This window comes from Pleurodeles waltl, chromosome 2_1, assembly GCF_031143425.1.
Source record: "Pleurodeles waltl isolate 20211129_DDA chromosome 2_1, aPleWal1.hap1.20221129, whole genome shotgun sequence".
NCBI lineage: Eukaryota > Metazoa > Chordata > Amphibia > Caudata > Salamandridae > Pleurodeles > Pleurodeles waltl.
Window position 1 is genome coordinate 688,292,129 of NC_090438.1, and position 72,089 is coordinate 688,364,217.

Consider the following 72,089-nt stretch of genomic DNA (forward strand, 5'->3'; position numbering starts at 1 on the left):
TTTTAAATTTTCTCACCTTTTATACTTTTCCCTTATACACATTTTCCTTCAACTCCACTCTTAGCCATTTATCTTCCATAACCCACCCTACCCACTTATTTATCCGTGTATTTTCTCCACTGAGTAGATCCAATTACCTCATCATCCGACTATGATCATGCTCTGTCTCAAGCATTTTCATTTGACCTCTTCACATCATCCCTTCATCTTCATCAGCACTTGGCCCCCAATGTACTTCTCCTCTTTGTCTCTTTATATTCTCCTTGGCCCCATCATCTCACCTAAAACAACTCTGCCCCTCCTGGATGCCTCACTCTCAAGCATGTTATTCCCCTTTGTTTAGTTCTCCGCTATGTTCTTCTAACTCCACCACGTCCATTCAGCATCCTCTCCTGTCTTATTCCTCCCCACAGCCCTTCACCATTATTTACTTGTTTTCAGTCCCTCCTCATCCTCCTCTTCTCAGCCTTTTTCCTCTTTCAATTAAGCTGCAAACCTTAATAGTGTTAAGTACTTCCTTCAGATATCTGAGTGTTACTTGCAGCTAACAAGCTTAAATCCTAGTCCCTAAATAAAAAGTGCTTCATCCTTCTGATGATAGAGGTCCATTAAACTGTGGTAATAATAACACCTGTTGTTTACTGCTTCATGAAATGGTGACACTCTAGTACCATGTGCTATAAAGTAAACAAAATGTCAGAGTATAATCCTGTGTAAGCTCTCCTACCAACTATCCTGAGACCATCTGTAGTGTCCCAATGTTTCACCTTCTTTCCCTAGGCCATCATACCTTCTACTAAACGCAGCCCTATCCATCTCTTATCCTCCTCACTTGACTTCTCTTCCCCAGTTCTCCTCATGAAATACTACCCATAATTAGATGTTGGAAATATTTCAATGGATTGCAACCACAATAATAGTCAACAAACATTGATATATCTCCTTGCGAATTCCAACTAGAAGGGCATCCTCTTTTAAACTCCTTCCTATTGCCATTCAGAATGAGTTGTAAACCCCCTTTCGCAATTTGGAAATGCTTTTCATAATCGCAAAAGGAGTTTAGTACATAGTAGAAAGCATTTTGTGGATGCAAACCCTTTGATTTTTGCAACGTCTTAATAGCTAAAGCTTCAATCACTCTCAAAGGAAAAAAATGTTTTTGTACAAACAGTACTATTCAAGAATAGCTCCAATCAGATGTGCTGCTTGCAGCATCTGTACACATTTAAAGATCATACTTTGTAAAATCAACGAGGCACATAGAACATAATTTTTCAATGGCCCTTTCAATGGAGCTTCGGCCTTAATCAGTTGGAGCATTTAATGGTAAAATCCATTTGATTTTTATATATATCTTTATATATTTTTTCTATATGCAAGAGAATAGGAGGGCGCCTTATGTTAAAGCAAGAATACAAATATAGCAACTAATGAGCAGGAGCCACGTTCTTCTTGTGGGAAGCAATGTGAGAAGGCCTTAACAACATCAGACAAGCATCAACAAAAGCTGACTACACTACTTTTTAAAACCCTTGCTTCGTTGTACCTGCCTCAGAACGAGGCTACGATTTTAAGCATTCATACAACAAGGAGTTATGTGACAGCTGTACAATCAAAATGCTTGCAAATGTGCAGGAATACTAGGATTTGGGAGTCTTCAATAAATTATGGAAACAACATAACAGAGGATTAATTACATATAAAAACACAAGAACAAGAGCATTAGCATTTTCATAGTGCACATATAAGTAGTAATGCACAGATATGCGTGAATCGAGAACTACCCAGTTAGAAATAAAATATTTTTTAGGGCAAACTAGACATGCATTACAAAGAACGTGGTTAATTACTCAGTTCACACTGAATTATGTGCGAGATCAACTTCAACGCAATAAAGTGCATTCATTAATTTAGTGAGGAACATAGTTACTCATTTTGAAGAAGGATTATTTTGAAATCTCCTCAAATTACCTGTACAAGGAACACAGAGACAATACAAAACAATATTTGTAAGTTAAAGTAGATAAGAAATGTAGTGATGTACTTCCTAGGAATATTTCTCCAAAGTTTACCAGGATATGATTCATAAATATTGTGGAGAGTGACTCTATACAATGTAGAAAGAACACAGACTTACCTAATTTCTACAAAAATATATGTTAGGTCAACCTGCATTAATTCACAAAGACAGTAGACTTACTTTTTTCCTAGTCGTACATTTGCAGGGTCACCGTGGTGGGATTTATAATGAATACGGCAAATCACTTAGGGGCATTTTTATGAAAGAGATGTATCACCTTTGAGCCACACAAAAGGGCATAAGAGCGACGCAACTCTTAAGTTAGATTTATCAAGCCACCCAAGCCCACTTTCTGTAGCGTTGCATGGCTTGATAAATCTAGAGTGTTGCAACTCAGCACAAATTGATGCATTGCATTGCCTTGCCCTGGGAAGGCGCTCCATGGGTGGACCTGGGTGTTCCCTCATATCCACGCATAGATTTTGGCGCATTCCCACATTTACTATTACTGGTAGACCTGGGAATGTGTTAAAATGCTATTCCTCCTGAGGTGAGGTGTAACGAGGAGAAGGGTGTGTCTTTCTGCACAAAAACAATCATGCTTACCATGCCGACAGCCTTGCACCATGGTGCAAGGGCGACTGCATTGGTTCTAGGCTGCACATTGTGCACCAGTGCAGAGAAAAGACAGGGATGTGCTACAATACGTTAAATACAGCACATTGTGGCAATTTCCCTATCACGCAGCGCAGCAAGGTGACTTGTTTGATTTTTTCATAAATATACCCCTGGTAAATATTGGTAAGTGTAGGAGGAATCAGTGTATAGGAGATTCAGAAAACTATTAGGTTCCAAAGAAACTATATGAGAGGTATATGCAGATTTTTGAGTTATACGGTTTGTGACATAATTTTAAATAAATACCCACTTTCTTGAATAGTCCCAGTGTACCACAAATGTCAGTTTCATATCCTCGTATAGCTAAGCAACTGTAAAGAAAACATGAACCCTTGTTTAGATTACTGCATCTTTACAGTTTTCACTTGATAAATAAGTGAGGAATGTAAACGTTAATTAATAGCCATTAATCATCAATACACAAAAAGACCTGCTATTTCTCGCTGGAGTACATTGAAGGTCAGTTCCTCGCTCTAGGGAGGTGCAACTGCCATTCCCTCTAAAGATGGATGCTGTGGCAATTTTGAAAAAACAATCAGGCACAGTGACATCTTGTTCTTCTGAATTAAAGAACTATCAGTCCTGAGGGCTCAGACCTGGTCATGGATGCATAATTGCCTTAACTGGGAGGAATTTGAGAACTGCTTCATTAACTAGTGGAGCTCTTGATATCCAGTGCCAGTTTTAAAACCACGAGAACAAACACTTTTGCTGCAAAAAGTTGAAAGCTTCTCCAAGAACACCAGAACGCCCTGAAAACGTGTAATAGATACCAGGCTAGCACAGTAAATACTCCACTCCATTGGATGGCTGAACTCAAATTTCCAGAGTCAACATGACCTGAAAAGAGGAATTATCATCCTAAGGCTTCCTTGACGTTTAGGCCAACAGTTACAGCCAAAAAGGTTCCACCAACTGTCCTAGCAAAAACATGTCCTGTACAAACGAGGTATTTTAAAAGAATAACAAAGACTACGAGAAAAAGATTAATTGAGAGACGTCTAATCAGCAACATATGAAGTCAAGTTGGAGTGGATCCTGGACTGTTAAATGAACTGATGCAAAGATGGAATAAACAGCAAAGGCCACTGGTGGGTTTGAGCAACAAGGAAATGAAGCAGAACCCACGTCTTCCAGAACCACTCGAATTAGGATAGAAGGAAGCACATAAAAAGAGATTTACTGTACTGACATTCCATATCCAACTCTCCCATCACCTTGCCGATGGACACTGGACCACCAAGAAAAATTACAAGAATAGTGTATTTCCCTGGATTGTGAACAGATCCAGCTAATATTTTCTGAACCATCTCACCATTTTGCTGGAAAACACAGGAATGAGGATACAACTATACAGATATGTACAGTCTTTTGGCAAAAAACCTCTCCAAGACTAAAGTTTAAATAATTTGGAGTTTGGGAATCAATTTTAATTGACATGCAGCTAGAACAATTTTATGGAGTTAAGCATACTGTCATCCAAAGCTCTCAAGTGTTCATGAATAAGCAGTTTTTTTTCCTAAACTGGCAAATGAAACAAAGGCGATCCTCACCACCTTATCCATCTAGGGCTAAGATGTTTTGCTATCGTTTCTGGCACATCTTCTAACTAGGCATGGGAAAACTTAATTTATTAAACCCGGAATGTATTTAATAAATTTATGTACCAAACTGTTACAAAATCAGACTAAGCATCTGGTGTTGTTTTACTTACATTAGGTTGGCTGCATTATTTTCATAGTTGAACTAATAATGAACAAATTACCCTTGTGAATACATTTATCACTAGCATCTTCAATTTCAATTTCAACTTCTATTTTCTCTTTCTCCCCTTTCTTAAAACAGTCTATCTATATTTATTTTCTAATTAAATAAATGTAAGCCTGAGGCTGCTTAAAAATCTAGTCAGTGTTTCCCAAACTGTGGGTCGTGATCCACTGGCAGGTCGTGAGACGGTTTTTGGTGGGTCTAAAATGTTGAAGCAATAAATAGAAATTCTGCATTTATCTTGCTACATGTGCTACGTTTCAAAGATGGAAGTCAAATGCCAGGTTTGGTCTTCTGGGACATTGCTGCTTTTTTAACACGAGGACTGGTGTTCACAAACACCTTTCCCTTTAAAGTTACAGAAAGAAAAGAAAATGAATTATGTGATAATCTTGCAGGAGCACAGGAAAGGCTGAAGGAAAAAGGATAGGCTGTAGGATGTCATTTTTTGTAATATGCCAAAAGGTAAATGCCTGTAAATGAACTATACACTCAGCAGTAGGAAAGCAAAAATGAAGCACATTTATTTGGTAATTCTGAAGTGTGACGAAAACAAAGATTTTAGTATGATAAAAACAAATGTATGACTTTACTTGGTGATGCACAGATGGTAAATATTTATTGAAACTCAATTTCCACATATTTGTGTGCAATATAGTTTTATCTGTGTCTGTGCAAATGTAGTGGCAATGTCACAGGAAAATGCACTGGTTGTAAATGACAGGTGGCTACCACATGATAGATGCTTAGTTACATTAAAAATGGTCTGCCCCATGTCCATTAGGGCTAGGTGGATCGTAAGGGTCAGTCATTCTAGAAACTGGGTTGCTATTTTAAAAAGTCTGAGAAGCACCTGTCTAAATCACTCAAATCATTGTTTCTTCAGATACAGTTGAAGACAGTAAAGTTTATGCTGGCTCGATATTCCACCTGCGCCTAACTCAGCCACATCGCCTCACTCCCCTTCCTGCAATACCCCCCTTCTCCTCCTCTTCTCCCATAGATGGCTATGGAGCTTACAGTGTTTTGGCAACACCATAGGTGGTCTGAAGATTGCACTTTTTTGGGACTGTTTTGATTCTCCTGGCCCCACATATGATGGCAGATGCCTCCCGAGGACTGGAGTGAAAGCTCATTAGCATGAGGCACTTCTCTCGCCCATGGCGATCACTGTATGGGCATTACAGAAGGGTCCTTGATACACACCGTCAGTGATATAAGGTGATTCTACTGCTTTTATCACCTATTTTGGGTTAAATGGACCAGATAATCTGATTATTGAACAACGTTTTGTGATGTAATAGCATTTGACAATATAGCTTACAGTCTTTGAAAGAAACACTAAAAAAAGGTGTGTGGTTTAACACTTCTGAAATAATATATTTCAGAATGAAAAAGTAAATGTATACTTCCTATACTTTTACGAGACTGAGAGCAGTATTAATTCAGAGCAAATCCGACTATGCTAAACGCTCTACAAACTGTACTGAATGTGTATCTGCTTTCTGATGGTTTTCAGATATACATATTCAACTGAACTTAAAAAGAAAATACATGTTTCATTTAGACGGTTGGTAATGGAATAGCTACCAAAAAACTTGTGGCTGTCCCATCTGCCCACGTCCCGTATTTCCACGCCTCATCTAGATAGAGGTCAGCGTTGGGTTTTTTTCTTCATCTGTTTTAGGGAAAACTCTTATTTAGCAGCAGCCAGTGCACATGTTGTTCTAAGGTCCACCCATTGCTCAAACATCCCAGCACTTCAGAAACTTGTATTTTTTTCCATTTTTCAGTAAGTGCCCTCAGGTGTGTGATGAACGTCCTAAAGACCAGAGCCATTTCAGTGGAAAAATCAAATGGTAATCATGAATTACTTTTTACAACTGGCTCGCAAAAGGTTTTATGTTTACAGAAACTAAATTATACACCTCTCATTTGGCTTGGTCTTGAATGGAGTGAGAAAGAAAAAGGGGAGTACACACATACATTTGGCTAGATGACTTCCACAAACATGATTGTATTGATTGCTTCATTTTATAACTCTACCATATATATTTTGAAGAATGAAAAACGTTAAGCAATGTATACTATTCACATAATATCTTTCTTGTAGGGATCCAATGAGTTGAATAAAGCACTACTTGAAAACATAAATCACACCAGAAAAATTCATATTGTTCCCTGCAAGCTGAGGGACAAGTTTGTGTTGCGCTTTGTCATCTGTTCCCGCACAACAGAGTCCCATCATGTCCAGTTTGCCTGGCAACACATCACAGAGTTGGCAGCAGAGTTACTGAATGGTGGATCTCGGACCCAGGGAAACCAATGAACAAGGTAAGGCTTTCCATGCTCGTTTTCAAAAGGTGAGGTTGTGTACATATACGAAGAGGTAGTAAGCTTGCTAAAAGAATTAAGAGGTCACATTTACAAAGAGAAGTTCCACTATGCAGCACAGTAAAGTTGCTGTGCTGTGTTGCATGAACGGGAGAGAGCAGAATATCACCCTATCTACTAAGATGTGGCGCTGCATTTTGGTTGCCATGCAACAATGCGGACACCCTTGCTGCATTATGCAAGGTGTTTGCTTTAAGGTCAGCATAGTTTATGTGCAGGAAGGTGTCCCTTCTTGTAGAAAAATTGTGATTTAAGGTAGCTTCCCTCTATAAGTGTGCTATAGAATGCAGCACAATAAATAATATGCACAATAGGATAAAATGAGGAGAAATCAAAATATTTCTCCTTCTTACTCCGGTCTCAGAGGGTTGCAGGATTTGTGCTCAAATTCCGTTCTATAGGGACTTGCAAAAAAACTCATGGGTAGTTTGCATGGAAACACCCATGAACCACCTATGGAAATCCCCGTTGATGCAAAGTAATGTTTCCTTTACTGTGGGCTACAATCCAATGCAAATTGTGATTTGTACTGGATTGTAAACCTAACCGAACACTTTGCGTTGGGTCTGCATTAAAAAAGTAAAGTATATCTGTGACTAAATTAGCAATGAACGGCCCTGGACTACCTGATGCTGGGTGATCACAAAGAGTAATGTTTGTGCATGTTTAAAGATATCGGCTCATTGTTGGCCTAGGAGCTTGCTTGGTTCAGGTATTTCAATAGCCTATGACCAGCTTACACATCTGGAGAAGAACTGGACAACAGAGTGGGTACAGCTTCCCCTTCCCTGCATACTACAGAGTAAATGCCATAAAGGCTCTCAAACGCAGAATTACAAAGCAGTTAAAATAGGAAATTAATCTCCAAATAAACAGCAAGATCATTAAGAAATAAGACATCATCCCTAATAGAAAATCTTAAAAACCTCAAAATAATCGAAGAGTCTCTAGTGGAATTCTGGCTCACCCCCAAAACAAGGGGTTCTTAAACAACAATATTTGCATAACAAATTAGGAACAATGCAGTGTCACTGTGGTTTGAATTCAAGTAACAAGCTGTTCGGCAAATCAGGGAATTCACTGTCACTTTTTAAGAACATAAGCACTAACCCATTTTAGGATAGCTTTGAACATCTTCTCTGCAATGTTCTAACTAATATAAAACATATAAACAATGAAGTTATACACCAATGAATAAGCTAGGCCCATCAATGGAACTACAGTGGAAGGACCTTGAAAACTGCTAGGAAAACTAGGAAGTTCACTCAAAGAACACGGAGACTGTAAAAACTATTTAGATAATTTTGTTTACAATTCTGCAGCGACTGTGAGGGGCAAAGATGTGCAGGGACACCAGATGGAAGGGGGAGAAGCAGGAGTGAAAGCAGCATCAAAACAGGATCCATGTTAACCAAAATAGAGTTGTCATAAAATTGTGGCCTAACTAAATATGCTCATAAACACAATTCTATACATCATATTATTCTCACTTCACCTGTACTATTAGTGCAGCATTTCCTTTTTGGATCAACCATAAAAATCCTCATTTATCATTATTATTTTTTCACTAAAATATAAACCCAGAAAAACGCTACCACGCCATCTTCTGTCCTGTCTTTCTGTTGCCCTCTCTTAAAAGTGGCTCTGATTATTTGAAACCATGGTAAGGCACATAACTTGGTGGTCTCTGGTGCCAGTTAAGACTTATAGTTCACATGTTCAAACCCCAGTGGTGGAGTCAATCGGTACACAGTGAGTCCATAAACAGCATATTCCTATATTCTATGGCCCCTCTGCCGTACTTAGGAATGCATGGTGGAGTCACTCTGGTTATAATCTGATTTTGGGATTTAGGTTCAAGCACTTTTCTCCCTACGGTGTGGCATCTTCTGAAAGGTCTGCTCAATAATGAGGTATTGTTATATTCTGTCTGATCTGACACACATCAATAATGTCCTCTGCTCAAGGATGGCATACTCTAAAAGAAATGAAAGTCTCTTTAGAAGGATTGTTATCTTGGATTTTTGAATGCAGTGAAAACAAAGTATTCAAATCGCCACTGTGTAGTTTTGGTTCAGCAGCACTTTCCATTGAAAATGCGTTTATTAATTTGCCTACAGTGGTTCCCAACCTTTTGACTTCTGTGGACTCCCACTTTATTAGTACTGGAACCCAGGGCCCACCGCTGAATCATTATTGGAATCAGAGGACCCCCCCAAAAAATACATTTTCTAGGCAGTTATGGACCACCTGAGGAGGCTTCCTGTACCCCTAGGGGGCATCAGACCACAGGTTGGGAACCACTGGCCTATACCTTTGCCAAACATACATGGATCTACAACATAGTTGTCGCACTCAGCATAGTCGGCTAGAGTCTGGCTTGCCAAATTTAGTGCAGTGTAAAAAAGCTAAGGTGGGGAAGGTCTAAAAATGATGGGCTTTCCAATTTTTGCTCCCATGGGAAATTTTGCTTGTAACTGCAGCAAAAACTACTGAATGGATTAACACCAGACCTGACACGAACAAAGTACTTTACTGAGACAGCATACTTCTGTTGCTGTGGTGTACATTCATTTTTTTTTTTTTTTATATATTAGGAACGTATAAGATGCCAGTTTAGCTTGAAATAGTTGACACTTTAGTAAATCTTGACCGTTTAAAATCACAATTTTGAAAATTGCAATTTCTGTCAATCATGTTTAAATTTGCGATTAGCTGATAAAAGGGCTATATTTTCTTGCATTTTGAAAATCATAGCTTATTTTAAAGAAAATTGTGATTTTAGTGTTCGGGGCACTAGGAGAGGTGCATGAGCCCATAGGAGGTATCAGGCACTCACAGTGTGGAAAATGAGGCTACAAAATAGAAAATAAGATCTTGCTATGGTTAAAAGTATGTTTTTCATGAAAATTGTAATCTCCATGCAGCCATTTTGCATTAGGAAAAAAGACACCCTTTTGTTATTAAAAAAAACAAACGATTTTTATGTAAATCATATATATATATATATATATATAAATATATATACAAAAAACAGGTTATGCTTACGAAAAACCCTCTGGTTAATTGTTACTCTTAATGTTTCACTTCTTTCTAAAGGGTTTCCAGCAATTCATCTTTTTTCCCTCCCCATTTTCTTTCAATTTCTTTCATCTCAACAAAAACTTACCTAAACTGCAGATAATGCTGGTGACTTGTTGAGCTGATTTGCTACACTAATTATGGTGTTATATTTAAATACCTAGTATTTGGTCTTGAGATATGGAAACTCTTATGTCAGAATATGAACAACGAATAAAGAAATACAAAAAAAAAAAAAAAAAAACAACAGAAAGGTTGTAGCAGGGTACACAGGCAGGTCCTGCAGGTTTTGGCCGTAGGCCAAGACTTTTGGTCAACCTTGCTGCATACAGCTGAAGTCAATGTACTGCCTAAGAGGTTCATCCGCTGCCGACTGGGCCAACAGTCTGGTTGAAAGGGCATCTGGCAGGTGAATGAAGTGCATCACAAAAAACATAGAAATTCATTGAAGTAAACAGCTGTAGACTCCTTATGCTTCGGCAGACACAAAGCTGTATAACCCCTACATTTCACCAGTTATGGTATGCAATTTACACAACAACCGCCATAACTCATGCCACCACTCAACATGAACTCCTGACTCAACCAGTCTTTCTTAGTCACACACTGTGCCACTCAGTGGTAACAGGGTCACCACAGGACAGGGGTACAGGTATCATTCCCCTTTAACATGTAAATGAGACCTTAAGGAGGCTTGTTTTGCTGATATCTTAAATGTATACTAATACGTGTTGGCTCAAATGATAAAACACCAAAATATACAAAACGCTGACCCACTCATGCACAATTTCTTTTCTTAAATCTAGATGAAGAATTCAAGATGAACAGGAATCAAAACCACCACCTGGTATTCTTTAATGTAGATGGAGAATTCAAGATGAAGCGGAAGCAAGACTACCGGCCATGTATTTTGTATATATACATATATATAAATAATTTCATTGTCTTGAAATCTCACCAGATTATGTTTTAAACTTTCAGTCTCCGTTACTCATCAGGCTTCAAACATGGAGGCATTTTTACTTACTAATTTAACAAGCAAGAAAGAGTATGGCTGGAATCAAGGTGCAGGTCGGCTTGTGGAAATATAACAAGAATGTAAGTCATATTGAGTTGTACGACCTGAAACTCAATGGACTCGGTTCTCAAAGACTCTGTTATTAGTAGCTGTGACTGTCTCTTGTAGTACTTTCAGAGTACTACAGGAATGCAGGACTACGCCAAGAGCAAGTCACTCTTTGTGAATAGGCCTAAAAGATTTGCTTTGTGTATGTGTGACTTATGCTTAGAGTACTCCTGGCTTACACCTACATTTCAAGGACATGTCACAGGAAAATCTTTGTGAATCAGGCCCTTTTTGTCTGCAAATCTTGTGTGCATAGTTCTACACCTTAACATTCTTCACAAATGAAAAGACGGTCCGCTGTCTGCTCAGGTGGGCAATTTCTCAGAGTTTAGTTGAGGTACGAGGCCTCTTAGCAGGCATATTCTGTGTTGAAGTTTTGCGTGTCTACCCTTAGGTGCACTGTGAAGCTCAGAATGGGGCCGCATTCTTTTCTTACCACTGCTGTGCACTGAATTCTACCTTAATGTAATCCAATTGTGTTTTCAAGATTAGACTAATCCTTATAAATGTGGTCTGCTTTATCTATCTGTCCATATGTCTGAAGAAATTTTACATTACATCTGTGTCCTACTAGAATGTACGCTATGCACCAAAAAGGATTTTGATTGCCTCTGTATGTCCTCGTCCATATAGAAAAGTACTTTGCCATATACAGTGCTTTAAACTGAAAGATAGAAGGGCAGGTACTCACTATTAAGAGCACCTGTTTGCTCCTGAGAAGTGCAGGCACTCTCCCATCATATGTATTGCAGCATTGCTTAGAAGTGCAGTACTATCCCTTTCAAATTAAAGAACTGCAGGTACTCAGTACTGGACAGTACTTGCCCATTTAAAGAACTGGCCATAATCACTGTGAACAAGTGTGATTCAATATAACTCTTTGGTCTGGATAATTTCACTACAATTATATGTGTGCGTGCCTTTACAAATGTGTTGTCGGTTTATGTGCAGAACACAAGTGACGCACTACTGCTTTGCAGCAGCTAAGATCCTATCAGTTTATGTTTCAAACACTTTTTGCTGTTCTAAATTAGATGTGAGCAGATTTAAACCAAGAGTCTGATTGTTTAAACTGCAATGTGCCCTTCTTTTACGCCTGGCAGGTACAGGGCCATAGCTTCGGAGGGGAGGTTATTTGGGATGTTGCATACCCCGAATAAATGAATTTTCTGATAAATAGTTTGGAACGGATGCTTGGAGTCCGGTATGGTGAGATGTCTGCCAATTTTCACCAGAATTTTTATATATATATATATATATATATATATATATATATATATATATATATATATACATATATACACACACACAAAAAATCTCACTCCGATTTGACAGTCCTCACAAATGTTGGTTATTTTTACAAAATATTGGGCTTTCTCTCTTAGTACTTCTACCAATCCGCATTTCTCACCCCCTTCCCTTTCCACTATCTCGCAGGGCCCTCTCATTCACCTGCTTGTCATATAATGTATTTTAAAATTATCTGCCAGCCTGATTGCTGGAAAATATGACGCTCACCCACCCAATCTTCCTGACCAAGCTACGTCCATCCCTGGGCTGGTTTGGAAGTCTAATTCTATTGATGAGGAACGTGTCGTGCTCACGCCATATATCTGTCTCTTTTATATCATAGGGGAGCTGACGAAGGGAATTCAAGTAACTCAGAACGGCTTTTGTACACTTCCACACAATGGTCCGGAACTGCGGCAAAGAAGTGCTTGGTTTCGATCCCTTTGCACCCTCTGCCCAGACAGGAGCTGACTAACCCATCCTACATCTGCAGTGACAGCCACTGCTCTGTGATGTCAAGGGGGGAGGTTCAAACTACAGATGTGAAAGAGACAGCAACTCTCCAGTTTTCGGTTAGGCAGCAAAGAGCCCAGTTCTCAACTGTTTCACGCACAAGGTGCACGCAGGTGAGAAAAAAATGCAAGCGTGTGCGGCACGTATGCCAGCCGTTGCAGGGGTGCACAATAGACTATTAACTTGAGTTCTCAGTACAGCAGGTGGAAGTAATACTATTTATGGAGGCAAATCCGAGTTTGTCAATATGGTGTCAACGTATTTTATATGCCATATTGATAAAAGTAAATGTTCAGTTACAAAAGGTGGTGTGAAGAAATGGAAACCTAGTCTTATGGAGTTTGTGAAACATTTCATAAACAATATTTGAAACAGCAAGTGGCTTACGAATCATAGCCTGGATGGAGAAAGGCCTCCCATCAACAAAATGTAGAAACAAGCACACAACTCTAGGTCAAGTGCCTTTTTGGACAATCTGACTGCTGGTTAATTTGGCTAATGAAGTGTCCAGAAACGACTAGTACTAGCTATGGCAGGTGCTGAACATACAAAGTGGGAAAAGGGGACTCCCTGATATTTTGAGAATGAGAGAGAAAATACTCCCACAACTGCAACAATACGCGTATTCTCACATGACATTTTGATACTCCTCCTCTTTACACCTTCATTTTGAATGGCCAAGTAATTCCAACGGAGCAGGTAACGAGGATTATTAACCCCATCTGATTACTAGTTTTCATTTTTCACATGGCAACGTGTGGGGATAGATACAAAACAAGCAATGGTTAATTATTTTTTTGTTGTAATTTGTAGTTTAACAAGTTGCAGTGTGAGGGCTGTATATCAATGATGGGTTTTTAAAAGCAAGAAGTATTCACTAGCCTTTTTTCCCCCAGGAGACTGGCTAAGAGCAACCAATCTGGTCTTCAGAGAGCAGTCTCTGGAATTCCCGGGATCCAAGAGTACCGATTAGCTAATAATGCGCCAGGATTATATACCAGAGGGTTCATAGAGGCCAGCAGGCTTTGGAGGTCTCAGTGCCCTGTCTGAATCATGATGTCTCTCTGAGGCAGTGCTGCTGACTTGTAGCAGGGCCTCAACAAAGAGCACCTTGTGCTCTGAGAGGACCTCTAGGTGCTCAGTGTGGGTAGATTGTTGTAGCAAGCCCACTCATGATCTTGCACAACTCGTACCCCAGAACCGAATTGAAGTGGCTAACCCCTGAGGTTAGAGGTACCCAAGGCTAAAAAAAATTAAAAAAAGAGGTCAGACCCCCACACCACTTTCAAGGGGCCACGAGAAAGCAGTGTCCAACTATACATTGTCCTGTGACAGTGCGTTGCCTTTTCTGCTCTCCATGAAACCTTGGTGCACAACAGCTGCTTCACCGTTCACTAGGGTCCTGCTGCACTGTCAGCTGTCGCTTGCTTAGGGTCTAAGTCACTAAGCTCCTCCCTCCAGAGCAGGGAAGACGTCAAGGCACCGTTTCTCATTGGGTTGGTAAATAAAAATAGTTTAAGGACTGACATAACTCGAGCATTAACACTTGAAACATGACAGCCATTTTGGGAAGTGAATACTCAGTTTAATGAACTAGAAACTGCGACTAACAGGGAGAACATCAAGCTACAGGTAAAGTTGTATTTTTTTAAAGAAAAAAAAGAAAAAACACCACAGACTTCAATGCAAGCCACTGGCACTTAATTGGCTCATTTTTATTCTGTGAACTTGGGGGTAGTATACAGCGTGCACGCATGTAATAGAGATGTTTAAAGAAAGACTAGAGCCCATTGTGAAGAGGCACATGTATGTGTGCAGCCTAACATCGGTGAAGGAGAGGATCGCAAATACTACATTGGTCGCTGTAGACCACAGTTCCATATTGGGAAGGCCGATCTGAGAGCTCTCGGCTATGCACGCAGGAAACCATTAACAAAATGTTCAGCTTCAAAAGGGGATGATAACAGTATTTGGGCCTAGGACACTGATAAGAGCAAACGCACAAGGAAGAACAGGAAATAGCATGCTGCAGTCAATGGAAATGGAGGAAAAGTAAGTGGCAAGCACAGGAACAATGAGAAGCAAGGGTGTGTGATGTAAGGCCTTTTAAGGTATATATTAACAATAGAATTTCCAAGCGCAGCACTGGTGAAACCTAAAATACAATTCCCCATTTTACCCCCTCAAAAAGACATGTAATCAGCTGTATTTTTGCCCCATGCCTATTCGCGGAGTTACTGATACCCTTAGAGTAGATAACTCGGGGAGGAAATACCAGGCCAACATCCATCCCTGTAATACTTAACATAGAAGCTACAATACTGTAAATTGTAAGGTTTATTTACTTATTTTATTTTGATTTCGTTTAGGTTTTATGTGTTTACTACTATTGCTTGCACGTCAAGATCCAAGTATAGCCAGTCTGTTTTATAACTATCTAGGGCCTGATTCCCAAAGATTTTCCTTTGATTTACCCTTGTAGTGCTCATAGTTTATGTCTTAATTCAAGAAATAAACCAGAAATAATATACAAGTAAATCACACCTACTCACTGCAAAATCTTTATGAATCAGGGCCTGATGTTTATTACAAGCTCACTCCAGAATATCCTTAGCATCTTTGATAATCAATTATATGAATAAGCTGTTTTTTTTAAAGGCAGGAAGTGGCACAGTTGCCTATTAATTTAACACATATAAAGCTGACAGTGAAACATAACTAAAAAGCTAAATTTGTCTAGGTCACCAAACAAATATCCAATTGCCAGGCAAATGCCATGGTGTACCTTAAAACATCAATATTATAGCTTTTGAGAATAGATGCATGTCTGAATTCGCCCAGAATAGTGTGCCTTTTGTTCAAATGTTGATCACTTTTCTGCAAATTGCTTTGCTTTACTTGTTGTTTCAAATTGCACTTTTGTAAACTGAATGTCAGCGCATAGTGCTATTTAGCTGCTACACTAGTCCATGCACGTGAAGCAATACTGTGGGTGTTTCAGTAGCCACAAAGGGCCTGATTTAAAAAGATCTTGCTGTGAGTAGGTGTTACTTTCTCTTGGAGCACACCAAAACTAATCCTGACTTCTAGAGGTGAGCCAGGAATATACATTCCTGGAACCCTGCAGTAATCCAGGAGCACCACAAAAGTACATCTCCACAAACTGTTTGCGATTCAAGCCCAAACTCTGTTCAAGAGGAAACTAAACAAACATTGTGCTCTGATTTTGTTTTTTGTAAGACAACATATTTCAGTAGTAGAATGGCAACGCAGAGAAAAATACTCACATCAACTTCTGGTTCTCACAAAGCTAATGTGGTAGTCCTTGTGTTTTCTCAATGGCCACTTCGAGTTTAAATATGGAGATTAAATAGGAATGACATATCAACAACACAGACGAATGTGTACAATACTGAACTCATACAAACAACCAAGGTCACTTTTTTGCAAGAGTCAAGACTCTAGGCATCAATTTAAAAACATTCAATGCAACTTACTCTTGCAGTACTACTTAATATCAGGCTGCAGCCAGGAGCAAGATGGTTGTACTTGAATTAAGGAGTAAAGCAAGGTGTAATACAAAAGTAAGCTTTGAGAACTTGGCCCTCTGAATGTTTAATTTCAAGTGTGGAAACACTGTGGGTCTTGACTTGCCATGCGCTGTTTTCAAATGCCACTCCTGGAGGGGAGAAACAGTGTCCTGTTTCTATAACAATTATTTCATGGGCTTGTTTGTCAAAATTAAGGAGCGATAACTACAAATTTTACTGGCTACATTTCAAGAAAAGTAAATGTATCAGCAGGGAATATTCCCCTACATGAACATAGTGAACATAGTAGAAGACATGGCCTGGTAAATTAAAGAAGTCACCTGGCCTGCAAAAGCAAGAACTGCTGACAACATTGCTTACAGAATACTGCTCATCTGTAGATTATGTATGCGAACCAGAAGGGCAGCCACTGTAATACCTGGTGCTTCTCCAAAATTATGTTTTGCATATACGTGTCTACTGTATTCTTAATGCTGTATTCACCAACATATAAACTCCACCATAATGTGTTTGATTTTGACAGTGCAATGTCTCAAAGTGTCTGTCCTGCTTTGACTATAGTAAACATAACAATGTTCACAACTTTTAGTTTTCGTTTTTATATATTATCAACCACATGAATCTTTGAAAAAAGGATTTACAGGTGATAGTTATATATCGCGTGTGTGTATATATACATATATATGTGTATATATACACACACACACTCTCTCTCTCTCTCTCACTTTCTTTGTTGTCAAGAAGAAAGCACTCCCTCAGATCACAGGTGCTCAAACCTTATTCTCATTTCATTGTCACATTATAGTTTGCTGAATCTTTTCTGCCAAATGGCCTTAATCACGAACACCAGTGATGTCCTAGTACAAATATTAAGACCACACCAAAGACACAAAAAATGCCAGTGGGATGATTCATTACACAGACTTATCAGCGCCATCTATGAGTCATGTGGATTAATTTAACTAATTGCTGGCGGGTTGGTAGCTCTTTGAATGAAGAGTAAAACATCAGAAACAAGACAATTCCAAAATTATTTAATAATTTAACAAATAATTTACACCTATTGTAAAAGAAACCTATCCAATTTCTCTGGACAAAAATCATAACATTCATACGTGCTGCAGGTTTCGCTATATACAAACTTATCACATGAAGCCCGATGGGTATCCTAGATTGGAGACAAAGGTCTTTGCAGTGCATATTGACATTCAGAAACTAAGGACCTTATACACTTTCAATACCATCAAATTATGTCTAAAAAGCACATAATCACATCCCAGTACGTAGAAAATCTTCTTGATTATAATTATCAGATCCCAATAAAAAATAGGAAGTCATGAACTGCAAACCTCAGAGTCAATAATAAAAGTCAAACCAGTGTTTTCTATAACATCTTCACACTCAATCACTAGCCATGGCTGGTGCAAGACGGCATGGCATCTGCTTCACCATCTACAATTTTACCTGAAGGGTAGTTAAAATTAATGTGTTGTGCCAAAATAAAAATAAAATTACATGATGCAAAGAGCAAGAGTAGATTACTTATAGTAATTCACTCTAAATGTACTATCATTTCCTCCTTGTGGTTTAACACAGAGGGAGCCTTAGCTTCTTCACCTATAACTTGAGGGATTCTGAGTGTCTCAATTTTAGGTCCCTCTTGCTTCCACATCTCATAAGTAAGACCATACCTGTTGCAAAGAAGCCTATCAGGTAGCTAATACCAAAATGGAATTCATGGGAGCTAGAGGAGGAAATGTATAAGCATGATGATCTGAAGTGAATTGGAAAATGTAAAAAGGAGATGAGAAGCTGGATAAAAGAAGATGGAATCAAAAACAAAAAGTAGGGAAAATTCCTGAATGACGTGGAGGATTGTAAATAGTGTTAACATTTAATAAAATGTTTGATGGCTTGTGTAAACAACTGGACAAAGCAAGAATTAAATGATGCAAGAAAGTTTCATTTTCGGAACACAATGTCAGATATCATAGGAGAAAATAATGTCTCGGAGGGGGCAGAAACAAGTATGTCTGAAATTGAACAAAATAAGGGATTTATTTTTTTACACCATTCCCGTCTCCCAAGGAGAGAACCAAACCAGCAGCAGCAACCAAAAAGAGTTAGCTGGAGATGGAAAAAGAAACAAAAGAGAGCGAAAAAATAGGTGCAAACTTAATGGCAACAAACAAAGAAAATACAAGTCCTTGATCTCGAAGTTCTCCATGCGGAAGAGAAAAGAGTGTTCAGAAATCCAACAAGGGATGAGGGAAATGGCAAGAAATATAAAAGCAAACTTATATATTAGACATTTGTGTTACAATTTATAATGTTGCCCCACTTCGTATTATGTACAAACTTGCATTGATGTATTCCGATTTATAAGCACCCCTCACTTTTTCTTCATAATGAGGAAAGTGAAGTTGAAATTTTTTTGGAGTCTGATACCTCCATTCTAATATCCACTCCTGAAAAACTGCTTAATCAGGATCATTTCAAAGTGTGAACTTTAAATCGCCATTAAAGTGCTCCCCTGTGCAGTTTATGAAAATGTTTGCATTTGGAAATCGTGTTGTATTGTTGGCGTACTTCCTGAAACCGCAAAAGTTTGCATTTGTATTGTCATGCAAGTGATGTTTCACTTTGTCCTTATACATTATGGAAGTGTAAAGAGAACAGTTTTAAATTCAGTCTATTGCGTTTAAAACCCATATATCTAAATCATTATTAAATAAAGATGAAGGCAAATACACGTTTTTCTAATTATTAAAATTTGTTTGCATTTTCCAAATACCATACCAGGAAAAAAAAAAGGTTCATGCATGTAGCTCTATATACAGTCCACATTCTGCTTTTCTACGATAGCATTTGTTATCTTCTATTTTCACTTTAAATGTAGAGGCCCAAGAACGTGTTTTCAGTCAATACTAATTTCACTGAGTGCAACATCGTCGATTAAGTGCATGAAATACGATTCTGATCCTTCAACAGTCCCATTGGTTCCCAGGATTGTTCATCAACTGGATAACTACAGACTAATTACCAGAATAATGTACAGTGACATCACAGCCTCTGTCATAGCCATCACAGTAATTGGAATAGTTTTATTTACAGTCAATATTGAAGTACATACCATAATGCATTAATCTATGTGGATGCATATTAACTGAAACAAAGTTATAATTTCTTATAAGACTTTAACACGGTTTAAAAATATCCTCAGGGCATCCATGAAATAAACATAGTTAAAACAAAGTTATGGTTAGTAAACAAAACCAAAAAACCTGAGATTGGCAAGGTGTGATTAGATAAGCAAACTGTAACTCAAGCTTCCCCCACATGAGATCACTGACAAAACAATTTATTACATCACCGATAACAGATGATATTAAGAATACATCACTTTTGGAGCAACTGAAATTAACATATGATATTAAGAATACATCACTTTTGGAGCAACTGAAATGGGTGAGAGATAGTGTGTGCACATAAGGCAAGTGCATAGACTAGCATCTTACACTATCTATGAAAACGTCACAGCCATACAAACCAATATCTGGTCAGAAAATACTGGCTGCAAACTACAATCAACATTTTCCAATCAGTAAAGGCCTGAACTATGTACTAATAATTCAGTTGTTAAAAATCTGAATTGTATTGGATCAGAATCCGGTTTACTTCATGAATATTAATGAGGTAGATAGCAAATTGTGGCTCACTATGAGTGGATGCCATCACAGAGATGGTTGCCGGTGGAGTCAGCATGTCTGTGATCACATTTCAATAAAGTAAAACTTTGTTTTTAAATGCAGTCCATTTCCCATAAAGGAAATAGGGCTGTGTTTAAAAAGAAAAGTTTACATTTTTTTGAGAGTTTGCAGTGGTTCCGTGGACCACTGCCTTCTCCCAAACTTGTTTTAACATTCACAAATGCAAAGGTTTGCAAGTGGGTTACCATTCCAACTTGGGGGTTAGTATCTTTTCAATGATTTACGTCTGCTATTTCGGTCCTAAACCATTGATCCATATGGTCCGGTATTCCTATTTGGAAGGGATACCTCCCTTCCAAATAGCGATCCCTTTTCTATTTCTAGATCATTTTCTAAAGTCGGAGAAACCATTTTCATGTGCACAGGATTAGTACATTTCTAAAAGTAGATTTTCGATCTCAAGTTGTTTGGGACCGAAAACCTGCTTTGAACATTTGGCCCTTAGCGCTTGTGCAACATGAGTACAGTACAATTTGATTGTGTGTACTTCATTTAATGTTCTGGGTAATCAATAAAAAGGTGAAGGGGACAGAGTGTGATTGAAGAATGTATTAGCTATACCATACGCACCATGCAGAAATGTATTGTGCACCCAGGATGTACACATGAACATTAACCAATCATTTAGTACACAGTTTAAGCTATATCTTTAACACTTGGTAATACATAACGGAATCCATTTTGTCAACCTTAACCTAAAGAACTATTGAGTTAAAACCTCCAAAGTTTCAAACATATGACTTGCAGGTTGCATGATGTTGTTTGAAGTGAGCACATAACTCACTGAGCTCTCTTTTGAGGATTTTAACTTGTGATTAGAAGGTATTACAGAGATATCTGGAACAAAAGCATTAACAAACTGAGCTAACTTTAGAAGCATTTAAATCTGTAACCTACATGTTACACACAATGCTCAGCAGCAGTCACCATCACTAAGAGATGCTTTTTCGATGTTCCAAATCTACTAGACGTTGCATATAGATCCCTGTACCAAGTGCATTATCTATTATTACTATTTTAACATTGTTATACACTGACAATTGGCAGAAGCAGATAGATGTCCACATGTGCCGTAACCCCGTAAGACATCTTAAAATTAGTTCTGTTTGTGACCACTAAAATAAACCACCATAGCTTACAACCACATTTTTAATTTTTGCGATTTTTCTTGGAGACCCAGCTTGTCAAACATAATGCATAGGCACACTGCTATTGACTCATTGTGCCGTCCTTTGTGACCATCCTTGGCACCATACACTTGAACCCACAATTTTTGGTTATCTGCAGTATATTTATCCCATTTCCCAGACTGTCAAACTCAACAGGTATAATGGGAGAAAAGTTGGTCAACAAATCATGTTTGCATGATCCCCCAGCGTGCCTCTTTATCCCTCTCATTTAATACATACATGTGGTCTCTGATACATATGATTCATAAATAATGGCATGGGCTGTATCATGATCAATAGCGATGGTCCAAATCACGTAAATTTGACATCTCAGATCAACAGCTGAATGTCATCACCTGACCGAGTCAAGTTACAAACCTGGAGGCCATCAATAGCTCTGCCTGCACAATGTGAATATGAAATCCTGTTAACAGAGACTTAAACTGTTTCTTCCACAAGCAGGCCTTTTATCAAAACCTATTCTTCATCTGTGCTTTCACAAACCTTGGACTAAACTTTACAAGGGACCTGTCAAGTTTAATACAGACTGCTTATAGACTCTCATAAATAAAATATCTTGCAGCATCAATTATACACATACAGGGTCAGCTTTAGGGTGAGCACTGGGCACCAACCTGGGGGTAAAGCAATAACTTAAGATTTAAAAACACCTGACGCGATGTCCAGCTTTCATACAGCAATAAAAATGTCAAGTTAACTCTTGTGATGAATGTTTCTGCTAGAGACAGAGAGAGAGCAAAATGGAGTTTTATCTAGTGGCAGTTTTGACCAGTCATAAGGTAGCAAAAGGACAGATCTGTATTTTATGTAGATAGCCGAGTGGATTAGTAAAGCCAGCCTTTATTAGCGTTTCAAAACAAGTGGAATGTATGTGAGAGAAGTGCTATGAAGATATGAGGGGCACTTCTGTCTAGTGGTAGTGAGGGAATCTGAGGAGGTTTTGAGTGAGGGGTTTCAAAATAGATTGTTGCACTGGGCGCCGCCAACTCTAAAGCCGGCCCTGTACATATACAAATAATGCTTGAAACAGGATAAAGAAAGGACAGGACACCGGCTGGGAGAATAAGTGAAATGGGTTTGAGTATTGTCCTATGTTCTCTACCTGCATCACAAGACCTCAGGTATTACTTAAGACTGCCTGAGGTTCTCCATAGGGAACACATTGTAGGCCCAACACAGTTTCATGCAAAGCCCATTTGGAGGTAAACAAAAGTTGTGCTACTCTTAAGCTTTGTGGAAGCAGACCATAAAAAAATAGAATGGCACCCACAATTTTTGAATGGTTTAAGTTGACGGGAACACCCCTTCTGGTAACGTGTTTCTTAAACAGTAGGAGATGAGATGGGGAGGTTGCTATGGACCCATGAGTTTCCCGTTTCTGTACATCAGGGAATGGGAAGACAGTGTTGAACCTGCACTAGATCTCCAACCTGGGTTCTAGCTATTAGTAGGAGAGTTCTTTTTAGATAAGAAGGGTGCTAGAGGAACTAATGCCAGTGCTGGACAAAGGTCACCAAATCTTTGGTAGCCAACCAATCCTTGCAATCAGTCTTCCTGGGAGGAACAAGCCAGTCCCTAAAAAGGGAACACTCATAGGCCTGAGATTGCTTATTTTCCAGGCAGAGAAGAAATTGCCTGGATATGTGTCAGGGGAAGGATGCATAGAATTGACGGTGGCTCACAGCCTTTGTTGTGGGTTTGGAGTTCACTTGTGCTCCACTTCCACTACAGAAAACTTGAATTTCTATGTTGACAACACTGCCGTTAATTAGACACAGTCTAATCAAGAAGAATTCCCATCATCAGTTTGGCCAGTGATCTTGTTCCAGTGCTCATACCAAAAGTGGTGGACACAAAGAGCATGTAGATGTCTTTTTGTGAATTTTTAGAACTATTTGAAAAACTGTCATAGAGAACATTTCATACTTCTTCAATGGAGCCATTCACACTTCCCACCTATGGTTCATTCCGAACCGCTGCTGGTGAACAGAGCTCCTTGAAATAAAAAGATGGTCTCAAAAATAGGGTTTTTTTTGGAGTCAACCTTTGTAGTGAAACAATTATCCACTCATGGATCCCATCTATAACACGTACACCTTACTTTAAGTGTTTTTAGCTCCACAGAAAGAAGCATCCCAAAGGTGCAGGAACGTGTTTCTTTGGTGACTGGAATTGTATATCTGACACAGATAGCCTCCAACAAATCAGGGGTTGATACAAACCTCAGTTCCCCTAGCCAAAGCTGGGCACAGGAAGCTGGAGATGGCTAGACAGCAAGCCCATCTACGCTGTGAATATTTTCTAGCAGCCATGGCTTTATATTCACTATTCTTTATGTTTTCATTCTCTCTGGCCACTGGAACTGGCATGATCTAGGAAAGGCACACAAAAAATATCCCTGCTCTATAGATGGGGATGTGATTTTGAAAACAGAAACACCAGGCTAAAGTGGGTGCTGCAAGGAAGAGGGTTGGAGGACGATGCAGAGCCTTGGCACATGCAGAAAAGGGTAAAGCAGCTTTTCTGTCTCCAAGTATGACTATGGTGTACCTTGCAATCTTCTGGGGCCCATACAATCAGGGTGCCCCATACTTGAATATGTCCATATGTCCCCTACCATGTATCAATTCACTACTCGCACTTCCAGGAAATAAGAGAGCTCAGTCACAAAAGACTACTGAGACTTTATCTGGAAGATCAAGTAGACTGCTTTCTCACTTTGGAGTGTAGGATCAACAGTTCCCAACCAGTAGTTAATAGATGATGGCCTGTTCACAGGGAACAGTTATCACTCATATTAAAAAGCATTCCACTCATGGTGGACAACAATAGCTCATGAGTTTCAACCATGTTAAACAGGTACCCTGGCAAATAAAAGGTGTTACTTTTGATTCTGGGAGAGGAGATGTAATGCATCAAATCGTCACAGGGGAAGAACAGCAACAAAACATCAGATCTCCTACTTTGCCAAACCTATAGTTCCCGTGCCTAAATTAAAAATGGGCAACTGCCTGGTATCAGACCACACAGCCTGAATTAGTTTTGCCAAGATACCTTTGACCAGCAGGCGGTTTACCACAGGGCAGTGAAAGAGGCATATTAGAGAAGTAATAAAAAGGCGAGTGAGAACCACAATTTTAGATAACTCAATGTGTCTAACCGGGAAAGGGGAGGGATTTACACAATATTATTTGGGAGGAAAGGGGCAACATCCCTGTCTGGTTGCTGTCCAAGAGCTCTTTCTAAGAGTGGTAGACCCTTATACCAAGATAGCAAAAACTTGTAAAACATTGTGCCCTCCTAGATCAAGATGGGCAACTGGGACATTAGGAAGACACAAGAGTTCAACTAGTCCAATCGGAGCCAAGATGCAGCCGCAACGGAGTTAACTAGCTGTGCTACTTTGGGGATAGGGACTTGATAATCACTTAGACATAGGAGAAAGTAGTCTACAGATAGCCATACCACCTGAGTCCTGTACGAAACAGGAAATCCCCATGAATCGCCAGATGCTTTGAAAAGAGCCGTCAATGGCTAGGGCAAAAAAAGAGAGGGGAGGGCCTGCCTGGTTCTACCGCTAATGTCGCTAATGTCGAAGGAGGGAAAAATGGACTTGGCCACTTGCATCTGGGTAGTGGGACTGAATTACAAGGTCTGGATGAGACAGATAAAGCAAGGCCCAAACCTAAAATGCTGGGGAACCTCAAGCATATATTCCCAGTGGATGAAGTCAAAAGCCTTTTTGAGGTCTAGACTCAGGGCCACTGACCTCAGAGTGGAGATGGAGGCTGCCTCCAATACTCTATACTGATGCCTAAGGTTCAGAGAGATAAGGATAATTCTTGATAAAAACTGTGATCATCTAATGATGGGGTCTCTGACTTGCTATGGTACTGGCATCTGCTTTAATGTGACTTTCATGACATATTGTGGTTGTGAACAGCATGGTGCTGTCTACAATTGCATAATGTTGGCTCTGGCATACTGTGGACAGCCATAGAATGATGGTACTAAGGCATAAATGCAAATGATAATTAATACATTAAACTGAAACCAGGGAAGTGAGGATCCAGTGCAAGTGCATTTAGGTAATGTGCACTCTAGTGTACGTGCACAGCCAAGCCTGTCTTGAAAACCTAGGACATCTTTGCACATGCCCACGTTTCAGATAGCGGGCTGGGCAAGGCGAAAACCCTTGTTTGGGTTCCTGGTTTACAGGGAAGTCAGCCCTGGTCAAGAAGCAAACCACAATACTCATCAGGGTAAGGCACAAGCAAATCCAAATTAACCCATGCTCAATCCCTTGGTCGCTTGGTACAGAGCAGTCAGACTTAACTTTGAGGGAATGTGTAAAGTATTTATGCAACACTTCAAACAGTGAAACAGTGAAAATACCACACAAAATGAACCTGCACCAAGTTAGAAAAATAGAGCTTAATTTGATAAATAAACCACTGGAAAATGACAAAAGCCCAATCAGTAGAACTAGAAATATTCAAATAGAAAGTTTTGGGTCAAATGGCGCCAAAAGGTGTGAAGTGCCAACTGTGATTACCTGGTCACGCCGGACTGGGACAAAGACAAGTTCAGGCCAACCACGGTAGAGCACAGGCCAGCTACAGGGAACTCAGGCCAGCTGAACACAGTACCTTAATCCTTGTTTGCAGAGCATTGTGAGGATCCGAGTTGAAGATGCCTCGCACAGCCGAGATAAAGCATAAGTTCCACGATGAGGCAAGGCTGCAACACAAGGGCCTGTATCATTATCATCAACGAGCCCATCGACGGGCCTTCGGGTGCGAAGTGTGGTGTCGCAGATGTGGTGCACAGTCAGAGCAATGCGCTGCCTCGGAGGTGTTTGTACGACCGCAATGTGGAGTGCGGCGGTATCGTAGAGGCGTGGGCATGCGCTGGGGATGTATAGCGCAGTGGCGATTCCAATGTGGCAACAGGCTGCGATGCAGCACAGGCCTTTGCGATGGGTCTTATCCATCAATTCTGCTTGAGTGTGCACGGCGCAAAAGAGGATATTCGTCGGTTCCATTGGATCCATAGGCTGGCAGAGCACCTTGGACCCACTTTCAAGGGTCCAGGACTGGTGTGGCACCACTTGGCAGGGTAGACTCACAGATGGCAGAAATCTGGTGCTGCAGCAAGGTTGTTGGAAGCCTACTATTTCCCTGAGTTTGCAGATCAGGAAGCCAGCAAACTAACCCCTGGAGTCACTCTGGGTTTAGGGATGCAGGTCCAGTCCTTCTAATCCAGGCAAGGAGGGCAGCAGGTGGAGGGTCAGGGCAGCAGGTGGAGGGTCAGCACAGCAAAGTGCAGTCCAGCAGAGGCGAAGTCCTTCAGCACCGTGGCGGTGCTTCAGCAGCACAGCAGTCCTTCCTGGCAGAATATCGACAGCATCATAAGTGTAATTAAGTGGTGGTGTCTAATGTCCTTCTTTTATACACAGTTGTGCCTTTGCAGTATTGAGACGCTTCTAGAGGCATGTCTTTGAAGTGCACTGATGCCCTTCCTTCTTGCCCTGGCTATAGACTAACTACAGGGGGGTATGCAGCCCTTTGTGTGTAGACAGGACAAAACCTCTTCAGGTGTAAGGGAGGCTGGCCTCAGCTCCTGCCTCCCCTCCTGCAAGCGATGGCCCATCCAGTCACACCTAAGCTCCCACTGAATGTGGCTCTCTAGGAAGAATACACAAAGGCCCACTGCCAGCTACACCCAGTCATGTGACCAGAGACAGGATGCAGGCACCAAATGGCTAAGGCAAGAAAATGACAACTTTCTAAAAGTGGCATTTTCATAACTGCAATTCAAAATCAGACTTCACCCTAAGTTAGGATTTTAAATTGTGATCCCAGAGACACCAAGAATGAAGGGGTCATCTTTTTCCATTTATAAATTGCACCTGTAAAATGTTATAAGGTAATTCCAACATTATCCGGTGGGAGAGATAGGCGTTGCAGTAGTGAAAATAGAATTTAACAGTTTTTCACTACAAGGACAGGTCAAATTTAAAAGTGTATGTCCAACTTTTAAAATACATTGTACCTTGCCGTTTAGGCTGTCCAGGGCTTACCTTACAGGTGATATACGTATTAAAAAGGAAAGTTTGGACCTGGCAAAAAGTTTATTTTGACATGGCAGTTTGAAAATGCCAACACAGGCTCTCCACTGAAGGGCCTGAGACATGTTTAAAGGTGGGAGGCACAATCAGTGCTGCAGACCCACTAGTACGATTTAATTTACAGGCCCTGGGCACCTGTAGTGCACTTTACTAGGAACTTATAAGTAAATTAAATAAGGCAATTCAGTTTAAGCCAGTGTTACCATGTTTTATGCAGAGAACATAAGCACTTTAGCACAGATTAGCAGTGGTGAAGTGTGCAGAGTCCGGAGGCCAGCGAAAACAGGAGGTCTGAAAGCTAAAAGGTGAGAATCCACACCAAAAATGCCAGGTCTAACATTTGCATTTTTCTATCTTTATGCTTACATTTACTCAGAGGGTGATCTATAACACATCCAAACAGAAAGGTAACCACTTATTACCCAAAAAAGGTTTCAAGGGCAGAAGACAGACAACTTGAAGTCGGCTAAAGAATATTTTGTACTTCATAGTGTGTCTTTAACCAGATCTGTTTGTTAGGAGGATCTGCCCCGTACGGTGCCAACATCAGCAGTATCACAATGCCGTTTCCTGTATTACAGCTCTCTTTTTTACTCCAACTGAACGGTGGTCCAAAGGGCATCACAGTTTGTGTCCTACTGGATAATCCGATTGTGCTTTGGTGACCACTAAAGATCACACCTAACTGGTATTAATATAATATATTACAAAGTAACTGGAATAAATGCATGCAATTCTTCTTAAGAGCACACAACTAATCCCAATAACCAACAACAAACCCAATATGTGACACAAAGTACAGATTCTGTCAGTGAGAAATAGAGAATTGTGAAAACATTTAGAAAGGTTCAGTAAGTAAATATATCAACATTGTGCACATTCATTTGTCATGGTGTATTGCTGAAGGTACATATTTAAGACCAACAGGGTTAGACACCAGTCCAAATATTTACTTATTGAAACATTTTACTTTTTTCACTACTCTCTATTTTTCACTCTCACTGTCTAAACTTGTGAAGGATTTCTTTGCATCACCTTTTTGAATTTGGAAACCAGAGAGAATTTGGCTAAAGTGCTTCTCAAGATGCTTTGCAGATCAGCATACTAGCAGCTTCCCAAAAATGAATGAAAGTTAATATGACCCGCTTGTAAAAAACGTATTTTGGCATTGGAGGAATCACTCAATTGCAAAGAAACAAAGAACAAGCATTTGCAATGCAATGGGTCTCACATTTGCGCTAGTTAGACCTATAGGCAAGGTAAATTCCTAACGACTTTTCTTGCCACATAAACTGAAAATGAAAAGTAAAACATTAGTTGACATAAGTGAGCTGATTCATAGCACCATGACCACCATGAGCATGAGCGCGAAGGAGAGACACAAAAGAAAAAAATAAGTTTGCTCACTGTTAAACATATCAGCAATCGTGCAATTATCCATGTAACAGGGTCAGTCTGCAAGGTAGTAACAAACACTACCCAAGAAGGGGAGGAACGTAAAACAAAGAATTTATGAAAGGTAAGCCCACGAACGAGTGAAAGTGAAGGGCGTTAGGTGGGTGTGGTTAAAAGCCCGCAACAGTTCGAAGCGCTTGTGCGCTCGACCTAAAACGGTCCCTTGTTAATGGAGAAAGGGTTCACCATACAATATTTTGATTTCAAATACTGCAGACAAAAGGGTCTTTTTATTTCATCACCATTACTATAGGGAGATAGGCACTTCAATTTGATAGTGGAGTGGAAAGATAAATCCTTGTCAACACTGAAGTACACAATGACCACATTTGGCGATCTACGAAAACCAGTATAACAGGACATCAGCATGCATTAAGTAGAGTTGTTCATTTTTATTAAATCGCCCTCTTTCAATGTATCAAAAAAATCTGCACCCTGTTACACACATATCCCAAGCCTCTATGGCATTATGGCTATACCTACAAAGTTCAAAAACCACCTCAGAAATTTTGGCAAATACAAAAAGCCCAACTATGCCCATATTTAAACAAGGTATTTAAACAACTTCAGATGCCCATATTCCTGTTGCATCACCAACAAAAAAATAATTTTGCGAAAACAAACGTTGATTTTCCATGACACCAAAGTGTATAGACAGCTTAACAAAATCTGAGAGATTAGGATTTCCAAATCTGCAGAGGTAATAAACATACAACAATGTTCCAAGGTGCCTTGCTTCTAAGGCTGTCCTCTACCACAACCAAACATTTTGTTCCAATTTTCATATAGTTCCAAGTCTTTTGTAGACACACTGGGTCGCACATTTTGCAAAGCATTTTGAAAATCAACATATGCAATAGGTCGCACTTGATCAGATGTGATAGTTGAAATGTCTGTGACTTGCAAGCTACGTATGGGGCCAAGAGAAGCTTCTCTGCAAAGTTGTGTCATGTCTGCCCCAGAAAATCCTTCAGCTTGTTTGACTACAAGTTCTACTTCATCCAAACTCAGACAGCAGTTCTCCCTTGACATTAGATTAACCACCATTTGTTTCCTTGCTGAAGATTCAGGTAAAGGTATGTACAGTCGTTTCTCTAATCTTCTACGAGCAGCCTCATCAATTTCTTGTGGTCTGTTTGTAGCTCCTACTACGAGAATGCGGTCTTCAGATGAGGTTGTAGCACCATCCAACTGCACCAAAAACTCAGTTTTTATTCTTCTGGAAGATTCATGCTCTCCCTCCCCTCGCTGAGACAGCAGAGAATCAATTTCATCAATAAAGATCACTGCAGGCTGGTTACATCGCGCCACTGCAAACAGTGCACGCACCATCTTTTCCCCCTCTCCAACCCATTTTGATGTCAAAGAAGATGCACTTATGCTAAAGAAGGTTGCCCCAGACTGACATGCAATACATTTCCCTATAAGAGTTTTTCCAGTTCCAGGTGGGCCAAACAAAAGAATCCCTTTTGGGGGACCTCGCAACCCTGTAAATATATCCGGCCTCAACATTGGCCAAACTACGATCTCCTTTATAGTTGCTTTAGCAAATTCAAGACCTGCAATGTCATCCCAGGTTACTGGTGGTCCGTGATCCATGATTTCACTCTGTATGAGTTCAATCATTTTTGGTTCTATGTTCTTCAAACGCTCATCCACAGGGAATTCTTGTTCAGTGGATCCTGCCTCACGAGGCTTACTCTGCACTGTTCCATAGTTATCCACAGCATCTTGTTTAGATACTGGTGGAACAAACTTCCCATATAATCCCCGAGATCGTGCAGCACCCAAAGATTTTTTAGCACCACTGTTTAACGAACAGGTAGAGGTACGCTGAGCATGGTTATTTTTTTTCTGCTGATCAACCCAGAGTTGCTCTTTTGCAGTTTTGAAACTTCCAGGATGACTTTCATCACCTTGGTTTCCACTGCCGGTGAAATGTTTGGCTTCAGAGTTACTGTGTAGTCGATGGCTGGGACCTGCTTCATTGCTTTCATCATAAGAACTGTAAAATGCTTTCCTCTTTCCAGAAATGAACACTCCTGTACTTGGAGAGGACGGACTTGAAGAAGGAAAATTCTGCCCAAAGGATAAATGCCCTGCTTGCTTACTGGAACAATGATTGGCAACATCATTATTCCCAAATGTAGAGCTTGTGCCAGATCCTTTGCTCACAGGCTGTCCAGCGACAGGAACAGACATCAGGCGAAAATCAGGTTTAAGCCTAGTCTCTGTAGGAAGCAAATTATTCTTAAATGTTTTGGAGGTTGCCATTGCATTTGAGTTTTCTGGTCTCTGTTTTTTAAGCGAGGCAGCCTGTTGATCATTGTCTGCACCACTGTTCTCACCATATTTTTGAAGACCTGGATTACCAGAGACACTGATCTCCTTACGAGCCGCCTCTATTGAAGACAGCAGAGCATCTCTGCTTCTTTTGCCATCATCCATCAACTTCTGCACGCTCTTTAATTTATAAATATTACTGCTTGTCAAGGAGGACTGCCACTTGTCACTGTCATTTCGTGGGTATCTTGCCAGGGTCATCACACTGTCAGCATAGTTATTTAAGCCAGTCTCCACATTATCAGAGTCAATAATTGCAGAATATTTCTCTGAATATTTCTTAAACAAGTTGCCAGCCGAGACCTCTGAGATCTCAGAGTTTGCACATGCATATTGAAGCAATGAGAGTTGGGCACGATATGCGTCTGCCTTCTCAAAAGGTGAACAGCTGCCAGAAGTAACAGCAAAATATTTATTTTGCCACTCACTAAGGTGTGCTGAGCTGGTGCCAGGCATTTGCATTCTGTAAACTGCAGCAAAAGACAAAAAAAGATAATCTCTCAGTCAAATATGTTAATGTGTCAACTAAAGAAGAAATGTTATAAGCCATATTCTTTCATCAGCAGATCCTATGAAAGAGCAATACGTTTTTTTTAATAGAAAAAATAAAATAAACTGCTTCATCAGGCTCCCACACTATTTGTCAAAGAAACAGATGTCTATGTCAAAGTACAAAACAACATTTTATTATCAACCAATTTCAGATAAATGAAATTAAAAAAACAAATCAGGGCATATATAAGTAAAATCACTTCAGATTTCAGAGAAACATGGCTGCACTATTTATTTTTGCATTTATGATAGTTTGTTAGTCAACACTTGTTACAACACTAAAGATACACACTCCTTCCAGCTCCACAGATCTTTCTCATATTTCCCCTTCTTCATACATAACCCTTGTTCAGTCTATAGCTGTACTTTATTTTTCCAACTACTCAGTGCAAGAAGAAGACCAGGAGAAACCTACAAAATAAATAGAGAGCAGGTGCAGGAGTGCAAGCGAAGCGAAAGGGACAAGAGAAAAATAATGTGTTCGCCTTTAAAGAAAACAGTAACAAAGTTGCAATAACTATTTCACTCTCTCATGATGGTCAAGTGGAAGATCCACTTAGCAGCCTCTTAAATAAAGTTAAGGGAATTTGGGGGAGGGGTGGATGTACACACACCATGTCGCTTGAGGTGACAGCATTCGGTTCTCCAGTCTTCTTATTTATGGCCAATATTACTTAAGCCTAGAAAGACATAGCTAGTTATTTTCATCTGAGCATTCTCCACACTCAAATACCCAAGATGATGGCCAGCTATTACCCTGCATCTGTTTTTCGTCCTGTTCCTAGCCCTTTCATTTTCCAGATGGTTTCTCCTTTAATGAATTAACTTCAAGTACACCCTTTGGGTGTATGGCAATAAATGTGTAAATCTGAGACCCACAAATGTTGTCCTGATACATTTGCCTTCTTTAATGTAGGACTAATAGTTCTAGCCGTCTCTCCAGAGCTTTTGGAAATAATACAAGATATAGTATATACTACAAATAAATTGGGGTTGGATTAGCCAGCCAACATGTTTTACCATGCTTTATTTGAATTTTATTTTGGATTCCCCCAAGGGACTGCCATTTGGTATTTGTGAGTCAGTCATCACAAGTGACAGCGTTTTGCCTCTTCACATCTGAGTCAGCATAGGACAGAGACAGCACTGATAAGCAAAACAGCCATTTTTACTGTGTTGACAAGGGTTACCCAAATGAAGGAACAAAGAATTGGTGACCAGGGAGTATCTATTGAAATGCTTAAATGTTTCCCCAAAAAGTAACAGAAGACATCAAAAAAATAAAAAATTACTTGAAACGCTTTCCAGCCAAGTGAATGTACTATTATGTTGTCACCAGATCTTATTTCTCATTTCTTTGTTTTGTGTGAAAATCTAAAATTGGAAAAATACAAAAGAATGATTTTCTTGAGAAGACCTGACAACTACAATATGTAATGTACATTCTAATTGCGGCCATACTTCAGGTAAGCTTTTGTTTCTCAGGAGGCTTGTGTTGTTTTGAAAGGGAGGCCTTTTACGGTATATTCTACTTTGAGCACTGTAGAGAGAACCAATTACATCTTCTAATCCACCTTTCTCTTCCCAGTCCTTCCGAGGAGAGCTACAGTTCTCCCGATGTAGTTTACAGATCCATGCAAAACAATACCAAAAGATACTAATATGTCTTCCTTCCTCTTCCTGCCCAAGACCTAGAAAGATGAAGGAAACATAATATACTTCCTGTTTCAGGTTACTGCACAGCAAAATTACCCATCATGACCAGATAAGACCGTTTGTTAAAATTATTATAAAGATTGCCTGCAGCCAAGGACAGTGATTTAGGTTTCGCTAAAGTGATCCTTATTGAGAAGGCCACTATGGAAAGTGGTACTTCATTTTCAGCCTTGCTGAGCACGCTAGTCAAAGTGGCCATGTGGCCCAGAAACAACAATCTAAGATTTAGTCTTAGAAAGTATTTTAATATACTTACTGGAAGTTAAAGTGGTGATACCCCACCAGCTCTGACTGTGTATGAGCAGTCGTAGGCTACAATGTCAGAGAGCTATTCTTGCAAGAGTCCCAGGGGCCACAATGCTTGTTTGCCTGACAATGCTAGAAAGTGGGAAGCGTTGAAGGTAAACCAGGAGTCTTGCGTTTAGCAACAAGACATGCCAAGTCTGCACTGAAAAGGCAAAACAGCAAGATGGCAGAGGATACCCTTCAACCGCTGAACTCCAGCCTGGTTTAAGAAATGACTGAAAGAGCAGTTAAGGCAGTATTTTTTTATTTATTTTTTTACTCAGGGAAGCGCTGCCACCCCACAGAACTATCTCACTGTTCCTTATGATTTCATTGTTGAGTACCTGGATGACGAGGGATTTTAGGGCCACTTGATCCTGCGACACGAGATGACAGGTCCTTTAGCACCATAGATACAATCTGAGCCATCCTGGTACTTCTGAGTCTCCTGAGGAGCAAGATTTCTTCAGCCAATAATAAAGAGAGAGCCTGATAATCCTCTTTTGTTTTCTACTGTGAAGAAAGTGCTCTATCAATCAATCAGGTGTTATTTGTATGGCGTGGCATGACAACCCAGTGGGTATCCAGGCATCTGCTGCAAGTGTTCTTCCAAAAGCCAGGTTTTCAGCCCCTTTCTGCAGGGGGGGGGAAGAGGGCAGTCAGTGAGGGTGCAGGACAGGGGTGTTCCAGCCTTTGGCGGTGAGGTGGGAGAAGGAGCATCCTCAGGCGTGGCAGTGGCATATGCGTGGTATCTTTGCGAGGGCAGTGTGTGCCAAGTGGAGGTTCCTGGACGGTTGGCATGGGTCAGGACCTTGAAGTGACATATTTTCTGGAACGGGAACCAATGGAGATCCTTCAGGTGCTGGGTGATGTGGGTTCTCTTGGGCAGGTTAAGGCTCAGTCTGGCAGCTGCGTTCTGGATTGTCTGGAGTCTCTGTATGACTCTGGTGGTGGAGCATGCATAGAGAAGATTGCCGTAGTCCAGTCGGCTGGTGATGAGGTCCTGCGTCACTGTCTTCCTTGTGCCGATAAGCCACTTAAAGATCATGCAGAGCATGTAAAAGCAGGCTTCAGAAAGGCGTTGACCTGGCATTTCATGGAGAGTTTGCTGTCGAGAATGATGCAGAGCTTACAGGGGTGATCTTTTGCTGTGGGTCTGAGCTCTGCTTGCCAGTAGAAGTCGTTCCAGAGGGTTGAGTGTCTGTCGAAGATCAGAACCTCAATTTTGTCTGTTTTGAGCTTCAGGCAGGTGTCCCTCATCCAGGCATACATATTCTTCATACAGTTGTGGAAGTTTGTCTTCCTTTTGGTGGGGTCTGTTGAGTGTGAGAGGTCGAGCTGCGTGTCGTCAGCCTAGGAGACGATGTTGATTTATGCGATCTCACAATGCCTGCGAGCATGCTGATGCATGAATGGAAAAGGCCGAGTAGCAAACTTACCATAGCTTTTGTCAAAACATTATCTAATACAAACTTCTGTGTAACAATTTCCACCAACAGTGATGGAGGACCCGCTGATGGCCGGGATCTCGTCTCAGGGAGCGATCATCTCGGAAGAAGCCACCCCATCAGATTAGGAGGTGGAGGCGGCAGTGAAGAGACCATATGTGGCATAACATTTTTCAATCACAACCAGCACATACTCAGTCTATATTGTACAGTCACTGTTTAAGGACCTTCGGGTGGTGGTGGCTGGTCAGGTATAGCAGAATGCAAATGTTTCAGAGTCATTATCAATGATGAAACAGCAGTAGGGTTCCTACTGAACATCTCTTTGGATGCTTCAGGAGAATCAGTAGCAGACACTGGAACCTCCCTAGCTGCTGCTAGGTGACATCTATGGGTTAGATCATGGAAGGCAGTCACATTCCAAAAGCCTGTGCTAATGTATTACCATTCTCTGGATCAAGACTGTTTGGGCATCAATAGAAAAGATGGTGAAGTCTTCTGCTGTGGGAAGAAAGTAAACATCTGAGGGAGTCCAGGGTGGTGTGCTTCAAAGGCACCACACACCATTTTCTTACCCACAACGCCCTGCAAATCTCCAATTTTGCTTAAAGCCATGGATTTTTCCTATATTTCTGTGATGGAAACTTCCAGAACCTGCAGGAATCCACAAAATTCCTACCACCCTGCACTGCCCCACCCGTGGCGATAAAAAAACTCTGCCCCACTTGTGTGGCTGGGCCTAATGCCAACAACCGGAACTGATCCAACCGAAGTCAACAGGAGTCTCCGCGCAGGTGCTCCCATTGTCCTTGATTTGATCAGGACAAAGTGAGGTTAACGGAGGCACCCAATGTGAGTAAAGGTCACTACAATCATTTAAACAGTGAGGCAGAAGGGAACAAATCATTGTCTGTGCCAATATGGCATTCCAGAAAAATAACTATTAGTAGTGAGAAAAATCTGATTACTCATTCAAAAAAACATGTCTACTATTGGCAAAATTGTGGTACAGAAGATCCAATCTAAGTTGTCTGTGAATCACAATATAAAGGAGCACAACCATTGTCAAAAGATACAAAAAGATTGTTCTCAATTGTGGCAAATAACCATTTCCAAATCTCCAAACCATCAACACCAGCAGATAGAAAATGAGTTTGATAAAATGTACTGTTTCTTAAAACCAGTCTGTTTGATGCATGCCTGTTTTAAATGCATCATTCTACTGCCTACAACTAGATAGCAATTCGAATTAAAATACAATTAAAGGTACTAATAAATTCATGATCTGAATACAATTCTACATTGATGTCACCATATGTTTTCCACTGTTGCATTCTTTGTGCACCATCAGTGAAGCAAGTTAGAGAAAGAAAGGCTGCTCCTTTGTAGTACCCTGATATTGTGCTGGCTTCAGAAACCAGCGTTTCAGCAGTGGAAAGCAAAACAACTGTAAATTTCAACTTTGTATAGTCTATTTCAGTACACCTATAGCCCACAGGAGAGTGGGGATCCCAAATTATACTCTCCTTAGCAAAGCATCACCCTATCCCTAAAGCATGCCTGCCAATCCTGCAAATTTATACTGCAGACCAGCAACATCCCTGCAACACGAACACTTTCAGATTTTATTCCAACATACCTTCCATGAGACCAAGAAAGGTCTTAGCAAATACTGTCTTAAGGCAAAAAAATGTACAAACAATGCCCAGCGCAGCATAGCTGTAGAGGCTGCTTGAGACTGAAAATTGGCCTCCTAGCCAATCAACTGCAACATCAGCATATCTGTCTAGGGTGGCAGTGACATCCAAAACCATCTTTCAGTAGTTTCGTAACTTTGCAACTAATGGTAAAAGCCAAAGACTCTGGATGCTTGTGTCTGACAACAGGGAAATATCTTGGAGAAGAGTTCCCAACTCAAAGTGTGAGTAGGAAGCATACAGAAATGATTACCAATCTTGTGTGTCTAAAGGCTACAGAGTAAAGAATGGTGGTATGCCTGAGTGCTCATCTTTATATAAAATCTAGCCAGTAGCACTTACTCTAAAGATAACATATGTTAACTATTTCCTGTAAGAGATATTTACCCCCCACCAAATGCAAATCAGGACCTCCAAAAACGGTTACAGTAACTTTGCTGATTCAATAAACTATCCTGGAGCAAATTACTGCCATCCTCCAGGCTTTCATCCCCTTCCTACCTCTTCTACTACATATTCCATTTTCAAGCTACTGTCCTTCGCTGCCAGTTGTGCCACCAAATCCAAATCTCCGACGCCTCTCCTATATCCATCCTTTCCTTCCTGTTCACAACTATTTTTCCTCCAGGTATTGGAACCGTACCCCGCATCGACAAACACTCAGTCATTCCAGTTTCCTATTGTCAGCCATGTTAATTGCCATTTTGTCTTACCCATCAATCAATCAGAAATTTGTAAGGCGCACTACTCACAGGTGAGGGTCTAAAGGTGCCGGGGGGGTTGGGAAGGTGCTGCTACTGCTCGAACACCCAGGTCTTGAAGTTTCCTGAAGGTAAGGCGCATCATGTGCCCATTACCTCCTTTCACTTACCCCTCTTATCACCCACAATGTTAAGGATCTCAAGGCCTTTCCTGTCACCTGTACAGTGCTGTTCCCATATTTTCCATCTCCCGCACATCTTCCACCCGTCCCATCTTGCCTTCTACTGCCACCCACCACTCTTTGGGTCAGTCACTGGCTTGCAGACATCCTTTACCCCAAGTTACCTACTCCCTTCAGCCACTTCTTACCTTCTCCCATTTGTCACTCATCAGCTTGATGCCAGTCATGCTTGGTCCATCAATTCATCGCCATTTCCTGTTTCATGCACTACTCTATGCACTGCAACACTAATCCTCTGCGTAATGTCACACTGTTCTGTCTCTCTAAAGTCAGCCTACCTTCACTCCCACCTTCTTCTGTGAACATCTTACTCAACATATCCAGAACTGTTCCTTGCTATTAAACAACCCATCTTGTCGCTGTGTTGCACTGCCAACCTCATTCCCCTGAGCCCATACCCTTTGTTCACTCACTTTTTTTTCTTGTTATCTCCAAGATTGCTCAGTAAATTCAGCGCTTGCAGTCAAAATCTAGGAATTTGCAGGTCACAAGCTGGAATTCCTGTAACACCAACTCAATCTTCCATCCTTTCGAGATCAGTATACGGAGTAGCATATAAGAGTGTAATAGTGACATCTGTTATTACAGCATCTACAAAAAGCAAATTGAGATATGAAGCACTTGATTAAAAAAAAAAAAAAAAAAAAAAAAAAAAAAAGGGGGATTATCATTGATTAGTTTTCCCCCAACTTTTTCAGCAGACCTGTCATCTCACATTCACAAGTAACCACGGCTAATCTGTCATTACCCATCTCACCAGTCACATGTTTCACAAACCCCTTCCCGAATAATACATTGCTTTCTATTTCCACCATTATCTACTCTATATACTTGTTTCCTTTATTGAATTCGGAGCTAGATTTGCATACGCCTCGCCCTTCCTTCAGTACACTGTTTAGTGAGTGTCAGACTCTGCTCTTGCCCTCACATTGTGCCCTCCGTATGACAAATGTTGCTGTGACCCTCTTATTGACCCCATAGTGCACTTGTCAGTGCATAATGGACGATACCTAATTCTGCAGCCGTTGAGGAGATTTTTGAAGAGGTTGGCTTGTATCACAAGTCTGAGGGTATGACATGCTCTAAAACTGGGGTGCACTATTGGAGATCTAAGTTGTTCTTGTGAATGGGACTTTGATGGACATTATTGTATACCACTGGACAAAAATAACAGAATGCTGTAGGATGCTAGTGGAGATTAAAAGATTATCAACATCATTTATATAAAACAGGCAACCAGATACAAAATAATTTTAGCAGATGATCTAATACACATCTCTGCAGGCAAAGGAAAGATCTGGAGTAACTAGTTTGAAGATAAAGTACTGCAGCTCTGGAGAGACTAGTACCAGGTAGTCTAAGGAGCATTTACCTTCACAGTTACCACCACCCCTCACCCCCGATTTAGGAACAAAGGTACCTCTTTTATAAGAAGGCTGGAGCCTACAGATGTAATAGGGACATCATACTGCTACTTCTGGACGTACTGCCACTATGTTAATGAGACTAGGGATTGCCACAGTAAACAAATGTTACAAAATGTTGTCATATCGATCAGAAGCCACACCATCATTTCTTTGAATCCGAATCCTATATCATATGATTTCTTGTGACATTGATATTCTGAACTAATCACAATAATATTGACTGTGGAAAAACTTTAGCATAAATGTAATTGTGTCATTTATTTAAAAGAAAAATAACTCTGCAATGGGTGTTCGACTATTAACTTCAATGAGGTGGTATTTTCGTAGAAGATATTTAAGAAACAATATTTTATAAGACTGTGCTAATACTATTGGGTCACTGTAGGGAGCCTTTACTTCACTGGAGGTTGTTTTGAAATCCTGTGCTTAACTCCTCCAACGTGACATCCTCATAATCCAATACCCTGACAAGGTAATGGGCTTCCCTTTCATATATGTATAACATTCAAAACCAAAGAAACCATCACACCCAGCACTTCTGCTTATCTTGCAAGCAAGCTTAGCATTTCTAGTGGTTCTCTGCACATCCGCAGCCAGGACACCATCAGACCATTTACTAAGAAGAGTAAAAAAACAGTAAAACCAAGGCAGTGGACCTCTTCTATTTTTGCACTGAGGATCTGAAACAACATCCCCATACCTATCAGGCCTGACCCATAGCTGCTCCACTGTAGGAAACAGTTGAGGGAGCACCTCTTTAAAGAGCGCTACATCGCAATGCAGTAACAATGTACTTACCAGCTACCTCCCTTAACACTTATTGAGGTTTTCCCGTGCGCCTGTACAGAGCTCCCCTGCATTTATGAGGTTTGAACTTGGCAAATAACACATGCATAACAGGCATCTCAGCCTTATTCAAGCATTTCCGTTTTACTGAATTCGTGTTTGAGAGAAGGAACATCAAAGGGAAAGGCTTTCAGATTTCACTATAAAGGCTTCCTAACATAGCAATATACTTCTATGAAACACAGCACTCTGACATCGAAATAACTCTTTCTCACGTCACAATAGGGCTTTCTACAGCATACGACTGCTTCATTCCAACGAACTCAGGCTTCATTATCACAACAAAGCTTTTTGAATCACTTAAAGCTAAGTGACATCAATAAAGTACTGACATCAATATGGCTTTATGAAATAATAAGAATCTGTGCCTGTACAATAAGGCTTCTTAAAAATCACATTGTGTCTTACCGAAAACAGTACACCCCGGTATTATGATGGGGCTTCATGACAAGCATTTCTAACTTCAGAATATGGATCGTGACAACAGAAAAGGACTGTTTGCGAATACAATAGGGCTTTGAAGCAACACAACCAAATTTGCTGGCATGACAGCAAACCCTTCTACCATAACAAATAGAAGGTTGTTCTACCATAACAAATAGGCTTCCTAACAGTGCCACATGTTTAGCACCAGCAAATGTGGCTTCCTAGCATCTAATAATACCTGCATGACTTAAGAATGTGCTTACAATGGTGTCTACACCACTCACTCTATATTTTTCTGACCAAATAATTGCCTTTTCTGACATCGCAATAGGGCACCCAACACTCCAAATACGATTAAACCAAAGGAGGTTGCTACACAGAACATTAGTTCTACTGAAAATAGTAGGGGGGGGGGGAGGGTCACGGACGTTGTACTTATATGCAATTCTCAACACAATCATAAGACGTTATGTCACAAAACAGATTTCATGTCCTTATAATAATCCTCATTTGAATCAAAGACCTATTTGTACGAAAACACCACATTTGCTTAATCACACAGAAATGAGAAAATAACACTTTTCATAAATCAAATGCATTGTTTCCACATATCAAAGTCTAGCTGAACTCAGAAATGTTTGAAGGTGACAATATTTGTAAATACACATGTGGAACTCGGTCTATATGTTTAAACTGCGTGTAGTGGGTAAACTAAATATGCTGGGCGTGCTTTTTTTAAAGATAAAATTTGTTCTTGCTGTAAAACATTACCCCCTACGACCAATTCTCATAAATAAAAGGGATGATGCCAGAGGAAATAGGTTTACAAACATGCAGAGGACTGCTGGATGTAGTGGACAGATCTACTGTGAACAAAGTTGTCAATCTTTCTTAATTTTATTAAGACTGTTCCCATACTTCTTGTTGAAAAACAACCATCCTAGGACCGATAATGCGGACATCAGATGCCTCTGGCTGAAGGATAAGGGAGAGAGTGTCCTGTATTGTGAAGAGAATGGAAAGGCTGATAGTAAACGACACAAGGGTGCCTGCTATCTGAAAGAAATGTATATATGTGCAATTAATTAATCAGCAAATCCAAAGGCCACTTGGGAGTCAGAATGTGGCTTTAATTGATGGGAGTCATTTGAAGCTTAATGGTGACAAAGATTTATCGTTTTTGAAAAGTAGTGAGAGGGTGTCATCAGTTGAGTTTTAGGGGTACCCCTCTAATGAAAACTGATAAAAAAGTAATGCCGAGGGTACCGTTTGTTTGCATTATTTGTACACATTTATACTTTTAATGAACTGCTTTATCTTAGATACTAAATATCTTTGCACATTTTGCAGCAGCCTATCTTCAAGTAGTGTGTAATATAGTTTTAAACTAATGACTTGCATGTTCACAGTACTTGCAGTTGAGAGAGCGTAATCTAAATATTACCTATTTTAGATGTGAAATGCTTATACTTAACAATGCTGCATTAATAATCATAAAAATATTATTCATTTGAAATGTATTCTAACGTACTTATAATAGAAGAGAAATATTGTACACATACTAATGTCGACTATAAGAAAAATTGTTTGCATTAATCGAAAATGTTAACACTTACGAAGATTGCATTTATTAGAATCCATAAGTCTTAAATTAGCACGAGTTGAAAACTTAGTTGTGTAACTCTCATATTAAGGCATATTTTTCTGTTTCTCCAGTGTGCTGACTCACAAAAGGCCATGACCCAGCATGTGTTCTCTTCTTTGTTTTATGTAACAAACTTAGGTTTCTTCCCATCCGCATGCTAGCTGTTTTAGTATAAGTTTTATACGTTTTGCAACAAAAATGGAAACTTTCAAGGACAATCAACCATGGAAAAGAGAACTTTTGACCCGAAGAACGTGCCAGAGAATGAAGTAACCCCGGATGTGCCACCTACGAAAAACATCAATTATGAAGACCAATCAAAGTGTTATAAATTATCGCGGGGTGAAAATTGTATGACCTAATGTATAATTTGATAGGTTAAAGATAGTGGGGTGTAGCGACTATCCAATAGAATTTGGGGGGAAGGTATTGCGAAAAAGGGATAAAAACCCATGACACAGAAGACTCGAGAGAACTAGGTAGGGAATGATATCGATTGCATCCAGAAACTCTGTCACTCTGTCCGGTGACTTGAGACTTAATAAAACCATCCTCATCCTTAGTTGCCCCGGTACACTTTTCCTCCTTATGAGGGAAGTGCCCCAGCCTTTAGACGAGAGACTGATGGTGATCTAACTGATGTCCTAAAGACGAAGACTGATCCTGTATGCTGACTTGACCTGAGGAGGGTAATTATGACAATTGCCATTGTAATTTGTCTATATGCTTTTACTTTCTAGGTACCAACTGCTGTACTTTTGGATAGAGACCCTAGTCAGATGTTTTCTAAATTAGTGTTCTTAATTATTTTGCATGAAGTCCAACATGCTAATGCTAATTGGTGGTTAGATTAGGTGTTCACTTTGACTGACGTCAACGGACATGACTGACATCGTGCTATGCTGAACTGAGATGTATATAATGTTCTATGTACTCTGATCTGTGTATATCATATATTAGTGTTTTAATGTTTGTCATTTTCGCATTGTCAAAATCTTATCACAGTTTGCCATATGTTATGTTATGTTATAATGGTTTATATCGTGACTATGCTCTTTTGCTTCTTGGTTTTGAGATTAATACATTTGCTATTAGATCGTAATCAATAGGGAATAAAATTCACAAAATTCTAATAAAGGTGTGGTTATTCGTGACTGAAAGGTCATGATTGCGCCGATAGTTTAACTAATGTCTAAGGTGAAGTATATTGTGGTGATATATGTTTATAATATCATTGATATATTGCTTGACATATTGATCAGTTATCTCGTTCTACGTTGTCTCACCACTGGGTCAAAAGATTCATCGGCCTAAAACGAGTCCTAATGTGTATAAATTGACATAGAGGGACGCATTATCAGTTCTGGTAGCAGAGCGACGGTTTGGCCCTTGGGGGCCCTAGGACGGAGATTCATTGTTTAATTTGTTTTTCTGTGATAATGCGCTCCGGAGGTATGATGGGTTTCTAAGTTCACCATGGCTTTCCCGGAATCTCGGAGCCTGCCTAAATGAGTTGGGAATGTTCTCGGCGCCATAGAGTGTGTGGTTAGGGTTCTTGCGCTTGCCTAAGCTTATGCAATTTGCAGGTAATTGTGAAAATTTGTGTGTATTTAGGCCAAATTAAGTGTTGTTTAGCAGGAGTGGGCGTACTCCACAGTATGAGAGTAGGGGAGTCGGCGTACTTTATGTGAATGTAGCGCTTGTTGCTCAAAATTATCCACGTGGTTGGTTGTTGTGTACGGACCTGTCGAGGTCTAAGACTCCGGAGTATGAAGATAGATGTGGTTTATGTTGTAATCTGTGCGGTTTAGTAGGTCAATCGGGCGTGGTTGACAAATCGAGTTTGAGTCATAACGCATGTATGAAACCTTCGATGGAGATTTGACGAATTCTAAAGTGCACTAGAAGGAGTCATTGACAAGTCGAGAGTAGAATTTGCAGGTCGAATTCTGCTTGCGTATGCAGGAACTGATAAGGAGAGAGTAGCGGCTGAGGCTTCAAGTGAAATCTCTGTAAAGTTCTGAAGCGAATGTATTACCCTTCCTGTAGTAAACTGGCAGATTTGTGTTGTTATTTAAGGCGCTTGCAATAATTTGCATTAGTTTGTGTGAGTTGATGTCAGTGAGGAGCGGACAAGCCGCAAGACTTTGTCAGCTGCAGTGTGTGTGAGTGTGACGTCAGTGGTGCCGCGCTGAGATAGGTCAGATGTCGAGAGGGGTCGCGCACGGATTGGCTGCCGTCCGTGAGAGGCAATAGGTTGAGAAAGGCAGGTGAAGAGTATCTTGGGAACTAAGCCATTTTTTATTAAATACGAAATAAGAGAATTGCAAAATGAAGTTTGTCAAAGCATTCAAGAGCGCTCTAAAGGGAGATGTATATATTGTTGCAACCGATGGGGAACCCACACCACCTGAGGGTACTCCATCTTATACGGTTACGGAAGAAAAAGGTGTCGCGCCTTGTTTATGGATGAAACAGTGGCGCAAATTAACAGAAAAAGAAGGGTGTTTAGCGTTCCCAGAACATGAGACATTTAATCCAAAGGTACTAAAAAATCTAAGGTGGATGTTAAGTACGCAGAAACCACCTCCGAGACCGGCGCAATATGAGGCTTTGGCGATTTGGGACTTGATGGCTTTTAAACATAGACAAGAAAGGTTTCAGAGAAGGCTGAGAAGGGCAGAAAAATCATATGCAGAGGCTAGGTGGGACAATGAGAGCAAAATGTGGAGACGGGGAATTGTAGACAGGGAATTGCAGACGGGTTGAAGTTATTCCCAGCAATAACTCAGGGAGAAGAAACACAGGGAAAGAAAGCCTCCTGTAAAACCGATAAAGACTCAGGCAAATCTAAAGAAAATAAAAGATCTTGGGAAGAGGACGATGATTCAGACGATGAGGAGTTTATGGATAGATTGTTACATGATCGTCCGCCACCATATGCGGTGAGCGACAGTGCTCCAAGTACTAGCTTGGATCCTGGGAACCAGACGCAGGAAAAGGGAGTTACTGATACAGTACAGTCTAGCGATACAGCTTTGATACAGAATGGTGTCAGTGTACCCACTGCACCCGACATGCCGATACAGTTGCAACCACCACCACAGATAAAGAGAATCTATCCAGATGTCCCAGTGCTTGAGACTACCACAAATTTGATAGTGCCGCCAGAACCGATATATACGAAGCCAAAGCTAATACAGATTGAATCGACTATGAAATTAATGTCCCTACCATCACCACAGTTGATACCAGGGTATAATCCGGTAGCGGGACCACCATTAGTACCTGTTCCGGGGACATTGGAACAGACCTATGGTGTTGAGGCTCCAAGAGGTCTGGGTCCAGGTCAAACACCCGCCGCTATATCATTACCCATTACTGTTGGTCCCCCAGTACCCTTGTATGCACAAGGTAAAACAGGGGTATGTGATCAGGGAGTGATGACTCAAGAAGCGATAAGAGGAGGGCCTATGGGAACTCCACAGATAATGGCCCCTGGAGAGCAAGTAAATGAGCCACCAAGACCCTTAATGGACCTCAGTCCAGTAGGGGCACCTCTCGAAGCAATGCGTCAAGCAGGATTAGGAGTTTTAACTCCCCAAACCATGAGTACAAATACTTCGCATTCTCCAATGATACATGCAGGAAACATTTCATTACAGGGTTTTACAGTGCAGCAGTTGAATGAATGGCTAGAGAAAACCTATACTTCACAAAAGGCTGTAGTGACTACGGTTGAACCTGAGAAAGAAAAAACAGATGAATACCTGAACCTTGTGCGACTAGGGGCGGAAGCTGCCGAGCTAGTAGAAGGGACAATGGGAGTAAATAGATTGGAGTCATACACAGAGGCAGAATTGAGATACTTATGTCCCAAAATTACCAAGGAAGTAGGCAAAGTACATCAGAGACTAGCGAACTTAGCAGACAAATATAATATCGATATCGGAAACACTAAGCATTTGAAAAGGAGTTTCAGACTAGATTTTGACTCAAAAGATTTTGAACACATGAGATCTGCAGGAATGAAGGCACATTTGAGAGAACTGTTACAGAGTGCACAAATTTGGGGTGCATTGGAGAAATGGGAAGGCCGATGGGCAAAGAAAAGAGATAAGGGAAAGGGTGATAGCCCAGGGCCTAATCAAACTAAAACCTCGCCTGACCTGGAATCAGTAAAAATATTGCCTATGAGAGAGACAGCTGGTGGTGTTTTAGTGCATGTGCCATGGACTAGAGGAGACATTTTATCTTTTATGTATGATTATCCCAGATTGAGAGAGAAGCCGATCGAGTGGTATCAACAAACGGACAGGTTTGTGAAACTTGCGAAGTGTCTCTGGGAAGACTTGAATACTTTGTTTGAGATCATTGTTCCGCCTGATTTGTGGCTCGAGTGCAAGAGAGGGGTAGATTGGCCGACAAAGGAGCCGGCGAGAGATAAGGTGACCGGAGCACCTTCAGAAGAGGTGATGAAATATTATCATAAAGTGATTGATTTTCTGAAACAAAAGGTGTCGCCGAAGGTGACTGATTGGCAGAAAATTGACCGGACCTCTCAAGAGGTTAAAGAGTCAATACATGCTTATTACGAAAGATTGTTGAAAGCATTCAAGCATTACAGTGGTACTGAGACAATTGAACTGAAGGACATGAACCACCTTGTGTTTAGATTTGTTGAAGGCTTGAGACCGGAGGTCAGTCAAATGATTAAGAATCATTTGATTTGTTGACAAGCTAAACCGATTGATGAGGTATTGCAGTATGCAAAGTACTGTAGTGATGAGATCAAGTTGAAGCAGAAAAAGTTGAAGGAAAAGGTGATGGTCATGCAGATAAGAGCTGCACAGGCTGGAATACAGGGAAATGGAGTTCAGCAGATGATACAACAACAACAACCGCACATGAATGGTGTGTTTCAGGCACAGCTGAGAGGCCGAGGCCGAGGGTTTGTGAACCGCGGTTTAGAGATGAATAATGTTGTTGTTCAAAATGATGCTCAAGGGGTGAAAAAGATGTCACCATGTCACGCGTGCGGGGGCATGGGGCACTGGAAACGGGAATGCCCGAATATGGTGCAGGATGGTGCAGTTCAGCAGAGCACTAATGTTGGTACATTACAAAATTCACGAGGTCCAAAGGTGAGACATCAAAACCCGAATTTTCAGAATAATTTGGTACAAATGCAAGGGGTACAGCCCATGCAGCAGATGCAAATGCTGCGTTTCCAGTCAATACAAGTGCAACCAATGCAACAGCAGATTCCTATGGTGCCTAGACAGCAAATGCAATTACCGATGGCTCCGATGGGACAGCAACAGGTGATGCTTCCTCAGCAGGTCACAGGTCAGGTAACAAATCAAAACAACACTGTACAACAGTTTCCATTACGGGGAGGAAATACCATGAATGAGGACTGGTCAGATGATAACTCAGACAGTGAAGAGTGCAGGCTTGCAGCATGCCTAGAGGTAGATCAGAGAGGTCCACATGTAGAGGGAAAGGTGATGGGCTATAAGGTTTCATTTTTGGTTGACACAGGAGCTACACGCTCTACAGTTCGAAGTGCAGAGGTCCCGAGGTTGCCTCTCTCAGGGCGTACTATACGAGTGGTTGGAGTAGCCAATCAGTATTTGACTAACCCGATTACCAATCCGGTGCAAGTTGAAATTGGCAATTTCCAAGGGCTGCATAGATTTGTTGCATGTGATTCAAGTCCAGTATCCCTACTGGGAAGGGACTTACTGTGCAAGACAAAATGTTCCATTACATGTTCCAGCGATGGAATTGAAGTACAGACAAATAGTGACGACGAGGGAGATGAGAGCCAATTCATAGAGGAAGAAGCAGGAACAAATGAAGACTACCCTTTAATTACTTTATTCCCGATGCATCCATTGATTGACTTACCTGTCGAATTGCAAGGAACAGTGACAGAGAAAGTGTGGGATTTGACCGGGAAGGAAGTAGGATTGATAAAAGGAGTAGAACCAGTCAAAGTTCAGATAAAACCAAATGCAGTATTCCCACAAGCATCACAATATCACATGACCCAGGACGTCCTTATAGAGGTGTCACAAATAATTGCAGACTTTCTCAGACAGGGAGTCCTGAAGGAAGTCTTGAGCAGTCCATGTAACTCTCCCATAATGGGCTTAAAGAAGCCCTGTGGGAATGTTCGAATTGTGCAGGATTTGCGAAAAATAAATGAAATTGTGATAAAATGCTGCCCTGTGGTACCTAACCCAGCAGTAATAATGTTCCAGGTTCCCTGTGATGCTGAATGGTTTACCGTAGTAGACCTATCACAAGCCTTCTTTTCGATACCTCTTCATGAGGACAGCCAATTTTTGTTCAGTTTCAAATTCTTGGACAAGGTGTACAGTTGGTGCAGAATTCCTCAAGGGTTCTCAGAGTCACCATCCATTTTCAATCAGATAATGAAAAAGGATTTGGAACCTCTTGTGCTGCCTTTTAATTCAACTCTTGTACAGTACATCGATGATTTGCTAATTGCATCCAAAATCAGAGACAGTTGTAAATATGACACCATTGCATTACTGAATCATCTGGGAAAGAATGGACACAAGGTGTCACCTAGAAAATTACAATATTGGGTCCAGAAGAATATCAAAGGAAAGAATAACAGCTGTTTTGCAAATGAATCCCCCAACAACAAAAAGAGATGTCAGGATGTATTTGGGAATGGTGGGCTACTGTCGTCAGTGGATACCCAACTTCTCGTTCATCTCAAAGCCATTAATAAAACTGACAGGAAAGGAAGTCAAGGATGAGCCATACACTATAACTTTGTCAAAAGAGGAGCTTGAGTCATTTGTAGAACTAAAAGAATGCATGTGCAGGGCACCAGCATTGGGAATGCCAGACTACGAGAAACCTTTTCTGTTGTTTTGTCATGAACGTGATGCTTGTTCTTTGTCTGTCTTAACACAGGTCCATGGAGATGCAAATCGCCCTGTAGCATATTTTTCAGCTACCTTGGACCCTGTCGCAGCAGCCTTACCGGGTTGTTTGGGTGCAGTTGCAGCAGTTGGTCAGAGCCTTCTACAATGTGAAGGCATAGTCATGGGATACCCTCTGACAGTAATGGTTCCACACTCAGTTGAAATTCTGTTGACATGAACTAAGACTCAACACATGACAAATGCACGTCTCACTAGGTATGAGACGATCATACTGGGGTCACCGAATGTCACTCTTAAAAGATGCACTGTACTGAACCCGGCAACTTTACTTCCCAATGAAAATGTTGAAATCAAAGATGGGGAAGAATTTGAACATGACTGTCTTGAGGTGACTGAACTTTGTACCAAACCTCGCCCAGACATACAGGATACCCAGTTAAAAGAAAATGATTGCATTATGTTTGTAGATGGATCCTGTCTAAGAGATTCTGCAGGGACATTGAGAGCCGGTTACGCAGTATGCACCATAACTGGCATTGTCGAAGCCTCCTGGCTCGAGAGAGTGTTTTCTGCACAAGTGGCAGAATTAATCGCCCTTACTAAGGCATGCCACGCAGCTGTAAATTTTAAAGTCACCATCTATACTGACAGCAGATACGGATTTGGAATTGTACATGATTTTGGCCAACTTTGGTCATAGAGGGGTTTTATGACCTCCTCTGGTTCTCCTGTGAAAAACGGTGAACAAATAAGAGATTTGTTACATGCAATTCAGTTACCTCTCGAAATTGCTGTGGTGAAGTGCAGTGCTCACATCAGATCACAAGATTTTGTGTCTATGGGAAACGGCTACGCAGGTCAGGTCGCAAGATTTTGTGCACTGAACTGTATATCGTTCAAGGAGCAATGGGAATTGTTACTACAATCTGAAAATGATACGTGTTTAAATCTAGCATTATGAGTGGTTGATACCCTAGACGAACTAAAAATACTACAAGGTCGTGCTAGCAAAGAAGAAAAACGCTCCTGGCAAAGAATGCAATGTGTACAAAGAGCTGATGATCTATGGGTTTCAGAGGAGGGAAAATTGGTCTTGCCAAATAGCCTGGTGTCACAGTTTGCCCAGCTCTATCATGGCCAGGCACATCTGGGAAGAGATGCCATGATCAGGTCCTTTAAGATTGATTGGTTCAATCCAAAATTCAGACATGCCGCAGGAATCACTTGTCACAGGTGCGTCATCTGTCAGCAGATGAATGCTGGAAAAGGAACTGCAGTAACTTTGAGCCACATTGGGAGGGCTGGAGGTCCATTCAACAAAATGCAAATGGATTTTATTGAAATGCCTGTCTGTGGAGGATTGAAGTACGTGTTGGTGATTGTGTGTGTGTTCAGTCATTGGATTGAGGCATATCCCACACGTAGGAATGACAGTCTTACAGTTGCAAAACTACTACTCAGGGAACTGATACCAAGATTCGGGTTTTCGGTTTCTATAGAATCAGATAGGGGTAGACACTTCGACAATGAGGTGATTAAACTTCTGTGTGCCGCACTCAACATTGAACAAAAGCTGCATTGTAGCTATCGCCCTGAAGCATCAGGATTAGTAGAGCAGATGAATGGTACTTTGAAATCAAGGATGGCAAAAATATGTGCAGCAACAAATATGAAGTGGCCAGATGCCTTACCCTTAGTGCTGATGTCGATGAGAAACACTCCAGACAAGAGAACGGGATTGTCCCCCCATGAAATCCTCATGGGCAGAGCTATGAGATTACCAGCAGTACCTACAAATGCACTAGTGAAAATTACAGATGATATGGTGTTGGATTACTGCAAAGGTTTGGCTGACGTAATTCGCTCTTTTTCTCACCAGGTGGAAGCTAACACGTTGCCACCGATTGGTGATCCAGCTCACTCTCTGCAAGCCGGTGATTGGGTGGTTGTCAAGAAGCATGTGAGAAAATCGTGTCTAGAGCCATGTTGGAAAGGGCCATATCAAGTAATATTGACAACTACTACTGCTGTGAAGTGGGCCGGAGTTCCCAACCGGATACATGCCAGTCATACGAAAAAGGTAACGTGTCCTGTTGAAGAGGAACTTGAAGTTTCTGGCACAGCGACTTCAGGAAGAGAAGTCTCAGGGTCAGAAAACAGTCAAGAAGAAACTGAGACTACCGGAGAGCCCACTGAGAACAGCCCTGTCCCTCAAGCTATCAATGAGTTCGAGAGAGGTGACAGAGTTCCTATCTCAGTAGAGGCAGCAGGAGAACTAAGCCAAGGAGAGGTTCTCCCAGAAGTAGACAAATACGGGTTAGAATCTGAACCCAACATAGAACCAGAAGAAGAAAGAGAAGGAGAAACCATAGATACAAATCAAAACGTGTCAGTTTCCCGAACCAGTTGCAGGTCCGTCAAGAGAAAACACCATATCACAAGAAGAGGGTGCTGTCCAACGTTCTGAAGGAAAACATCAAGTAAAGACGCATAGAGGCGACAATTGGCCAGACAAGTCGCATCCTAAAATAAAGGGGGTATCAAGTGACACCATAATAGAAGAGAAAAAGTATCGCGAACAGAAGATATACAGGCCCTGAATGGGCGTATGCTACAACATCTGAATGGCAACAAGAATTCCTAGCATTCTGTTTTGATCGAGAAGTACCAGGCCAATACTACGGTACCTGAAAAGGAATTCAAAGAGAACCTGACTAAGTTTAAAATTTTGAAAACCTGAAAAGAAAGAGACTCTAGAAAACTACCGGAAGTGACACTAAATAAACCGGATTTGACTTTTAAAGAAACCTCATTACGACAAGCTGCTAACCTGAATTGACGAAAAGAGTCCTGGAGTGAGTGAAAAAGCTGTAATATACGCAGAAAAAAATAATAAAGAGGTTTATCCTCAAGTTGATTGTTGAACTGCTATTCTGATTCTATACAAACATGGCTTACAATAGAAATAGTAGCAAAGGGAGTAAGGTGTGTGGTTGGTTAAGTCTTATAATAGGTGTTGTGTGTGCAGTGATGATTGTAGGAGTGATTGTGGGAATGCCATGGAGGGAGAAAGAAACTATTAACGCAACTTCAAAACCTGAAACTACTACATTAACACCATGGGAGAGATTTGAGCAGGATGCAAGGCATATGCATGAAGGGACTAATGCAAAGGGAGAACTATCTACTAAGGTCTTCTATCGCTTACTAAATGAGTATGTGGAAACAATGGATGCGAAAGATTGTTATGTATGTACTAAAATTCCTTCGTCTGTGCAGGAGGGAGTTACCTATCATAGTCTCCCTTTTACTTATGGAATTAGTTGCAGCCTGCTACTAACAAGATTCTATAATCAAGAGCATGTGCAATACTTTTATTTGAACTTGGATGTTGTGTTTTCCTTTGTGCCTGTGATTGAATTCTTAAATAAATTAGCTAAAGAGCACGATATAAAAATAGAGGATTCTTTGAGCCAACACTTACATTTGGAACTGCTTATGCACATCGCAACAATTTGACTTGCTTACTGTCGCCTGTAGAAAAGAGCTTTTTAGACCACACAGATGATAGACGCAAAATGTTAAAAGAAAGATTAGAAAAAGGATTAGAGAAACGTACTTATGCAAATGATTATGCTTATACTGCAATCAAGACACAAGGCAAATTAGCTATAGATGCATTACATGTAGGTAGGCTCTGTGTTTATAGGCCAAAATCTGACCAAGACAATTTGTTTGTGGGAACGAGTGAGTGTAGGCATGTGTTTTTGTTTCCGAGCAAATGGACCTTTATGTTGAATGGACAAGATCCAGCGATTCCTGGAATCTATTATATCTGTGGGTTAAATGCTGATTACTGTCTCCCTAAGGGATGGTATGGGACATGTTATTTGGGGATAGTATTCCCAAAGGTATACCAGATTGATGACTTAAAACAAATACCTAAAACGTCTGAATTACAACATCCTAGACAAAAACGAGAATCAATGGTGGCTGTCATTGGTGATATATTTGGAGCCAAAATCCCATCAGTAGGGGTTATCTTAAATTCCATGAAAATTCAAAAGTTGTCTACTATAGTGGATAACATGTTGACAAATTTTACAGGAGCCATACTCCTGATGGATACTGAACTTGCTGCAGAAAGAGCCACGACTCTTCAAAATCGGCTTGCTTTAGACATTCTTTTAGCAAAGAGTGGAGGAGTCTGCAAAATGCTTAATGAGCGTCATTGTTGCTCATTTATACCCGATAATAGTAAGAAAATTAGAAGCATGCTTACTAACCTTACTAGAGATAGTACAGATTTGAAGGATCTGAAAGAACTTGGTATTTGGGAGAAATTTGGAAAGGGAATTGCCCGAGTCGGAAGCTGGTTTACCAACATTTGGAATGGGGTACTTGCAAAAATTATGATGGGTTTACTAATTGTTTTGATTTGTCTATTAGGATTATGGGGGGCATGTAAAATCAATGACAAAGTAAAAAGAAATTGGACTAAAAGAAACAGAAGAAATGAAGAAAATGAAAGAGAAAATGTTTAATGAAATATGGGAAAGCTCACATAAAGGGCAAGATGTTGAAATGCGTATTATGCGCAAGGTGAAAAATTGAAAAAAATAAAATAAAAAAATCAAAGAAAGATTTTGTGTGATGACGAGCGTCATCAGAGGAGGGACTGAGAGAGCGTAATCTAAATATTACCTATTTTAGATGTGAAATGCTTATACTTAACAATGCTGCATTAATAATCATAAAAATATTATTCATTTGAAATGTATTCTAACGTACTTATAATAGAAGAGAAATATTGTACACATACTAATGTCGACTATAAGAAAAATTGTTTGCATTAATCGAAAATGTTAACACTTACGAAGATTGCATTTATTAGAATCCATAAGTCTTAAGTTAGCACGAGTTGAAAACTTAGTTGTGTAACTCTCATATTAAAGCATATTTTTCTGTTTCTCCAGTGTGCTGACTCGCAAAAGGACATGACCCAGCATGTGTTCTCTTCTTTGTTTTATGTAACAAACTTAGGTTTCTTCCCATCCGCATGCTAGCTGTTTTAGTATAAGTTTTATATGTTTTGCAACAAAAATGGAAACTTTCAAGGACAATCGACCATGGAAAAGAGAACTTTTGACCCGAAGAACGTGCCAGAGAATGAAGTAACCCCGGATGTGCCATCTATGAAAAACTTCAATTATGAAGACCAATCAAAGTGTTATAAATTATCGCGGGGTGAAAATTGTATGACCTAATGTATAATTTGATAGGTTAAAGATAGTGGGGTGTAGCGACTATCCAATAGAATTTTGGGGGAAGGTATTGCGAAAAAGGGATAAAAACCCATGACACAGAAGACTCGAGAGAACCAGGTAGGGAATGATATTGATTGCATCCAGAAACTCTGTCCGGTGACTTGAGACTTAATAAAACCATCCTCATCCTTAGTTTGCCCCGTTACACTTTTCCTCCTTATGAGGGAAGTGCCCCAGCCTTTAGACGAGATAGACTGATGGTGATCTAACTGATTTCCTGAAGACGAAGACTGATCCTGTATGCTGACTTGACCTTAGGAGGGTAAATATGACAATTGCCATTGTAATTTGTCTATATGCTTTTTCTTTCTAGGTACCAACTGCTGTACTTTTGGATAGAGACCCTAGTCAGATGTTTTCTAAATTAGTGTTCTAAATTATTTTGCATGAAGTCCAACATGCTAATGCTAATTGGTGGTTAGAATAGGTGTTCAATTTGACTGACGTCAACGGACATGACTGACATCGTGCTATGCTGAACTGAGATGTATATAATGTTCTATGTACTCTGATCTGTGTATATCATATATTAGTGTTTTAACGTTTGTCATTTTCGCATTGTCAAAATCTTATCACAGTTTGCCATATCGTGACTATGCTCTTTTGCTTCTTGGTTTTGAGATTATTACATTTGCTATTAGATTGTAATCAATAGGGAATAAAATTCACAAAATTCTAATAAAGGTGTGGTTATTCGGGACTGAAAGGTCATGGTTGCGCCGATAGTTTAACTAATGTCTAAGGTGAAGTATATTTTGGTGATATATGTTTATAATATCATTGATATATTGCTTGACATATTGATCAGTTATCTCGTTCTACGGTGTCTCACCACTGGGTCAAAAGATTCATCGGCCTAAAACGAGTCCTAATGTGTATATATTGACATAGAGGGACGCGTTATCACAGTCACAGGATGTGACATTGCTGCACTGTAAAATCAAGAAACTACGTTCCACTGTGCCAACCAGGAATCTGTTCAACGACTGGTTACACAAACACCGATTTCTGAAGTAACCGCATTACGAACCACTGGCCAAGTAACCAAATGACCTTTTATAACGTAAAATAGATCATTTCCAGCGGATTACCAATTTGTAATTGTTTCAATTTAAGTGTTTGCGTTATACTTTATATGTATTTACCTAAAGGTGAAAGGCCAACACTTATTTGCAGAATATGTTCTTCATGTCTGCTGGCCCCGACACCGAACTCGTTCACCCCCACTGCAATCTGGATCGTCGTTCACATACTTATTTTTGATCATTTATTTTTCTCCTGGTCGTAATAGTCTGTAAGAAAGGCTGAAATGACGTGGTCGAATATTAACTCACAGGACTATGGCACTGCTATCCTCGCTCACACTTTTAGAACAGGTGCACATTATTTAAGATTAGAGAATCCACGTGACTTCACACACTTTCCACGGAGTACCATCATCAAACTTGCATTCAGTTTTTTTCTGTTCTGCTCTACAAACTCATCCTGCTTGAATTCGGGGTGGTCTCACAAATAGTGGAGACAAAAATGTATGAATGAGCGAGTGGAACCTGCTTAACACAATACAGAGTCTGCAAAACACTTACGGAACTCCTATCTGTTGCCACACACGTTTTGTGCTCTGCCTGCTGTGTGTGATGCTTTACTAACCTGAAAGTCTACAAGACTTTAATTGCTCTAGCCCAGTGCACCTAAACTCCCGTCTATTCAATAGAACAGAGTTTTAGACGCGGACTCACCGGCCGCGCTCTTGCAAATGAATCACCCGGTGCAGCCCGGCAGGTATCCTCCTTGGTAAAGTAAAGACTGCTTTGCTCCAGCCACGAAGAATGCGTGATGTCACACTTTTCTTTTCTAAAAAAAATACCAGTGTGCCAAGTCTTCTTCCTCCGTAGCAGCGGTGGAGGCAACGACAACGTTTCTCTTTTTTCTTCCCCAACTTCGCTACAAGCCTCCAGCCTCACATTCCAAATCATACACCCAGCCAGAGACTGAGCTGAGGAAAACAGCAACATAGAAATAGGACTAACTGGAATACTACTGTAAATGCTGCCTCGTGCGGCCATCTTAGCTTTGTCAACGGAACAGTTGCGATAAAGACATGGATAGTGGTAGTAAAGCACTAGAGTTCTTGAGTACCTCTCAATTGTGCTGCCAAACAAACAAGCTAATTAAACCTTTATTTTCTATAACCCTGAGCTACTTTTGCTCAATTAGGGTAATATTTTCTTTTCTATACAAACTTAAAGTCCATTTTCTGTGTCAGTGTGTTAACTTTTGACCTATGAGAGTGTAGTTCTTAGCACTTAACAGTTTACAGAGAGTGAAAGAGATCATTAACTAAAATTTGAGTTGCAGGTATATAGCACAGCTCTAAAGTTCTAGAAATTGCCAAGATTGGCTACTAATTGATGACGTCACGATACACACACCGGCATTTTAAAACTGGTAAGTATGAGGGATGTATTCACAACTACCTGCGCAAGACACCTAAAATAAAGCCATTTTTGACTTCAGAAATCAGGAGCGTCCCAAGTGAATCGGGTCTGTTTTCATTGTGGGGGTTGTTTTTTTATGATTCATTAAAATCCTTTTTTGAACTTAGCCATAGCTGCCAAATTTTCGGAATGATATGTGTGACATTTCCATGTTTACAGTGTCCATATGTGTTATATTCTCTGCTTTATGAGACACTCTGGGTGAAACTTTATTATGTATTTTCGAAGCAATTATGTCCAAATAATGAGGTAAACTTCATATCTTAACCCGTGTTACCTCACAATATCCACAATGTGTGTGGAATTCTTCTTTTCTTGTTGGAAAGTATGCAACCTACGTCTTGCTCTTTATTGTAATTACTTGCTTTTGCGATGAACTGTGAGAAGCTGCACTCTTCGGCCACATAAAGCATCTGTCCTCATTCAGTTGTTACACTCTCAGCCAGTAGTGATTTCTTTTTAGACAACATCACATTTAATTCTGGCATTTGTGGTGATACGGGTTTCAGATACAAAGCCAGACTGCTGAACATGTTGGATGCCAGCAGTATCATTGTACCCTGGGCTGTATCGGGAACAGGTGCTGTCTCGTTTTATAAAAATGTTATATCCTATGCTGGCGAGAAAGGGTAACAAACAGTGATTACTGTGAACGCGACCTTGGCTTATCTAATTAGTTATGATAATAGTAAGTGGATGCATCCCTAAGGTCGATGAACCTTTTGACTCATTTAAAATGTATAGCAGGAGCAGCATATAAGGCACAACAATACCAAACAATACAAATTAGCGAGTCAGTAAAGAATGCACAATGACCCATTTGGCCACGAATAACTACACCAATTAATATCAATTTAAATGTTTATTTCCATATATTAACAATGCTAGGGTCACGAAAATTAGTCTCAACATCATATGGTAGAAGTAAAGAAACAACACAGGTTGCCCGAAACGCCTAAAGAATCTCAATTTGAATAAAACAATTAAAACAATAATTTCAATACTAATTAATAGCAGCAATATTTGAGCAAGAGAAATAGCATACATTTGTTCAACAATACAATGATGTCAGATCATAGGTATAGAGAAAACACCTCACTAACTTCAGATTAGCATTAGCATGTTGGGCTTCATGCAAAAGCTTTAGTGACTCTTATTTAGAAAACATCTAGCTATGGCGCTATCAAAACAGCAGCAGTTGGTACCTGAAAAACAAACAACAATGTACAGTGTTTACATATTACCTATCCATACGGAAATCAGCAAGATAGCATTAGCTTCATCAGGGGATCAGCAGCTTCAGCATCAGGACAGGTGGCAGAGAAAGAGGGACGGTTTAGTATTTGGACTATAAGATCACCAAACCATCAGATCATTAGTTTATCATAGAACAGACAAAGTAAAACTCTGAAAATAATTAAGTACCAGAACGTCAGTAGACTGACTGGCAAAGGACTAAGGGGGTCATTACGACCCTGGAGGTTGACGCAGAAGTGGCGGTTTTACCGCCAACAGGCTGGCGGTAAAAAAATTGGAATTATGACCTTGGCAGTTACCGCCATGGTCATCCGCCACTTCTCCGATCAGACCGCCATGGCGGAGATGACCGCTGGGCTGGAGACTGGGGTCTCCAGCCCGGCGGCCGTCACAAGACCGCCGGCGGTATCATGACCCGGCTTACCACCATGGATTTAATGGGGTTTGGAACCGCCATGAAATCCATGGCGGTAAGCACTATCAGTGCCAGGGAACTCTTTCCCTGGCACTGATAGGGGTCTCCGCCACCCACCACCCCCTCCCCCGAGTCCGTCCCCGACACCCCCACCCCCCTGCCACCCTCCAAAGGTGGCAGGACCCCCCTACACACCCCTACCCTGACATCACAACACAGACACACACCTGACACACATGCAGGCACCACCAACACACATTCTCGCACACACACGTACAAACATGCCAACAGACACACACAGTCATACACGCACACCCTCATTCAGACATACACGCACACATCCATACAGACATACATACAGACAGACACGCACACATTTCCATTCACACTACACCCCCGCATGCATACACGCACTCATACACCCCCTCTACATACTCACACGCACATCCCCATGCACCCACACATCACACAACACCCCCCTCCCCTAACGGACGATCAACTTACCTTGTACGTTGATCTTCCGGGAGTGGACGGGATCCATGGGGGCTGCTCCGCCTCCACCGCCCCGTCAACAGAACACCGCCACGCTGAATCACAGAACGTGATTCGGTGGGCGGTGTTCTGTTGACGGGGCGGTGGAGGTGGAGCAACCTGCACTTCCCCGCCGCCCGCCAGTATGGCTGCTGGCGGCTCTCCGTCTGGAAAAGGACGGAGGGCTGCCAGCAGTCGTAATACGCCGAGCGGAAAACCGCAACCACTGGTGGTCTTCAGCACGGCGGTCCCTCGGCGGTCTTGTCAAAAGACCGCTGAGGTCGAAATTACCCCCTAAGTGTCAAAGTGACATGTCACACAGAGAATGCGCAAAGTCCTAAAAACTCTCAGCGCATAGATGTTAAATTAAAACTAACACACGTTTGCTATTGGTCAGAAGCATCAGGCGAAGAAAGAACATCCAATTACAAGAGCATCAGATATCGGCAATGTACTAGAAAAGATACAAGAAAACATTGGCAATGTGATGTTTGGGACTTCTCCATTTGTGTAACTCCAAACTATACTAAACGTATCATCCCGCTCTTCCTTTCGTCTGCGATCAGAAGGCCCTTATGTTTGCCACATTCCAAATACGCTGCAAGACAGTAGTTACTGAGACTGCAGAAACCTTCAAAAACACATCAGTTCATCAAAAGAAATAGATTTTGTTAGTGCAAAACTCTACACAGATATGCAAAAATATATGAAAATAATTATTAATGTTAATTTCAGCACTCACAATCCCTTCTCTGATGACTCTATATGTCATCACACTTAGATCTCAAATACATTTATTTATTTTATCATAGATTTTATAAAATCTTGATTACCGCACATTTTTATAGTTTTTCTCCTTCTTTAAATTTTTCTCTATATAAACTTTCCAACCAAAACTACCCTCCTCTGTTTCTTTTCTAATTTTATCTTTTTGATCACATTATACAATTTGCACATTCCCCATATTCCAATTAGACGAATCACCATAATCGAAACCCCTTGTATTATTTTCATTAACATCCTCTTTCATAGATTGCCGAGCCAATTTCCCACAGCAGTCATCACTTTGCCAGCCTTTTCTCAAACAATGATCTCAGTCAGTTCTTTTAATTAAGTTTCATCTTTTGTTATATTGTTAATAAAACCTCTAACTGCTTCACTGTTGTCTGGAATATATCAACAAAAATGACTCAGACCTAGCAATTTACAAACTCCGCCCTCCTTTGCTAAGAGGATGTCAAAGGCAAGAGTCATAGCTCTTACCACCCATCTCTGTATCCAAAAGGATAATGACTCCTGAAAAATCTGTCAGCATGCTATCCACAACTGTAGACAACTGTCGAATTTTAATAAAATTCAGAACAACTCCCACTGAAGGAATTATTTCTCCAAATACATCTCCAACAATGCCAGAAACTGATTCTCGCTTTTGTCTCTTTTGTTGTAATTCAGTCATTTTAGGAAATTTACTTAAGTCATCAAGTTGGTACATTTTCGGGAAGACTATTCCCAAACAACACGTGCCATACCATCCTTTCGGAAGACAGTAATATGCATTTTCCCACAGATATAATAAATTCTGGGCACTGGCATGTCCTGACCATTCAACATAAATGTCCCTTATACTGAAACAAAAACAGGTCTGTATTCACTCATTCCCACAAATATTTTATGAACCCTAGATTGTGGCCTATATATACAAATCTATCCTATATGTTGTGCATTTAAATTTAATCTCCCTTGTTTAGTTAGTCAGTAAATGCATAATCATTCCTAGGTCTAAGTGAAACTAATCCCTTATCTACCTTAGCTTTCATTGCCCTTCTCCTATCTTCTGTGTATTCCAAAAAGCTCTTTTCTCAGGGTGAGAGTAAACAAGTTAAATTGTTCTTATGTGCGAAAACAGTCCCAAATGTTAATGTAGGCTCAAAGAAATCCCTCATTAATATTACTGTATTATTGTCCTTAGCTATCTTATTAAGATCTCTAATTATAGGAACAAAAGAAAACACTACATTAAAATTTGAATAGAAATATTGGATATACTCCTGGTTATAAAATCTTGTTAGTCAAAGACTACAACGTATGCCGTACATTAGTGGCAGACTGTGATAGGCTATTCCCTTCTCAACAGAGGCTGGAATCTGTGTGCAAACATAACAATTGCTCACATCCGTTGTATCAACACACTCACACAATAAGCAATAGAAAACATTAGAAGAAAGTTCTTCCTGTGGATTATCCGCATGCAAGTATTTCTCAACTCTTTTAAATCTATCTATTGCTGAAAAAGTAGGTGCTAACTCGGAAGATGTAGTATTGTTTCTACAGCCATGGTATGGTTGGCTCAATTCTTATCAAAGACAGTCACACTCACAATCAATCACAAACATACAAATGCACAGATAATCACCAAACCAATACCCATATTTTTGCAGCATCTATTTTTAGTGTTCTGCTGGTTGTGGTTACCCATGGTCTGTAAAGAATCAGAAGTCTTTAATCTTCAGTCTTCAATCCCTCCTTATTTTTTTCAAAAATATTCACAGCTTCATTCACACAGGACCCTCTTTATAAAAAATCTGTAAAGTTGTCAAATTCTGTTTAGCAGCTTGCCAAAATCAGGTTATCAAAGTCTTTTCAAAACAGTTTTCAACAGTCTCTTTCATTTATTTTTAAATTCAAAATTTTCCACAAATATTTTCTGCGCTTTTCTTCATGTGCCAAAATATAGACTCAGAATGTCTCTATAAAAACAAAAATTCAAAAATTCTTCTTGCCATTCCTTGGTAGTTACATACACCAAACAGGTCCTGAGAATCTTCGATTGGCAACTCTCTTTCTAATCTTCAACCATCACTTGATTCACCATCACTCAGATCTTCTCTTCTGGTGGTATCGACTTCTTCCTGAATTCCTGGCACCAGATTTGTCTTCTTTGACTTTGGTCTTGTTTCTGGCCAGTTATCACCTTTCAGAGGTTTTCTTGTTAATGCTCTTTTCAGTATTGGGCACGAGTTCTTCTTTGACGTTCCAGCAACCAGTTCAGGTGGAGTCAAATCCTTTTGGCTTATATCTTCCTCAACTCCTTTCCAGCTAGGGGCAGTCACTTGTTCTGTCTGGTTTCCCAGACCATTTGCTTCTGAGGACATCCTCCTCTGAACATGTTCTCTCCGGACCGGTTCTCTCTGGACAGGTTCTATCTGAAACAGTTCTCTCAGTACAGGTTCTCTCTGGACAGGTTCTCTTACTGGTTCATTTGAGGATGTTGCATCCTCATTCTTCCAGGATTCCTTCCACTTTATCTGTCATACTTTGAAACAATATCTTGGAGAGTTTTCAACTCCTCCAAAGCATCAATAATGTGCTTTACATAATTTGTATGGATCTCGTCATTTTCAGGCAACAATTCCCATTCTCCTTTGTAGGATATGCCGTTCAAAGCACACAACTTTGCGACTTGATCCGCAAAAGCATAACTCATTGACACGTAATCCTGTGATCTCTGATGTGCACTGTATTTCACCACAGCAATCTTTTCAGTCATTTGAAGCGCTTGCAACAACTTATGTATTCATTCACCATTTCTTATTGGTGAGCCAGAAGAAGTCAGGAAACCTCTCTGTGACCACAATTGGCCAAAGTCGTGCACAATGCCAAATCCATATTGACTGTCTGTGTAAATAGTCACTTTCAGTTGAATTGAAATGTAGCATGCTCTAGTAGGAACCACCAGTTCCCCACTTATGCAGAAAACACTCCTTGAAGCCATGAAGCTTCCAGTATGCCACTGATAATGCGCACTATTTACCCTGCCCTTGATGTGGCCACATTATCTCTCAGGCAGGGACTATCAACAAAGATAATTTGGTCATTCTCTTCCAGGCAAGTGTCTCTAATATCGGCTCCGTTTTTTGTCGATAATTCTGCAATTTCCAGACAGTCATGTTCGGTGTCATCCATTTTATCAATATTATCATTCTCATTTGGAAGTAAAGTTGCCGGGTTAAGCTCTTTACATCTCTTCATTGTTAGATTTGGTGAGCCCAGAATTGCGGTCTCATATCTGATCAACCTAGAGCTGGTCAGATACTGGGTTTTAGACAGAGTAAACAAAATCTCGATTGAATGGGGGAACCCATTACTGTACTCTCACTCTGAGCGAGGCTCTGCTCAACTGCTGCAACGGATCGCAAACAACCTGATAAAGCTGCTATGCCTGGATCCAAAATGGCTGAAAAATATGCCACTGGGCGATTCCCACTGCCATGAGCTTGAATCAAAACAGACAAAGAACTTGCATCCCGTTCATGACAAAACAACAGAAAAGGTTTTGTGTAATCAGGCATTCCCAAAGCTGGAGCTTGGCGCAAACTTTCTTTCAAATCAGTAAATGCTTTCATACAGTCTTCATCCAGCACTAAAGGGTCAGAAACATCTTTATGAGTCAGCTTCTGTAAGGGCTTTGAGAGAACTGAAAAATTTGGGATCCATTGGCGGCAGTAACCCAGCATTCCCAAAAACATCCTCACATCTTTCTGAGCAGTTGGCGCTGGCATTTGCAAAATAGTTTCAATCCTCTCTGGAAATTTTCCTAGTTCCTTTCTCAATCAAATGACCTAAGTATTTCACCTCTTTCTGACAATATTGCAATTTAGCCGGAGACATTTTATGACCATTGCAATAGTATCATATTTGCAACCTTCTCTAGTGCTGGACGCGATCAGGAGATCATCAATGTATTGCACCAATGTCGACTGATAAGGCATCACTTATGATTCCAAATTATTTTTCAAGGTCTGGTTGAAAATAGATGGTCTTTCTGAAAACCCTTGTGTAATTCTACGCCAATAGTAGACCCTGTTTAAGAACTAAACAAAAGAGATATCTGCTGTCCTCATGAAGAGGCACAGAAAAGAATGCCTGACATAGGTCCACCACAGTGAACCATTCAGCATTGCATGGGATCTGAAACATAATCACAGATGGATTTGGCACTACTTTGCAACACTGAACCACTATGTCATTTATTTATCTCAAATGTTCACAAGTCAAATTTTCCCACAGGGCTTGCGCATTCCCATTATTTGTGAATTACACGGGCTGCTGAACACTTCTTTTAAAATTACTCTCTCCACAAACTCTCCTATTAACGGTTACACACCCTCAATTGCATCTTTTGCCATGGGGTATATTGGATTCTGGGGGGAAACTTGTAGGAAGTTGGCTCTGTATGCACTATTTCATAGTGGTAAGATAGTGGCAAAAAGAGATAATACTAATGCTCTATTTTGTGGTAGTGTGGTCGAGCAGTAGGCTTATCAAAGGAGTAGTGTTAAGCATTTATTGTACATACACACAGGCAATAAATGAGGAACACACACTCAGAGACAAATCCAGGCCAATAGGTTTTGATATAGAAAAATATATTTTCTTAGTTTATTTTAAGAACCACAGGTTCAATTTCTACATGTAATATCTAATTTGAAAGGTATTGCAGGTAAGTACTTTAGGAACTTTGAATAATCACAATAGCATATATACTTTTTACATAAAACACAATAAAACACAATAAGCTGTTTTAAAAGTGGACACTTAGTGCAATTTTCACAGTTCCTGGGGGAGGTAAAGTATTGTTAGTTCTTGCAGGTAAGTAAACCACCCACGGGGTTTAAATTGGGGTTCAAGGTAGCCCACCGTTGGGGGTTCAGAGCAACCCCAAAGTCACCACACCAGCAGCTCAGGGCCGGTCAGGTGCAGAGTTCAAAGTGGTGCCCAAAACGCATAGGCTTCAATGGAGAGAAGGGGGTGCCCCGGTTCCAGTCTGCCAGCAAGTAAGTACCCGCGTCTTCGGAGGGCAGACCAGGGGGGTTTTGTAGGGCACCGGGGGGGACACAAGTCCACACAGAAAGTACACCCTCAGCAGCGCAGGGGCGGCCGGGTGCAGTGTGCAAACAAGCGTCGGGTTTGCAATGTAAATCAATAGGAGACCAAGGGGTCTCTTCAGCGGTGCAGGCAGGCAAGGGGGGGGCTCCTCGGGGTAGCCACCACCTGCGCAAGGGAGAGGGCCTCCTGGGGGTCACTCCTGCACTGAAGTTCCGATCCTTCAGGTGCTGGGGGCTGCGGGTGCAGGGTCTTTTCCAGCCGTCGGGATTTTAGAGTCAGGCAGTCGCGGTCAGGGGGAGCCTCGGGATTCCCTCTGCAGGCGTCGCTGTGGGGGCTCAGGTGGGACAACTTTGATTACTCACAGTCTCGGAGTCGCCGGAGGGTCCTCCCTGAGGTGTTGTTTCTCCACCAGTCGGGGTCGCCGGGTGCAGTGTGGCAAGTCTCACGCTTCTTGCGGGGATTGCAGGGGTCTTTAAATCTGCTCCTCTGGATACAAAGTTGCAGTCTTTGTTAAACAGGGCCGCTGTTCTCGGAGTTTCTTGGTCTCTTGGAAGCAGGGCAGTCCTCTGAGGATTCAGAGGTCGCTGGTCCTGGAGAAAGCGTCGCTGGAGCAGGTTTCTTTAGAAGGCAGGAGACAGGCCGGTAGGACTGGGGCCAAAGCAATTGGTGTCTTCTTTCTTCTTCTGCAGGGGTTTTCAGCTCAGCAGTCTTCTTCTTCGGTAAGTTGCAGGAATCTAAATTCTTAGGTTCAGGGAAGCCCTTAAATAGTAAATTTAAGGGCGTGTTTAGGTCTGGGGGGTTAGTAGCCAATGGCTACTAGCCCTGAGGGTGGGTACACCCTCTTTGTGCCTCCTCCCAAGGGGAGGGGGGCACATTCCTATCCCTATTGGGGGAATCCTCCATCTGCAAGATGGAGGATTTCTAAAAGTTAGAGTCACTTCAGCTCAGGACACCTTAGGGGCTGTCCTGACTGGCCAGTGACTCCTCCTTGTTATTCTCATTATCTCCTCCGGCCTTGCCGCCAAAAGTGGGGCCGTGGCCGGAGGGGGCGGGCAACTCCACTAGCTGGAGTGCCCTGTGGTGCTGGAACAAAGGGGGTAAGCCTTTGAGGCTCACTGCCAGGTGTTACAGCTCCTGCCTGGGGGAGGTGTTAGCATCTCCACCCAGTGCAGGCTTTGTTACAGGCCACAGAGTGACAAAGGCACTCTCCCCATGTGGCCAGCAACATGTCTCGAGTGTGGCAGGCTGCTAAAACCAGTCAGCCTACACAGGTAGTTGGTTAAGGTTTCAGGGGGCACCTCTAAGGTGCCCTCTGGGGTGTATTTTACAATAAAATGTACACTGGCATCAGTGTGCATTTATTGTGCTGAGAAGTTTGATACCAAACTTCCCAGTTTTCAGTGTAGCCATTATGGTGCTGTGGAGTCCGTGTTTGACAGACTCCCAGACCACATACTCTTATGGCTACCCTGCACTTACAATGTCTAAGGTTTGGCTTAGACACTGTAGGGGCACAGTGCTCATGCACTGGTGCCCTCACCTATGGTATAGTGCACCCTGCCTTAGGGCTGTAAGGCCTACTAGAGGGGTGACTTATCTATACTGCATAGGCAGTGTGATGAGGTTGGCATGGCACCCTGAGGGGAGTGCCATGTTGACTTACTTGTTTTGTTCTCACCAGCACACACAAGCTGGCAAGCAGTGTGTCTGTGCTGAGTGAGGGGTCCCCAGGGTGGCATAAGATATGCTGCAGCCCTTAGAGACCTTCCCTGGCATCAGGGCCCTTGGTACCAGGGGTACCAGTTACAAGGGTCTTACCTGGATGCCAGGGTGTGCCAATTGTGGAATCAAAAGTACAGGTTAGGGAAAGAACACTGGTGCGGGGGCCTGGTTAGCAGGCCTCAGCACACTTTCAATTCAAAACATAGCATCAGCAAAGGCAAAAAGTCAGGGGGTAACCATGCCAAGGAGGCATTTCCTTACAAAACTGCATTGGGCTTAACTGTGACTCTAACTGGCTCAGCTCCTTTTATCAACCCAATGTCCTTTCTTGAAAGATCCCAAACCTTTGTGTTGATATTTTTCTGTAAATCAGTAGGAAGATCTTTCACTGCAAAAATTGGAAAGAAACTAATCAAAGGAGCTTCCTTATTCACTGGCTCATCGAAACTGATCAATGGAAATTCTCTGGTCACTGACTCATCGTTAACAGTAAGTATCTGGTCTTCTTCATCATCACGGTTTGTTTGAATTTCCATGCCCTCATCTGAACAGGCAATTGAGCACCTTGTTTTGCACAATAAATACTTTCCCAGCAAGGACACAGTACTTAAATCACAAACACAAACTTGTGCAAACCCTTAAATTGGCCATTTTTAACTAAGACTGGTTCCGTAATTGGGTTAATTAAATATTGATTAGCTACTTCTACAGTTTGAACAGTCTTCCCTGATACAGGCAGGTCTGAAACCTCTGCAGATCTCACTGTCGAGCGTGTAGCTCCAGTGTAAACCAAAACTGAGACTTTGTGACCATTCACTTTTCCTTTAAATAGGGACCTTTCTGATCTACCTCTAAAGAAGCAGCCAACACACAGTCTTCCTCATCCAAACTCTCAGACACTCAAACATCGTTTATTTCATCCTCACTGTACAGTGAAAATCGTGTACAGTATTATTATTCTGATTCAATCTTTGACCTGTGACCGTCTGAGAAAGCATTACCTGCTGCTTATCCATAGGGGCTTGAAGTATCTGAATTTACTGTCTAGGCATTTGAATTTGTTGTCCAGGCACCATTTGCACTTGTGGTTGCATCTGCTGTAACTAGGGCATTTTTACTTGTAATGGCTGTACAGTTTGCATTGCACGTAAAGGTTGGAAACCCTGCATTGGATTTACATTATTCTGGAAATTTGGATTTTAACCTCTCAGTCTCGGTCCTCTCACATTCTGAAAAAAATTGTCATCATTCATTTGCTGAGCACCTTGAAGTAAATCCATAAGAAAAATACCAATTCAAAAAGTAGAACACTTGTTTATTTTTTCAAGTCCTGAATAATGAAAGACCCCAGCCGCTCCTGCTCAGCTCCTTCTTTAACTGCCTCCAATCCCCACATTCCAGGCAGTACCGTTCTAAGAGCAGGGAGAGCAGGAAGATACCATTTCACATAACATAAATAAACGAAGAGTAAAGGGGCAAGATATAATTACCTGAACCTTGAATTACAATTTGCATACATAAATGTTTCCCCAACAAACAGAATACCACACCATCTTTCCCCTTCAAACAAATAACTATAAACATATATACATAATATTATTTTGACATTCCTATTGAGATTCCTAAATAACTATTAATATATACGCATTATTTTATTTTGACAATTCTATTGAGATTCCATACACGTCCATCATCCAATTTAACCGCTCCTTTATAGACTTTAATAATTTTAAAGACTCTACTAAAGTGAGACTGCCCTCCACCAGTTCTCCCTGGTAATTTGACTTTAACTAACTCCCCTACCCCAAAATGCATCTCCTTTACAGATTTTCTCGCATCATACACAAGTTTTCTTTTCTCCTGACAGGACAAATGCTTACTCCTTGCTGAAACTCTCCTGCCCTCATAATTGAGATGTTCCTTGGTATAATTTTTAACCCACGGTGGATTTATCACAGTGTGAGGTATACGTTTCCTGAACATGATGAACGGAGATTGATCAGTGCTAGTGTGAGGGGTGAACCTATATTCCTCAACCTTCTTCTTCACCATATACTCCCAATCACAATTTAAATGATTAGCTAACTGGATAGTCTCTTTTAATGTTCTGTTGAAGCGTTCTACCAAGCCATTGGTTTCTGGATGATATAATGCACTCTTTTTGTGTAAAATCCCTCTTTTCCTCAAGAACTCACACATAAGTTTGGATGTGAATTGAACTCCATTATCGGTCAAAATAGACTTAGGATTACCCTCTCTACTAAATACTTCAGTGAGGAATTCTAAAACAGTCAAAGAAGACACCTCAGAGACAATCTTGACTTCCGGCCATCTAGATAACTCATCCATGAGGACCACCACATACTTCGAATGAGATTTATAATTCAAAGGCCCCAAAATGTCAATAGATACAGAATCCCACACCTCACTGGGATTTTTTTTGAGTATCATGCGTTGAGTTCTGACTTTCAACGATTTATCTGCAACATTACACTCCACACAATCATGCACCCTTCTCTCGATAGATAAATCCATCCCTGGCCACCAATACACTCCCCTAAGTCTTTCTTTAGTTTTGCAGATCCCATGATGACCACTGTGAGCAAGATCCATAATACGTTCACGCAAATTGCACGGCGGGATCAACCTTTCCCCTCTTAACACAATTCCATTTTGAATGGACAATTCATGCCAAATCTTACCAAAACCATCACCTATACTCTCACTTTTATCTAAAACCTTACCAACAGAAAGTAAATCTCTCATACGGGAAAGTTCAACATCATCATCCACTCCTTGTTTCCATTCTTCCTCAGTAACACATCCATCCGTGACAGCACATACTTTCACCTCCTCATCTACCCACCAGGAACTTTCAGGGTTATCTTCTCCCACTCCTTTATTTCTGAGTCTGAATAAACAGTCTGCAGCTTTATTCTCACAACCTGGCACATACTTTACATCGAAAAAATAATCCTGTAGGCCCACAATCCATTTACAAATACGACCTGAAACATTATCCAAACCCTTCTTCTCAAAAATCTCACGTAGTGGTTTGTGATCAGTGCACACCACAAATTTAGTTCCCCACAGAAATTGTTTGAATTTCTTTATAGCCCAAAAAAATTCCAAAGCCTCTTTTTCAATGTTAGAATATTTATACTCCGCTCCACGTAAACTCCTTGACGCAAAAGCAATGGTTTTGTTCTCATCACCACTAAGTTGTTTCAAAACACAACCTAACCCTTTCTCAGATGCATCCGTAGTGATAGAGCACGGAAGGCCAGGTTGGAAACTATTTAAGGATTGCGCCGATGACAAGCTCTCTTTCAAGTCATCAAATTCCCTTTGACATTCTGAGTCCCACATGAATACAGATCGACTTTTAAGTAAGTTTCTGATAGCACAAGTTCTTTTAGCTAGATCAGGAATGAACCAAGAATAATATTCCACCATTCCCAAGAATGTCTGCACATCAGCCTTACTTTCAGGTACAGTAAGCTTGATAATAGATTTCACTAGATCATCTTTCGGCTTTACACCTTCTGCAGTAATCATGTGTCCAAGGTAAGAGATTTCATTTTTTAAAAACTTACACTTATCCCCTTTAAGAGTTATACCTTTGTTCCGGAAAATGTTGAGCACACTCCTCACAGATGTTCTGTGTTGTTCAAGAGTACTGGAGAATATGAGAACATCATCTTGAAAAAATTTCACGAAAGGCAACTCACCAAGAAGCTCATTCATGAGTCTTTGGAAGACCGAAGCCGCAGAACATAGACCAAACGGCATCCGGTTGAATTTATAAACACCAAAAGGAGTGATAAAGGAAGTCAACACTTTAGATTCTTCACAAAGCTGAACCTGGTGATAAGCCGAGCTGAGATCCAAAGTAGTGAAAAATCTAGCATTACCTAACGAACTTATCATTTCAGTTATGTTGGGTAAGGGAAACCTGTCTTCAACTACTGCCTTATTTAAATTGCGCAAGTCCACACACAATCTTATGTCTCCATTGGCCTTAGAGGCAACCACAATGGGGGCAATCCATTCCGCAGCCTCAACTTTTTCAATGATACTTTCTGATTCTAATCTCTGAAGTTCCTTTCTCACATTGTCCCTTACACTAAAGGGTATACTTCTAACTTTGCACATTACAGGTATTGCTCCTTTCTTAAGTACAATGCGATGCTTGTAGCCCTTAACACACCCAATTTTGTTGGAAAATACCTCAGGAAATTCATTCTTGAGATCTTCACCCTCCATACATACCTTCTGCACTTGAACTTGAGGGTTAGCATTAGGATTCAATATAATATTAAGTAATTTTTGATAAGGCCATCCCAAAATCGTGTCACCCACAACAGGAATATATATTTTTCCTTCAATTACGTTTCCCTTGAACGTGATCTTAGCCTCAAAGTACCCTCTTAACTCAATAGGTTTCCCACCATAACTAAACGGCATAACATCCGGAGGGAGAAGAGTCACATTGTTGACAAAGTATTTCAAATAATCTGACTCCGAAATCAGGGTTAACTTTGCGCCTGAATCCATCATCATGGAAACCTTGATCCCATTTACATCAACCTCATCAATGGGATAATCACAATTTACCCTAGCAATACAATTTACATCATTAACAACCTGTAACACAAACGACTTCTCTTCCTCTTCATCACTGCAAGCATACTCAATTTCATTCACTTTCACCATTTTCTTCTCACTCGACTTGCAACATCTAGTAAAATGCCCTCTTTTACCACATTTTTTACATAACATGTTAATTGCTGGACAATCCTTGCTATTGGCTAAGTGTTGGAAAATGGGTTATTGGTAGGGCAGGTAGGTACCTACACCTAGCAACAAGCCACTAACCTCCACATAGGTACAGTTAGGTCTCAGTAAATTAATCCCAGCTCAACCCTTGGTAGCTTGGCAACGAGCGTCAAGGCTTAACTTAGGAGACAAAGTGTAAAGCATTCAAATATCACAAAACAGTAATTAAATAAAACACAGGAAACAGTTTAAAAATCCAAAACCAATTTATAAAAATAGTTTATATTTTTATCTTTAAAATGACACAAAAATGAATAAAATCGGTTCAGGGGAACCGGAGATATGAATTTTTAAAGAATTATTACTTTTCTAGCGCTTAGAAACAAAAAGCGCCAATCGGGTCATCTGGTTGCACCTCGACCGGGGCAAAGTCAAACTTTCAGGCCGACCGC

General features: G+C 40.8%; 2 protein-coding genes across 6 annotated transcripts in view; one reads left to right on the forward strand and one right to left on the reverse strand.

Moving 5' to 3' along the window:
* Positions 1–11,587, forward strand: part of DDC (dopa decarboxylase) — a 505,341-nt gene extending 493,754 nt beyond the window's left edge. For both annotated transcript variants that reach the window (XM_069216857.1, XM_069216865.1), the window contains exons 14-15: positions 6,579–6,799; positions 10,747–11,587. In XM_069216857.1, coding sequence (XP_069072958.1) covers positions 6,579–6,794 — 216 coding nt within the window. In that variant the 3' untranslated portion in view covers positions 6,795–6,799; positions 10,747–11,587. The remainder of the gene's footprint in view (positions 1–6,578; positions 6,800–10,746) is intronic.
* A 5,851-nt stretch (positions 11,588–17,438) lies between these two features.
* Positions 17,439–56,551, reverse strand: FIGNL1 (fidgetin like 1). Of its 4 annotated transcripts, none has more exons than XM_069216839.1 (4): positions 56,289–56,551; positions 55,695–55,841; positions 38,363–38,540; positions 17,439–31,778 (listed from the first exon to the last, which is right to left on the reverse strand). In XM_069216839.1, the coding sequence occupies exon 4, from the start codon at positions 31,768–31,770 to the stop codon at positions 29,704–29,706; it is 2,067 nt and encodes a 688-aa protein (XP_069072940.1). In that variant the 5' UTR covers positions 31,771–31,778; positions 38,363–38,540; positions 55,695–55,841; positions 56,289–56,551; the 3' UTR covers positions 17,439–29,703. The 4 variants fall into 4 exon arrangements, with proteins under 4 accessions (XP_069072940.1, XP_069072931.1, XP_069072922.1 ...); XM_069216830.1 differs by having other exon boundaries at positions 55,695–55,853; XM_069216821.1 differs by lacking the exon at positions 55,695–55,841.
* Positions 56,552–72,089: the final 15,538 nt, after the last annotated feature.

Bases quoted from the DNA above. Each gene is read 5' to 3' on its own strand.
- FIGNL1 (XM_069216847.1), bottom strand. From the start codon at position 31,770: ATGCAAATGCCTGGCACCAGCTCAGCACACCTTAGTGAGTGGCAAAAT.